The sequence below is a fragment of the Lathyrus oleraceus genome, chromosome 6 (assembly GCF_024323335.1).
Source record: "Lathyrus oleraceus cultivar Zhongwan6 chromosome 6, CAAS_Psat_ZW6_1.0, whole genome shotgun sequence".
NCBI lineage: Eukaryota > Viridiplantae > Streptophyta > Magnoliopsida > Fabales > Fabaceae > Lathyrus > Lathyrus oleraceus.
Genome location: NC_066584.1, coordinates 205,432,877 through 205,504,965, shown reverse-complemented (window position 1 = coordinate 205,504,965; position 72,089 = coordinate 205,432,877). Strand labels below are relative to the sequence as shown.

At 37.8% G+C, this 72,089-nt stretch overlaps 2 protein-coding genes across 2 annotated transcripts; both read left to right on the top strand.

Moving 5' to 3' along the window:
• Positions 1–6,255: 6,255 nt before the first annotated feature.
• LOC127094792 (uncharacterized) lies at positions 6,256–13,225 on the top strand. The gene is made up of 7 exons (XM_051033570.1): positions 6,256–6,329; positions 7,491–10,112; positions 10,193–10,945; positions 11,065–11,814; positions 11,903–12,029; positions 12,498–12,599; positions 12,767–13,225. Exons 2-7 carry the CDS (start codon positions 7,492–7,494, stop codon positions 13,223–13,225), a joined length of 4,812 nt encoding a protein of 1,603 aa, XP_050889527.1. The 5' UTR covers positions 6,256–6,329; position 7,491.
• Positions 13,226–32,415: 19,190 nt separating this feature from the next.
• On the top strand, positions 32,416–33,129 carry LOC127094791 (uncharacterized). The gene has a single exon (XM_051033569.1). It carries the CDS (start codon positions 32,416–32,418, stop codon positions 33,127–33,129), a length of 714 nt encoding a protein of 237 aa, XP_050889526.1.
• The last annotated feature ends 38,960 nt before the right edge of the window (positions 33,130–72,089 follow it).

The following is a 72,089-nucleotide window of genomic DNA, read 5'->3' as shown; positions in this document are numbered from 1 at the left end:
TTCACCAATTGATCAAATTTATCAATGGGGACTTCAAAACTCTTCATCCTATGCATATATGATCTACCATGAGCCTAAAAAGTCAAGAGGATTTCAAGTTAGCAAGTTGGTTGATGGGGGTTGGCTAGATGAATTCATCTGACAAAAACTAGGTCTCCCTAGACCCTATCTAATACAATTTTCATCATATGAAAATGATTCCAAGAGAAAAGTTACTCTAAATGACATTCCAAACAACTTTCACGTTGAGGTCTAGAGCTAATTTTGCTTGTAAAGTCATTTTCTATGTTGAAACATTATAGGTCATTTTGTCTAAACCCTAATTTGAAAGTCAACTTCCCAAGGCCATACCTTGCTCAATTTTTATGAGATGAAATATTTCTAAGTTGAACAATTAAATTAAATATGTATACTTCAACTTTTATGTTTGAAGTAAGATTTAAGTCAACTTTTATGAGCATGTGATATGAGGATACATTATAGGTCATTTTGGACCAATACCATTGAACAAGTGATTTTCCTCAACTTCAAAAATGCATAACTCTCTCATTCTAAATCCAATTGATGTCAAATTGTTGACCATTTTGAAGTTATTTAAAAGAGATACAACTTTTATGAAGGCACCTTTCTCATTTGGAGCTCACATAAAAAGTTTAACAAGGTGGAACATTGAAGTATATGACTTGACACTTAGAAAAATTTTCAACATGTTCAAATTTCCAAACCTCCACCTCAAAATTCACCATGATCCAAGTTCTAAATGGAAAAGTGTTCAACATAAGAGTTATTCCTCTTGATCTAAGATTTCCAAAGAGTCCTAATTCATTCCTTTTGGATGAGGTTTGCTGGGGCTACACATGGTGTTAATAGGCCTGCATCAATTGGTAAAATCAAAACTCCAAATGATCATTTCACATTTCCTTTCCAATCAAGCTTGATTCAGACCTCATTTCAGTTTGTTTTAGACCTTAGTGCATTGCTTCATGGGCCTGTACACGCCCATGCAAGCTTAAACATGACATTGCCAAATTTGGAAGAAATTTCAAGTGTGCAAATAACACTTGAATTTACTATAAATAGAGACCCTTTGAGCTCATTTCAAAGGATCCTTGTGCGCCAGCTTTGCCTCCACTCTTCAAACCCTCACAATTCAAAGGAAAACCTGATAATTTTCACTTGAAAATGGAGTTTGAATCTCACTATTTGGGGATTCAAAAACTCCAGGATGCAAAGCTTCTTAACATTCCTAATCCACTCTTGCAATCTATTGGAGCAAGACCAAACAAGAATTAAAGCAAGAAGGATCAAGTTCTGCACATCATTGAAGGTATTTTCCGTATTTTTTCTTCTCTTCGATTCTCACTCAATTCTCACCAATTCTCTTGGATCTTTGGTTATCTGAAGTCCTACCAATGTAGGCAAGAAGATTAAGTTGCTCTGAGGTCAAATCGAAGCAACTCAGTTGACACACCTCAAAATTCAACTCCTCATATCTTTCTATATATTTGGAGTTAGTTAAAATTGAGGTCAGATTTGTGCTCTACGCCATTTTTTCATTCAGATCATGTCCTCCTTTTTCATTTATGTCATGGTAATGATTAGACCAGTCCGGCCAAGGTCGCCTGAGAAGACGACCGGTGCTTTGCTCCAGCAATGAGGTGGCGTGGTCCTGAACCATTGATCCAGTTTAAAATGTTTTAATCACAAGCGTTGGTTTGGATGACCAGTTGTGTGGCGCGCTGACTAAGTTCCATCATGGAACGCGCGTTTGTGTCCACTTGATCTGCCACCTCAATTAATGAGGGAGATCAAGTTGTCCATGTTTTTTTGTATTTTCTAATTTTTATTTTATTCCTTTGATTTTCATTAATTCATATTAATTTTAATATTGATCCAAAAAATATGAGTTTCACCAAAAAATTTAAATAAAATCCTCCTTAATATTTTGAATTAAAATTATTTTCTGGATCATTATTAATATTTTTCATGATTTAATTGATTTTGTGATTATTTTTAATTGTTTAAAAATACTTTTAAGTTTCCAAAAATTCTGAAATTTTTTCTCCAAGGTCCTTTGACCTTGTTTGACCTATGATAAATCTCATGGCCATTTCTTTGGTGTTTTGATGAGGTTTTAGGAAATTGACCAACCATATTTAATTTAATGCATTATTTTTAGTATTTTTAATTTGAATAAATTCCAAATAATTGTGTTGAGCCATTTTGATTGATTTTGTAAGTTTGACATGTGTTGTTGGGCCTTGGTCAAGGTTGATTTGACTTTGCTAGGTTAAGATCATTGGATTTAGGGGATTGATGGAATGTACATTCCATCTTCCAAAATGAATGAATGATCTTAATTTGGTAAAAGTCCTCCTTTGTCCAATTTGAGTTTGATCTATCTTCCCTGCCTCTTCATCTCATTCCCCTTCTTTATGCATTCATGTCATGGTGTGTCCTAAAGAAACAAGAGGGGATTACTTCTACATCTGGCCCTAGCATGCTTTCTCATATCGGTTAAACAGTTTTTATACGCTTATTATTTTTATTTCTCGTTCTTATTATTTTTGAAAAACTCATCAAACCCCATATGATTTTTTGTTAAATTGAATTATTATAATGATTGGTACTTATTACGCAGTCCTCGAGATCGATACTCGGATATCCTCCTTGGCATCCCCAGGAAAGTTTATCCTTGGTATGTTCATCTTAACCGATGACAGATTTTCTTCCCTTTGAGTCTATCCGTGATATGTTCACTTTAACCGGTGACGGATATTCTCATCTTTGGTCTTCTGCCCAGTAACTGGTAGTTGTAAATCCTATTTCTGCAGTTTTCCCAGCAAGGCTATTTTTACCCAATAACCGGTAATGAATACTTCCTCATGGCGGTTCCCAGCAAGTCATCCTTGATATGTTCATCTTAATTGATGACGGGTGTCCTCTCTGTCATATCTTTAATATCTCCTTACCCAGTAACCGGTAGTGGATAATAAATTTCTGCTCCTCCTGCGTTGAAGTCTATTTCTTCCCCAGTTGATTTGAGCGCGCATTTTCTCAGTGAAATCACTTTTCCTGCATGAGCCGAGTACTTAAGTTTTATCCTGATCTACTCGTTTCCCCTGCAGATGTTTTTGTTTCCTCGACTGAGTCCTTCCATTTTTTATGGAATTCTTCTAGTCACCCAGTAGTTTTAAGTCGTAGCTTGGCCTATGCATAATCTTTTTATCCCCTCAGAGTCTCTGTCTCCTCGATGAGCTTTCCTTACGGAATGCATTTTGCTCCTGCGGACTTTCGGTCGCTCTGATTTTCTTTTCCTTTGTGGCAACATTTCCCCACAGAGAATTTGCTTTTACATTCATATCATATGCATCATGAGGTCTCTTAGGGACCAAAATTTGTTTCTATATGTTGTTATTTAAGCGCATTCTACTGAGTCGATATGAAGACTTTAACCTTCACCTCCTCAGTTAGGATGTTCTTAAATAGGGGCAGCTCTAAGACCCCAATTTTGACCCTAAGATCCCTCATGCAATCTTATCATATGTATTAGCATTGGGATCATACCTTGGCATCCTCCTTACCCCTTCTTCATTGGGTTTGTTTTGGAAGAGATCACCAAGCACCACGTGATTGTATCATACTTGTATATTATCATTTTACTAACCAAAATACCTAAAATATGTCTTTGTAATTTCCTAACTCTTTTGTAGGTAGGGTATGATCACCATTGATATATCAAGTTCACATCTAGGGTTTGAGACCCTCATGGCTAAGAGCACAACCAAGGAATGATCCACAATGTCTCTAAGCATCATATATGAGTCCCAATGATCTCTACATGTTATTTTGATCAAGCATTCTTCAAGAGTTTGGAGTTGGTTTGCCTTAGAAACGCTAGTTTGTCTGGGTATCTTGAGTAACTTCTTCAACAAGATTCTTCACCAATTGATCAAATTTATCAATGGGGACTTCAAAATTCTTCATCCTATGCATATATGATCTACCATGAGCCTAAAAAGTCAAGAGGATTTCAAGTTAGCAAGTTGGTTGATGGGGGTTGGCTAGATGAATTCATCTGACAAAAACTGGGTCTCCCTAGACCCTATCTAATACAATTTTCATCATATGAAAATGATTCCAAGAGAAAAGTTACTCTAAATGACATTCCAAACAACTTTCACGTTGAGGTCTAGAGCTAATTTTGCTTGTAAAGTCATTTTCTATGTTGAAACATTATAGGTCATTTTGTCTAAACCCTAATTTGAAAGTCAACTTCCCAAGGCCATGCCTTGCTCAATTTTTATGAGATGAAATATTTCTAAGTTGAACAATTAAATTAAATATGTATACTTCAACTTTTATGTTTGAAGTAAGATTTAAGTCAACTTTTATGAGCATGTGATATGAGGATACATTATAGGTCATTTTGGACCAATACCATTGAACAAGTGATTTTCCTCAACTTCAAAAATGCATAACTCTCTCATTCTAAATCCAATTGATGTCAAATTGTTGACCATTTTGAAGTTATTTAAAAGAGATACAACTTTTATGAAGGCACCTTTCTCATTTGGAGCTCACATAAAAAGTTTAACAAGGTGGAACATTGAAGTATATGACTTGACACTTAGAAAAATTTTCAACATGTTCAAATTTCCAAACCTCCACCTCAAAATTCACCATGATCCAAGTTCTAAATGGAAAAGTGTTCAACATAAGAGTTATTCCTCTTGATCTAAGATTTCCAAAGAGTCCTAATTCATTCCTTTTGGATGAGGTTTGCTGGGGCTACACATGGTGTTAATAGGCCTGCATCAATTGGTAAAATCAAAACTCCAAATGATCATTTCACATTGCCTTTCCAATCAAGCTTGATTCGGACATCATTTCAGTTTATTTTAGACCTTAGTGCATTGCTTCATGGTCCTGTACACGCCCATGCAAGCTTAAACATGACATTGCCAAATTTGGAAGAAATTTCAAGTGTGCAAATAGCACTTGAATTTACTATAAATAGAGACCCTTTGAGCTCATTTCAAAGGATCCTTGTGCGCCAGCTTTGCCTCCACTCTTCAAACCCTCACAATTCAAAGGAAAACCTGATAATTTTCACTTGAAAATGGAGTTTGAATCTCACTATTTGGGGATTCAAAAACTCCAGGATGCAAAGCTTCTTAACATTCCTAATCCACTCTTGCAATCTATTGGAGCAAGACCAAACAAGAATTAAAGCAAGAAGGATCAAGTTCTGCACATCATTGAAGGTATTTTCCGTATTTTTTCTTCTCTTCGATTCTCACTCAATTCTCACCAATTCTCTTGGATCTTTGGTTATCTGAAGTCCTACCAATGTAGGCAAGAAGATTAAGTTGCTCTGAGGTCAAATCGAAGCAACTCAGTTGACACACCTCAAAATTCAACTCCTCATATCTTTCTATATATTTGGAGTTAGTTAAAATTGAGGCCAGATTTGTGCTCTACGCCATTTTTTCATTCAGATCATGTCCTCCTTTTTCATTTATGTCATGGTAATGATTAGACCAGTCCGGCCAAGGTCGCCTGAGAAGACGACCGGCGCTTTGCTCCAGCAATGAGCAATACAAGAATAACTTTGTGCAGCCACGTGATTTAGTGACGTGAAATGCATGTGGCAAAAAATGCCAATTACGACGTGAATTTCACGTGGCTAAAGGTAAAATATAATAAAAAAATGGAATGACAACTTTTCAGGTTGGGGGGAAATGAAAATAATTAAAATTTGGTAGTGACATGCAGATCACGTCGCTATTTTAAATTTAAAATTCAAATAATGTTTTGTGAAATGTAATTCACGTCGCAACTAGTGACGTGCTGATCACGTGGGTACATGTGGTGTAATTTAATTTCCGAAATGACAATCACGTCGCAAATAGCGACGTGACAAGCATGTGGGTACTGGGTTCAGAGAGACGTTACAGATGACCGTTGAATGTTTTGTGGCGTGTAAATCACGTCGCAAATAGCGACGTGTTTACCACGTGGGAACCTTTCCTTTACCTTCCCTCTTCTCTCCCTCTTCCCTTCACCGTTTCATTCTTCTTCGTTTCCTCTTCCCTTCCACCTGCAGACCCATTTTCCCCTTCAACCCATTTCTCTCCTTCAAGCTTCAGATCCATTTTGAAATTGGAAATTTAAAGGTAAATACTTTTATTATTTCAACTTAAACTCATTTCTGTTTAATATATATGAATTTTATTTTAATTATTGTATTTTTTTTTTAAGAAATAGCTAAGAGTGAATTATTCATTCAAGAATTTGGAGCAAACAGATTCAAAGTCTTCATCCAGGTATATTAAAAATTGTGAAATTTAATTTTTTTTTTAATTATTTTCAGATTAGTTAAATGTATTGAGTTTGGACTGGATTATGTGTTGTGCTTATTATGTATTAAAATCGAATTTGTTTGGACTGGATTTTGTTTTTGTGCACATTATGTATTAAAATAGAATTTGTTTAGAAATTTAATGTATTATATATTTAGAATTTGTTTAGAATTTGTTTATAAAACATATACCCTAATGTATTATTAAAACAGAATTTGTTTAGAATTTGTTTAGAAATATAATATATAATAGTTTTAAAAAAACAGAATATTTAATGTATTATATATTTAATGTATTATACAAAAAAACAGAATATTTTATGTATTAAATTTTTATAGTTTAGAAATAGATTTTATATAATATACTATTAATACCAATACTATCCTCTCTATTAATACCCTATTTATAAAATCATTTTTAATTATTTTTAGAGAAATTATAAATTTCAAAAGAAAATCATGTCAAGCTTGGAAATATTAAAACTTTGATATTACTTTGTTTAGAAACTATTTAATGCCTTTATATATGTGCACATTATATTTTTTAGAAATATAATATATAATTTTTTTAAACAAAATATTAAAACAGAATAATATTTATAAAAAAAAACGAAATATTTTGTTTATTAGAAAAAGTAATATGAATCATGTCTAAAAATAGAAGTTGTATTATTATTTAGATAATATGGTTAGTTTAAAAAATATAATAGATTAGTGTTTTGAGTAAAAATTGATAAGTGTGTATATATATTATTTAGATAACTAAATAAATAGAAGTTGTATTATTAATATTATGTTTAAAATAATGTATAAAAAAAAACATTAATTTCATATATATTTTTATATTAAAAATATGTTTATAAAAAAAATTAGTATGAATAATATGTATGTCTAAAATGTTTTTTTTTTAAATAACACATATTAGGGTATATGTTTTATAAATATATGTTTAGTTTAAACAATAAAGTATATAATAGTTATATTATATATTTATTAATAGTATAATATATTTTTTTTAAATTGTACGTAATAATTAGTTGGATGTACGATAGAACGATTTTTAAATTGGACGATAGAGGAATATCACTTTTGAAATTAAAATAGTAACGATTTTGTAAATGTGCAGTATGGAATATTTTCATTACTATCGTAGTTGGATGTACGATAGAACGTATCCAGGAAGACGTGGACTTAAACCGAACTTTGAGGAAGGAGTTAAAGGGTTTATCACATGGGCTTTCGCTCAAGAATGTTGTCTAAGCGAAGGAGGAGTAAGATGTCCTTGTCTAAAATGTGAATGTAGACCTATAATTAGTGACCCGGAGGAAGTAGAACGTCATTTGAAGAGAAGGGGTTTCATTAAAAATTACTGGGTTTGGACATATAATGGAGAACAGTTGCCGAGTAATGTACAAAGGACTACGACTACACATGCTTCTAGCAGTCGATCACATATGGAACACCGGGAAGAATTTAGTTTGATCAGTGACATGGTTGGCGATGCTTTTGGGGTTAACGTGACCTATGATGAACCTCAAGACTTCGATCAGGAAGAGTTGCCGAATGAGGAAGCTCAAAAATTTTATCAATTGTTGCAAGAAATGAATACGCCGTTGTTTGAAGGGTCGTCAGACTCAAAATTATCGATGTGTGTGAGATTATTGGCCGCCAAGTCCAATTGGAATGTTCCTGACCAGTGTTTGGAATTCTTTGCAAAAATGATGTTGGACGCAACTCCTACGAAAGACAACCTTCCCACAAGTTTTTATGATGCAAAGAGGTTGGTGTCGAAATTGGGTTTAGAGGTAAGAAAGATTGACTGTTGCACTAATGGTTGCATGTTGTTTTACGATAATGAGTTTGGTACTAATGATGGATCGTTGGAGGAATGTAAGTTTTGTAAGAGTCCGAGATACAAAGTTCGCAGTAAAGCCATTAACCGTAAGCAAAAACATGTGGCAGTGAAGTCCATGTTTTATCTGCCGATCATACCAAGGTTAAAAAGAATGTTTGCTTCAATGCATAGTGCAAGTCAAATGACATGGCATCATACAAACCAAACAAGTTCGGGCACAATGCGACATCCATCTGATGGTGCGGCATGGAAGCACTTCGATATGATACATCCTGATTTTGCAGCAGAACCTAGAAATGTCAGACTTGGACTATGCTCTGATGGTTTTACTCCATATGTCCAAGCGTCTGGAAGTGGATATTCTTGTTGGCCAGTTATTGTTACCCCTTACAACCTCCCTCCTGAGATGTGCATGACAAAACCATACATGTTTTTGACTTGCCTCATTCCAGGTCCAAAGAGTCCAAAAGCTGGAATAGATGTGTATTTACAACCTTTAATTGATGATTTGAAGAGGTTATGGATTGGAGAATGGACTTATGATATATCTTGCAAACAAAACTTTACTATGCGAGCAGCCTTGATGTGGACTATAAACGACTTTCCCGCATATGGCATGTTGTCCGGTTGGGGGACACATGGAAAAATGGGATGCCCGCATTGCATGGAACACTCTCATGCGTTCACGTTGGAAAAAGGGGGGAAAAGTTCGTGGTTTGACTGTCACCGCAGATTCCTACCGAAAGATCATGTCTTTCGAATAAATAAGAATGACTTCAAAAAAGGCATAAGAGTAACAGACTTGCCTCCCCCTCGTTTCTCACCCGGTGAAGTATGGAACCGAGTTAGTGAACTGCCAAAATTCACAGATTATGGTAAAGCTTGCAGAATTGAAGGATATGGGGATACACATAACTGGACAAAAAGAAGTATTTTTTGGGATCTCCCGTATTGGAAAGATAATTTGTTGCGACATAATCTTGATGTTATGCATATTGAGAAGAATTTTTTTGATAACGTGTTTAACACAGTGATGGATGTTCAAGGTAAAACAAAGGATAATGAGAAGGCTAGAAAGGACATGGAGATTTTGTGTAATCGAAAGGAGTTGGAGTTGAAGGTTAAACCGAATGGGAAGTTACTAAAACCCAAGGCTAATTACAGTCTAACTTCCGAAGAAGCTAAAGCGATTTGTCGATGGTTAAACGAATTGAGAATGCCTGATGGTTATGCGTCAAATTTAGCAAGGTGTGCTGACTCTAGCACCGGAAAGTTGCATGGAATGAAAAGCCATGATTGCCATGTTTTCATGGAACGATTGCTTCCAATTGCGTTCTCTTCACTACCTAAACATGTGCTTAATCCACTCACTGAAATTAGTCAATTTTTTAGAGATATCTGTGCATCAAAATTAAGAGTGGATGACATCGTTAAGTTGGACAAAAATATTCCAGTTATTCTCTGTAAGTTGGAACAAGTGTTTCCGCCTGGTTTTTTTGACTCTATGGAACATCTACCTGTGCATCTTGCATATGAAGCTTATCTTGGAGGCCCTGTTCAATATAGGTGGATGTATCCGTTTGAAAGATTCATGGGTGATTCGAAGAGATCCGTGAAAAATAAAGCTAAAGTTGAAGGATCTATATGTGCACATTATTTGCATCGGGAAACATCACATTTTTGCAGTCATTATTTCAATCACTTGATGTTAACTCCAAGAATCATAAGGAATGAATTTAACATTAATGAAAAAAGTAAATTTACCTTATCAGTCTTCGGTATTCCCGGTCGTCCATCTGGTAAGAAGAATGTACATTGGCTGACTCAAAAAGAATTGCTAGCAGCACATGTTCATGTCTTGATTAACTGCGTTGAAGTTAAACCATATCTTGAGTAAGTATACCCACCTATTTAACTTTATTGTTTAAATATGTCAAACTTTTTACTCAAACTTATATTGATATTCTTTGTAGGGCATTCAATACCTCCTACTTTCAAAGCACCGGTGAACATCCGAATACTAGTGACACACATGCTTATTTTCCAGCATGGTTCAAAGAGCAGTTGTCATGCGCTGTTGCACCTACTCAAGAAATAATCCATTTGAGAAACTTGTCTAGAGGCCCTGTTCAAAGTGCAAATGAATGGCACACTTACTTTGTGAACGGATATAAATTTCACACTAAAACATGGACAGAAGGGAAAAAAACCATAAACAGTGGTGTGTTCGTGAAAGGAGTTACAGATGGTGGTGAAGACGACTTCTATGGCACAATAACACATATTTACGAGTTGGTATACAATTACTTGGACTGCGAAAATAAAGTTGTCTTGTTCTATTGTGATTGGTATGATATATCTGCTAGAGGCACAAAAATAGATAAGAAATATAACACAGTTGAGATTCGTATGGATCGAAGGTACAAAGAGTATGACCCTTTTATAATGTCACATATTGTTAGGCAAGTTTATTATGTTCCTTATCCTTCAACTCAGCCACGTAAACGAGGATGGTGTGTTGTAATCAAAACAAAACCATTGGGTCATATCGAAGCCGATGATGTAGTAGTCGAAGATGTCGCTTACCAAGATGATGAAACTTCTCAAGTTAATGATGTGATTGAAGTTGAACAAATTACAAGTTTGTGTGATACAGTGGTTGAGGGCCATCAAGTTGATGCATCCACATTGTTGACAGAAAATGATGTGGATGAAGAATGTGAAGAGTTTGTATCCGAGGATAGTATCAGAACAGATGAAGACTTTGAATAGATAGTATGATGTATTGTTACTTAATGTACTGTGTATTGTTACTTAATGTACTGTGTAATCTTACTTAATGTAGGATGTATTACATGTGTTTATTGATTGTAGATAAAATGCCGCCCCGAACCGATAAGGGTAAGGGTCAGCAGCGCCCGAGGATAAGGGTATGTGAGGCTCCTCAGTCGGCCGTATGTCCTCCCCCACAGAGTCAGGTAGAGCCCATGTCTACGACCTCTCAACATTTTATGCCACTGCAGTCATCTATGGGGTATCCTCCCCCACAGACTCAGGTAGATCCCATGACCATGGGTTCACAGCCTTTTCTCTCGCTACTATCATCCCATGGTTATCCTATGGCCCAACTTGGGAACCCATCCTTTATTAGCCCATCTGGGAACCCATCATTTATTAGCCCATCTGGGAACCCATCCTTTATTAGCCCATCTGGGACTTCATCATACCATCAGACTGGGGGATCTAGTTTTCCTCATCCCTCACAGGTACCCCCACCCTTCATGCAGTCTGGGATCTTTCCAGATCCCACACAGGTACCTCTGTCGTCCCAGCATCCCACAAACACACCATCATCATCCACGCTTTCGAGGTCCCACACCCCACCTACCACACACATGCCCTCATCATCCACGCATCATGGGGGATCTCGCACCCCACACCCACCACGTGCCACAGATATACCCGTGCCTGAGGAGCAGGAGGAGCAGGATGACCAGGAGCAGCAGGATGACCATGTTTTAGAGCAACCAACTGCAAATCCCACAGAGTATGAGATGATTGATGGCAGATATTTTATTGAGCCATGTGGAAAATCGTAAGTATCTAATTTATAAATTTTATTTAGTATACATGTTTCCATGTTTCCATGTTTATAATTAACACTTATTCAAATTGTTGTTTAGTTTCTCTCCGAGTAGGCCAGCTGCACAGTGTGTAAAACATGTGATTCAACAAATGTATAAAAAAGCTTGGAAGTCATTCAAAGAACTTTCCAAGGATGAGAAAGATGAATGGTTTGATAAATTTAAGGTAAAATAAATTTTATTGTTGTTATTTTAATTAGTTATTTTATTGTAATATATTATCTAACACTTATCTAACAATTTTTTTGAATGTCATACAACATTGTAGGAAAAGTGTACGTGGAATGTAATGGATGAATATATGATTAGAAAAAATTATCGGGGAAGAACATCTGTCCGACTTTCTGACATGCTTAGGCGTGTCAGACTTGATTAGGAAGAACGAAATATTCGTCCCAACTGGATAGGCAAGGAAGTATTTGACGAACTTCTTGCCTATTGGGCTACCGATAATTTTAAAGCTAAATCTCAAAAAGCAAAAGACATGAGAGCATCCGAAAGGGGGGTTGCCTTAATGCTACAGGAAGTATAAGCATTGGAGAACATGCAAAACGGATGGTAAAAATTATAACTACGGTTTAAAATTATATTTTGATTTATTATGTGTTTAATTAAATTTATTTATATTAATCAGACTAAGGCACAAGGAAGACCCCCCCGACTTAATGAGTTGTTTGTGAAGACCCGTACAAAAAAATCGGGGGATTTGGTTGATGATCGGTCGAGAAGAACTATAGTAAGTTGTTTCTATTTTATTTTTTTTTGTTAAAATTCTATCAATTTTGTGGCGTGAATTTCACGTGGTAATAATGTTTGTGGCATGAATTTCATGTGGCAACAATATATGTGGGATTCTTTTCATGTCACAACTGTATCTAATTATTTTATTTGTTGTATGTGTAGGAGGAGTATCAAAGATTGCTCACACAATTTCTAGTTGAAAATCCTCAATATACACCTGTTGGTTCTAATCCGCTTGATCCACGCGTGGATATGTATATTTGGAGCTTAGTCACTGGAGGGAAGGGACGTAATGGGTGTTTTTTTGGTGTTGGTCCTTTGGCTGGCAACTACAGAACCGGAGATAGAACTTTATTTGATAGAGTTGCAAGTGGGGAAGGAACGTCCCGTCCAACACAATTGACACCTGAAATGATGGAAACGGTAAGGCAACTGGCTCTAACAGAGGCTAGACGAGAGACGGCGGAGCGTGAGGCGGCGTTAAAGGCCGAATTAGAGGAAATGAAAAAAAGACAACACGATATGGAGGAGCAAATGAGACAATTTATGCAGTCCATGAGTAGAAATCAAAATCAAAGAACAAGTGAAGACGATGAAGATGACGACGAATTTGATGTGTAATATTTATTTAGTTTTAAATATTAATTTTTGTATAAATAATTACTTTGCTATTTTTATAATACATTTTCATATGTGTAATTTTAATTTAAAAATATTTCACTTAATTATTAATTATTCTATATTTTATTATTTATTAATTATTTTATCTTTTATTAATAATATAATTTAATAATAACAATATATTTTATCTTTTATTTTAATTTTGTTTTTAAGTTGTGAAGTGTAAATCACGTGGGTAATTTGCCACGTGATTTTCATGTGGCAACATACCATCCATTTTCAAATGTTGTGACGTGATATTCATGTGGCAAAGTTGTGTCATGAATATCACGTGGCAAAGTTTAAGCGCAGAAGGAAGTTAATTCACAATGTTGCGACGTGATTTGCCTTTGGCAAATTAGCGACGTGTTTATCACGTCACAAAAAGTTGCCACACGCGTTCCAGCGATGTGAATCAACACGTCGCTATTTTTGACTAGTGAAGTGATTTTCACCTTTGCCACGTGATAATCATGTGGCAGGGGGGAGTTTTTCTTGTAGTGGAGGTGGCGTGGTCCTGAACCATTGATCCAGTTTAAAATGTTTTAATCACAAGCGTTGGTTTGGATGACCAGTTGTGTGGCGCGCTGACTAAGTTCCATCATGGAACGCGCGTTTGTGTCCACTTGATCTGCCACCTCAATTAATGAGGGAGATCAAGTTGTCCATGTTTTTTTGTATTTTCTAATTTTTATTTTATTCCTTTGATTTTCATTAATTCATATTAATTTTAATATTGATCCAAAAAATATGAGTTTCACCAAAAAATTTAAATAAAATCCTCCTTAATATTTTGAATTAAAATTATTTTCTGGATCATTATTAATATTTTTCATGATTTAATTGATTTTGTGATTATTTTTAATTGTTTAAAAATACTTTTAAGTTTCCAAAAATTCTGAAATTTTTTCTCCAAGGTCCTTTGACCTTGTTTGACCTATGATAAATCTGATGGCCATTTCTTTGGTGTTTTGATGAGGTTTTAGGAAATTGACCAACCATATTTAATTTAATGCATTATTTTTAGTATTTTTAATTTGAATAAATTCCAAATAATTGTGTTGAGCCATTTTGATTGATTTTGTAAGTTTGACATGTGTTGTTGGGCCTTGGTCAAGGTTGATTTGACTTTGCTAGGTTAAGATCATTGGATTTAGGGGATTGATGGAATGTACATTCCATCTCCCAAAATGAATGAATGATCTTAATTTGGTAAAAGTCCTCCTTTTTCCAATTTGAGTTTGATCTATCTTCCTTGCCTCTTCATCTCATTCCCCTTTTTTATGCATTCATGTCATGGTGTGTCCTAAAGAAACAAGAGGGGATTACTTCTACAATCCTTCTGAGGGCAAAATGTTTGTCGCTCGAACTGGAGTTTTCCTTGAAAAGGATTTTCTTTCCAAAGGAATCAGTGGGAGGAAAGTAGAGCTTGAAGAAATTCAAGAATCACAAAGCATTGATACACCTATGAAGGAATTAGAGCATGAAACACAAGTAGTTGTGGAAGAGCAACCTACTCAAGTAAAACAGGACCAGCGTAGGTCTAGCAGGATACGTCACCAACCTGAGAGATATGGATATCTCATAACTGATCAAGGTGATGTATTACTCATGGATCAAGATGAGCCTGTGACCTACCAAGAGGCCATAACTGGTCCCGAGTCTGAGAAGTGGCTAGAAGCCATGAAATCTGAAATGGATTCCATGTACACAAACCAAGTTTGGACCTTGGTAGAGCCTCCTGTAGGAGTTAACCCTATAGGATGCAAGTGGGTCTTCAAAAAGAAGACTGGCATGGATGGTAAGGTACATACCTATAAGGCAAGACTGGTTCCAAAAGGATATAAACAAATTCATGGGGTTGACTATGATGAAACCTTTTCACCAGTTGCAATGCTTAAATCTGTTCGGATTTTACTTACTATCGCTGCATATCATGATTATGAAATATGGCAGATGGATGTCAAAACTGCTTTCCTTAATGGGAATCTTCTTGAGGATGTGTACATGACACAACCTGAAGGATTTGACATACCAGAAGAAGCCCAAAAGATATGTAAGTTACAAAGATCAATCTATGGATTGAAGCAAGCTTCCAGAAGCTGGAATCTTCATTTTGATGAAACGGTAAAACAATATGGATTCATCAAGAACAAAGATGAGCCTTGTGTCTACAAGAAGGTTAGTGGGAGCATGATCGTTTTCCTGGTATTATATATAGATGACATATTACTCATTGGAAATGATGTCCCTACCCTACAACAAGTAAAGTCTTGGTTGGGGAAATGTTTTTCTATAAAGGACCTAGGTGAAGCAGCCTATATATTAGGAATCATAATCTATAGAGATAGATCACAAAAACTGCTTGGCCTAAGTCAGAGTACGTACATAGACAAAGTCCTGAGACGCTTTAATATGCATGATTCCAAGAAAGGATTCATACCTATGCAACATGGCTCGTGTCTATCAAAAACACAATCCCCTTCAACTAAGGAAGAAAGGGATCGCATGAATAAGATTCCATATGCATCTGCAATAGGATATATCATGTATGCCATGTTATGTACTCGACCAGATGTCTCGTATGCTTTAAGTGCAACGAGTAGGTACCAATCTGATCCTGGTGATGCTCATTGGGTAGCTGTCAAAAATATCCTTAAGTATATGAGAAGGACTAAGGACTCATTCTTGATATATGGAGGTCAGGAAGAGTTGGCTGTAATTGGATACACCGATGCTAGCTTCCAGACAGATAAGGACGAATTTAGATTGCAATCTGGTTATGTGTTTTGCTTAAATGGTGGTGCTGTGAGCTGGAAAAGTTCAAAGCAAGATACAGTTGCTGATTCTACAACCGAGGCCGCGTATATTGCTGCCTCAAGTGCAACAAAGGAAGTTGTTTGGATCAAAAAGTTCATTAGTGAACTTGGCATAGTTCCTAGCATTGTGGATCCCATTGGTCTCTATTGTGATAACAATGGTGCTATCACACAAGCTAAGGTGCCTAGATCTCACCAACGATCGAAACACATACTTAGGCGTTATCACCTCATTCGAGAGATAATAGATAGAGGAGATGTGAAAATATGAAAAGTACCTACACTTGACAATATTGCTGACCCACTGACAAAGCCTCTTGCACAGTAGAAGCATGATGGCCATACTAGATCTATGGGCATTAGGGGAATGCCTGATTGGCTCTAGTGCTAGTGGGAGATTGTTGTGTAAGCCCTAGAGGCCAATACTTTTGGTGGTTGTATCGAATTATTTATTAATAATTAAAGACTTTTTCTTTATTATGTTTGTTTAATAAAGTCCCTAGAATAGCTAGTCCGTTTAATGTATCGAGTATGACTTAATCATGAGATCACATTAAACATAAGGACACTATTCTTAAAGTATTTGTAGTCAAGCTTTATTGTGAAGTGGGATAACATTAAATCATGAAGACTATTATGTTTATAGACTGATGATCACATCTCATGGATCATGGATAAAGAGTTATCAAGTCTTAAACATAGGTATGAATATTAAGAGTAATATTTATACTGGATTGACCCGCTATGAGAATACTATATAGAATGTTATGCAAAGTGTCATAAGTTATTCTCATGGTGATAATGGTGTATACCACCCTTCGACCTGAAACCACTATGGACCCTAGATGTAGAGTCGAGTGCCTTATTGCTGATCAAACATTGTCCGTAATTGGATGACCATAAAGACAATTGATGGGTACTCCACGAAGCATGCTAAGGGACATGAGTGACCTAGATGGAATATTCCCATCCTGCGTAACAGGATAAATGTCTATGGGCTCAATATTGAACTGGACAAGGATGACACGGTCTATGCCTTATGTTCAATATAGACATAAGGGCAAAAGGGTAATTATACACATAATTATTATCACAGAAGGATTTGTCATATCACATGAAATTTTCGTGTCTTGGGTAGCAGTGATGTGTTGCTAGATACCACTCACTGTTTATTATGTTAAATACGTGATTTAATATAATTGCCAATGCCGCGAAAACCTATAGGGTCACACACAAAGGAAGGATTGAAGAGAGATAGAGTAATTAAGGAATATTGTAATGTACGATGCCCTTAAGTGAATTATAGAACATCGTAAGGTACGATGTACTTAACTAGAATACAAAATATGGTAAGGTACTATACGCTTAAGTGATTTTGGCATATTATAAGATATGGGCCATATACACTTGAGTGGGCTTTTTAGCTTGCAACCCACACAAGTGGTTCTATAAATAGAACCCTTGTGTATAAGCATTAGAACAGTTGCAATTTCGTTTCTCTCTCTCTCTCTCCCTCTCTCTCACTCACTCAAAGCCTTCATTCGTAGCAGCTAGCGCTGAGGTTGAAGGAATCCGTTCGTGTGGACTGAGTAGAGGCGTTGTCATTGTTCAACGTTCGTGATCGCTCGTAGATCTGCATCAAAGGTTACAATTGCCACAAGAGGTAACGATTCTATCACTGATCATGCCCATTTGTAAGGATCATTAAAGGAGAAATTTTAAATTCCGCTGCATTTTGGATCGCCCTTCTCCTTCATTCCTCTAGTCACCCAGTAGTTTTAAGTCGTAGCCTGGCCTATGCATAATCTTTTAATCCCCTCAGAGACTCTGTCTCCTCGATGAGCTTTCCTTACGGAATGCATTGTGCTCCTACGGACTTTCGGTCGCTCTGATTTTCTTTTCCTTTGTGGCAATATTTCCCCACAAAGAATTTGCTTTTACATTCATATCATATGCATCATGAGGTCTCTTAGGGACCAAAATTTGTTTCTATATGTTGTTATTTAAGCGCATTCTACTGAGTCGATATGAAGATTTTAACCTTCACCTCCTCAGTTAGGATGTTTCTAAATAAGCTCTAAGACCCCAATTTTGACCCTAAGATCCCTCATGCAATCTTATCATATGTATTAGTATTGGGATCATACCTTGGCATCCTCCTTACCCCTTTTTCATTGGGTTTGTTTTGGAAGAGATCACCAAGCACCACGTGATTGTATCATACTTGTATATTATCATTTTACTAACCAAAATACCTAAAATATGTCTTTGTATTTTCCTAACTCTTTTGTAGGTAGGGTATGATCACCATTGATATATCAAGTTCACATCTAGGGTTTGATACCCTCATGGCTAAGAGCACAACCAAGGAATGATCCACAATGTCTCTAAGCATCATATATGAGTCCCAATTATCTCTACATGTTATTTTGATCAAGCATTCTTCAAGAGTTTGGAGTTGGTTTGCCTTAGAAACGCTAGTTTGTCTGGGTATCTTGAGTAACTTCTTCAACAAGATTCTTCACCAATTGATCAAATTTCTCAAGGGGGACTTCAAAATTCTTCATCCTATGAATATATGATCTACCATGAGCCTAAAAAGTAAAGAGGATTGCAAGTTAGCAAGTTTGTTGATGGGGGTTGGCTAGATGAATTCATCTGACAAAATCTGGGTCTCCCTAGACCCTGTCTAATACAATTTGCATCATATGAAAATGTCTCCAAGAGAAAGGTTACTCTAAATGACATTCCAAACAACTTTCATGTTGAGGTCTAGAGCTAATTTTGCTTGTAAAGTCACTTTCTATGTTGAAAAATTATAGGTCATTTTGTCTAAACCCTAATTTGAAAGTCAACTTCCCAAGGCCATACCTTGCTCAATTTTTATGAGATGAAATATTTCTAAGTTGCAAAATCAAATTAAATATGTATAATTCAACTTTTATGTTTGAAGTAAGATTTAAGTCAACTTTTATGAGCATGTGATATGAGGATACATTATAGGTCATTTTGGACCAATACCATTGAACAAGTGATTTTCCTCAACTTCAAAAATGCATAACTCTCTCATTCTAAATCCAATTGATGTCAAATTGTTGACCATTTTGAAGTTATTTGAATGATATACAACTTTTATGAAGGCACCTTTCTCATTTGGAGCTCACATAAAAAGTTTAGCAAGGTGGAACATTGAAGTATATGACTTGACACTTAGAAAATCTTTCAACATGTTCAAATTTCCAAACCTCCACCTCAAAATTCACCATGATCCAAGTTCTAAATGGAAAAGTGTTCAACATAAGAGTTATTCCTCTTGATCTAAGATTTCCAAAGAGTCCTAATTCATACATTTTGGATGTGGTTTGCTAGGGCTACACATGGTGTTAATAGGCCTGCATCAATTGGTAAAATCAAAACTCCAAATGATCATTTCACATTTCCTTGCCAATCAAGCTTGATTCAGACCTCATTTCAGTTTGTTTTAGACCTTAGTGCATTGCTTCATGGGCCTGTACACGCCCATGCAAGCTTAAACATCACATTGCCAAATTTGGAAGAAATTTCAAGTGTGCAAATAACACTTGAATTTGCTATAAATATGGACCCTTTGAGCTCATTTCAAAAGATCCTTGTGCGCCAGCTTTGCCTCCACTCTTCAAACCCTCACAATTCAAAGGAAAGCCTGATAATTTTCACTTGAAAATGGAGTTTGAATCTCACTATTTGGGGATTCAAAAACTCCAGGATGCAAAGCTTCTTAACATTCCTTATCCACTTCTGCAATCTATTGGAGCAAGATCAAACAAGAATTAAAGCAAGAAGGATCAAGTTCTGCACATCATTGAAGGTATTTTCCGTATTTTTTCTTCTCATTGATTCTCACTCAATTCTCACCAATTCTCTTGGATCTTTGGTTATCTGAAGTCCTACCAATGTTGGCAAGAAGATTAAGTTGCCTTGAGGTCAAATCGAAGCAACTCAGTTGACACACCTCAAAATTCAAATCCTCATATATTTCTATATATTTGGAGTTAGTTAAAATTGAGGCCAAATTTGTGCTCTACGCCATTTTTTTGTTCAGATGACGTCCTCCTTTTTCATTTATGTCATGGTAATGATTAGACCAGTCCGGCCAAGGTCGCCTGAGAAGACGACCAACGCTTTGCTCCAACAATGAGGTGGCGTGGTCCTGAACCATTGATCTTGTTTAAAATGTTTTAATCACAAGCATTGGTTTGGATGACCAGTTATGTGGCGCGCTGAATAAGTTCCATCATGGAACACGCGTTTGTGTCCACCTGATCTGCCACCTCAATTAATGAGGGATATCAAGTTGTCCATGTTTTTTTGTATTGTCTAATTTTTATTTTATTCCTTTGATTTTCATTAATTCATATTAATTTTAATATTGATCCAAAAAATATGAGTTTCACCAAAAAATTTAAATAAAATCCTCCTTAATATTTTGAATTAAAATTATTTTTTGGATCATTATTAATATTTTTCATGATTTAATTGATTTTGTGATTATTTTTAATTGTTTAAAAATACTTTTAAGTTTTCAAAAATTCTGAAAAATTTTCTCCAAGGTCCTTTGACCTTGTTTGACCTATGATAAATCTCATGGCCATTTCTTTGGTGTTTTGATGAGGTTTTAGGAAATTGACCAACCATATTTAATTTAATGCATTATTTTTAGTATTTTTAATTTGAATAAATGCCAAATAATTGTGTTGAGCCATTTTGATTGATTTTGTAAGTTTGACATGTGTTGTTGGGCCTTGGTCAAGGTTAATTTGACTTTGCTAGGTTAAGATCATTGGATTTAGGGGATTGATGGAATGTACATTCCATCTTCCAAAATGAATGAATGATCTTAATTTGGTAAAAGTCCTCCTTTGTCCAATTTGAGTTTGATCTATCTTCCCCCCCTCTTCATCTTATTCCCCTTCTTTTTGCATTCATGTCATGGACCTATGATATCTCTACATCCTAAGGCTAGTTGATTGCAAAATCTACATAAGTATGGATGAGATTAGGCCACCACTTTTTCATATTCTTCTTGTGTGTGGTATGTTTCATGAGCATAGTCCATTATACTATGTCTCTAACATGCATTAACACCAAAATTCTATTTGCTCGACCTCAAATGGTTGTGACTTCTACGTAAGTCCATTTACGATTGCTTAACATAGCGCTAAATTTTGACACAAAAGGCATAGCATTCTAGTTAATGATATTGTAAGTCTCCCCTCTTTCATAGTATTGTGTGGAAACTTGACCTTTTTCCCTTCCTTTGGAAGATGTCTTGGTTCAAGGATCCATGCTTGTGATAAGTGGGTTGAGTGTTCTCCAAAGAATGACTTAAAAATAAAAGCAAAAGCAATACTAACTTCTAACTCATTAACAACTAACATTTAATTTCAAGTCATTTACTATAATGCACTTTATTTTTTTTAAGCCTTATTCATTTGCCGTTATTCATACCATTCTAATTATTTATGTTAATGTCATTTTTACTTTTTCCACTTGGACCATATTTTGTGATATATTTTGTTTATGTATATTGTGTTTGATTGTGTGGTCTTTGACCATTAATGTACATAATAAGAACAAAACCCCTAAAAAACACCTTGTGTGGACTGTTGGTTTGATCTGAGACTATTGGACTTAGAATTTAGGCAACACTCCCTATGCAAAGGACTTGTCCAATGCCAACTTTCATGTAACCAAGTGCTTGTAATTTGAAACTTCACCTGATACATCATTGAAGATCAATGATTGTAGTAAAGTATTGGAATGAAGTTCCAAATTTGACTGTGATGCGTCTTGATAGGCCAGCGCATGTGTTTGTAGTTAAAGAGGTCAAAGATTAGAAGTCGTGGTATTACGACATCAAATGTTTCCTCCAAAGTCAGATTTAGCCATTTGGGGCATCTTTGAAAGATAAGAAGACTTTGAGAAGATTAGCCGGCAATTTCTACCTGAATGGTGATGTGTTGTATAAGAGAAACTTCGATATGGTTTTGCTTAGATGCGTGGATAGACACGAAGCAAACTTATTGATAACTGAAGTCCATGAAGGTTCCTTTGGTACTCATTCCAATAGACATGCAATGGCGAAGAAGATATTGCGAGTAGGTTACTATTGGCTGACAATGGAACCTGATTGTCTCAAGTTTGTGAAGAAATGCCATAAGTGTCAAATATATGTGGATAAAATTCATGTCCCTTTGACACTGTTGAACGTCATTTCCTCTCCATGGCCCTTCTCCATGTGGGGAATTGATATGATCGGCATGATTGAGCTCAAAGCTTCGAATGGACATCATTTCATTTTGGTGGCAATTGGTTACTTCACAAAATGGGTTGAAGCGACATCATATGCGAATGTGACCAAGCAAGTCGTTGTAAGGTTTATCAAGCATCAGATTATATGTCGTTATGGTGTGTCAAGCAAGATCATTACTAATAATGAATCAAACTTGAATAATAATATGGTGGAAGCTCTTTGCAAAGACTTCAAGATTGCACATGATAATTCTTCTCCCTACAGACCCAAGATGAATGGGGTTGTTGAAGCTTCAAATAAGAACATCAAGAAAATTATTCAGAAGATGGTTGTGACATATAAAGATTGGCATGCGATGCTCTCATTTGCTTTGCACGGGTATCATACATCCATCCGCACTTCAACAGGGGCAACCCCTTTCTCACTTGTTTATGGCATGGAAGCAGTACTCCCCGTAGAGGTTGAGATCCCTTCACTATGTGTGCTCATGGATGCCAAGTTGACTGAGGCTGAATGGTGTCGGACCAGGTATGACCAGCTGAATTTGATTGAAGAAAAGAGGTTAACTGCCATGTGTCATGGTCAGTTGTATCAGTAGAGAATGAAGAAAGCTTTTGATAAGAAGGTCATACCTCGCATATTCAGAGAAGGTGACCTTATACTCAAGAAGATCCTATCTTTCAAGCAAGATTCTAGGGGTAAATGGACTCCTAATTATGAAGGCCCATATGTTGTTAAGAGAGCCTTCTCAGGCGGTGCTTTAATTCTTACAACTATGGATGGTGAAAAGTTCACTCCTCCTGTGAATGTAGATGCAGTCAACAAATACTGCGCCTAAAAAAGAAAAGAACAGCTCACTAAGTTGAAAACCCGAAAGGGAGGCTTAGGCAAAAATGAGCGTCTCGGTGGATTGAAAACCTGAAAGGGCGATCCAGGCAAAAGTTAGAGACATAAAATAGAAAAGAATTATCCCGATAAATTGAGTACCCCATCTTGGGGAAATTTATGCAAAAATTAGGGATTATGGCAAGTAACTGCATCCTACTGATCTTCAGATTTGAAGACTTTGTTGAGCACAACGGTCGACGGTGATCCATCATCCCCGGTAGCGGCCAAGAGCACAGTGGATATCAAAAGTTGGTGGAAGGATTAGTGGTCATTTGTATTCAATGTAACCCTTTTCCATGAAAATTACCATTTTCAACTTTGTAAAGATCTATGGAGTCTTGTCATTTACAGACTACCATTCTATTAAATAAAGTTGAGCTTTTATCCTATTGTTTCTAATCTTCTTTATTTCAGCCAAACAGTTTTAAATTTTATTATGATCATTTCTGAAAATTAAAGTTTTAATCAAAACAAGTTTTCTTAAACATATAAAAGCAGTAATTTTAAATAACCGATTTCATTTAGAAGGAATATCAACAGTGGTTCGAAAGTAGTAAGCCCTAAGTGTGGAGCAGTATTGGTTCTCTCCAAGCAGTAAGGGCATTTTCTCTTTCATCCCCGACAACATTATTCAGTAACTTGGTGTTTGTTGATTTCTCCAGATGGTTATTGCTCGCTATTCCCCAGTAAAGTAGTCAGTGGAGTTGGTTAATTAATCTCCTGCAAAGTATTTGTTCCCCAGCTGAGTGCAGACATTTCGTTACGACAATTTGCGTAATTTCGACAGAATGTTGGTTTCCCCGTCAGCCGCCATCAGATTTGGTCCCAGTCGGAGTTTCCTCCTGGTTTCTGAGCAGCTATTTATGTTTATCCTCTGCATGGTTATCTCCCATTTAATATGGTGTTGACCTAAAATTCCCTACAGACTCGATAACGGTTTTCCTCAGCAGATCGCTTCTTTCCTCGGGTAGGTTTGAGCCTTTAGGATGTTGATCTCTCTTTTCTCCAGCGGTTGTTTCCCTCTTTTGTGGATTGACTGAGAATTGTATCGATGATTCAATTCTACGACACCCTTGTATCCTTTGCGATCGTTTTGTCAGCATAATCATCATATATACATATACATATACACTCATATAATTTCATGATTGCATCATAGCTCTTGTTGACTCATTCTTATTCTTATTCTCTGTTATGGTGGTACTTTACCCCCATACGGGTTTGGTGAGTTTGTCCTCTTTTCAAATATAGAGTGTCAGCCCCTTAAGAAGAAAGACTTTAACCTTTCTCCTTTCCCCACTGAGTTATTTCTTCGTGGATGATTATTATTGCAGTTTCCTCCCCAATTGATTATCTGGATGGAACCACTTCCCTTGAGTTGTATCCTCATTGGGTGGAGTCTTGATTGACCGTTTATTTCTAGATCTTATTTAGATAGATGTTTTGGCCCCCCTAAGAGTTTATTACCCAATAACTGGTAATATTATTCTTAGTTTGCAGTTTGTTACTTCTTGCCCAATACCCGGAAAAATTACCCATGTTTTCTCCCTAGTGGAGTCCCCAACAAATTCATTTTTTATGTTTCCCCAGGAAGTATATCCTTGGTATGTTCATCCTAACTGATGACCGATATTTTCTTCCCCTATTTGAGTTTATCCTTGATATGTTCATCCTAACCGATGACAGATACTCTCATCTTTGGTATTCTACCCAGTAAAAGGTAGTTGTAATCCCTATTTCGTTCCCCAGAGAGTTAATCCTTGATATGTTCATCCGAACCGATGACAGGTTTTCTTCTCTTTGCGGTCTTCTGCCCAGTAACCGATAGTTGGAACTCCTTCTTTTCTTCCCCCTGCAGAGTTTATCCTTGATATGATCACTTTAACTAGTGACAGATATTCTCTTCTTCGGTATTCTATCCAGTAACTAATAGATGTAATTCCTATTTCTCTCCTCCCAGAGTCTATCCTTCATATGTTCATCTTAACCAATGACTGATTTTCTCTTTAATGGAATTCTATCCAGCATTCGATATATGTAATTCCTACCTTTTGTTCAGTTGGTTTATCCTTGATATGTTCATCCTAACCGATGACGAATATCCTCCTTGACATCCCCAGACAAGTTTATCCTTGGTATGTTCATCTTAATCGATGACGGATTTTCTTTCCTTTGAGTTTATCCGTGATATGTTCACTTTAATAGGTGACGGATATTCTCATCTTTGGTCTTCTGCCCAGTAACTGGTAGTTGTAAATCCTATTTCTGCAGTTTTCCCCAACAAGGTTATTCTTACCCAGTAACCGGTAATGAATACTTCCTCCTGGCGGTTCCCAGTGAGTCATCCTTGATATGTTCATCTTAATCGATGACGGGTGTCCTCTTTGTCATATTTTTCTTATCTCCTTACCCAGTAATCAGTAGTGGATAATATATTTCTGCTCCTCCTGCGTTGAAGTCTATTTCTTCCCCAGTTGAGTTGAGTGCGCATTTCCTTAGTGAAATCACTTTTCTTGCATGAGTCGAGTACTTAAGTTTTATCCTGATCTACTCGTATCCCCTGCAGATGTTTTTGTTTCGCTGACTGAGTCCTTCCATTTTTTATGGAATTCATCTAGTCACCCAGTAGTTTTAAGTCGTAGCCTGGCCTATGCATAATCTTTTTATCCCCTCAGAGTCTCGGTCTCCCCGATGAGCTTTCCTTACGAAATGCATTGTACTACTGCGGACTTTCGGTCGCTCTGATTTTCTCTTCCTTTGTGGCAACATTTCCCCACAGAGAATTTGCTTTTACATTCATATCATATGCATCATGAGGTCTCTTAGGGACCAAAATTTGTTTCTATATGTTGTTATTTAAGCGCATTCTACTGAGTCGATATGAAGATTTTAAACTTCACCTCCTCAGTTAGAATGTTCTTAAATAGGGGCAGCTGTAAGACCCCAATTTTGACCCTAAGATCCCTCATGCAATCTTATCATATGCATTAGCATTGGGATCATACCTTGGCATCCTCCTTACCCCTTTTTCATTGGGTTTGTTTCGGAAGAGATCACCAAGCACCACGTGATTGTATCATACTTGTATATTATCATTTTACTAACCAAAATACCTAAAATATGTCTTTGTATTTTCCTAACTCTTTTGTAGGTAGGGTGTGATCACCATCGATCTATCAAGTTCACATCTAGGGTTTGAGACCCTCATGGCTAAGAGCACAACCAAATAATGATCCACAATGTCTCTAAGCATCATATATGAGTCCCAATGATCTTTACATGTTATTTTGATCAAGCATTCTTCAAGAGTTTGGAGTTGGTTTGCCTTAGAAACGCTAGTTTGTCTAGGTATCTTGAGTAACTTCTTCAATAAGATTCTTCACCAATTGATCAAATTTCTCAAGGGGGACTTCAAAATTCAACATCCTATGCATATATGATCTACCATGAGCCTAAAAAGTTAAGAGGATTGCAAGTTAGCAAGTTGGTTGATGGGGGTTAGCTAGATGAATTCATCTGACCAAAAATAGGTCTCCCTAGACCCTATCTAATACAATTTTCATCATATGAAAATGATTCCAAGAGAAACGTTACTCTAAATGACATTCCAAATAACTTTCATGTTGAGGTTTAGAGCTAATTTTGCTCGGAAAGTCATTTTCTATGTTGAAAAATTATAGGTCATTTTGTCTAAACCCTAATTTGAAAGTCAACTTCCCAAGGCCATACCTTGCTCAATTTTTATGAGATGAAATATTTCTAAGTTGCACAATCAAATTAAATATGTATACTTCAACTTTTATGTTTGAAGTAAGATTTAAATCAACTTTTATGAGCATGTGATATGAGGATACATTATAGGTCATTTTGGACCAATACCATTGAACAAGTGATTTTCCTCAACTTCAAAAATGCATAACTCTCTCATTCTAAATCCAATTGATGTCAAATTGGTGACCATTTTGAAGTTATTTGAAAGAGATACAACTTTTATGAAGGCACCTTTCTCATTTGGAGCTCACATAAAAAGTTTAGCAAGGTGGAACATTGAAGTATATGACTTGACACTTAGAAAAAATTTCAACATGTTCAAATTTCCAAACCTCCACCTCAAAATTCCACATGATCCAAGTTCTAAATGGAAAAGTGTTTAACATAAGAGTTATTCCTCTTGATCTAAGATTTCCAAAGAGTCCTAATTCATTCATTTTGGAGGAGGTTTGCTAGGGCTGCACATGGTGTTAATAGGCCCGCATCAATTGGTAAAATCAAAACTCCAAATGATCATTTCACATTGCCTTGCCAAACAAGCTTGAGTCAGACCTCATTTCAGTTTGTTTTAGACCTTATTGCATTGCTTCATGGGCCTGTACACGCCCATGCAAGCTTAAACATGACATTTCCAGATTTGGAAGAAATTTTAAGTGTGCAAATAACACTTGAATTTGCTATAAATGGAGACCCTTTGAGCTCATTTCAAAGGATCCTTGTGCGCCAGCTTTGCCTCCACTCTTCAAACCCTCACAGTTCAAAGGAAAACCTGATAATTTTCACTTGAATATTGAGTTTGAATCTCACTGTTTGGAGATTCAAAAACCCCAGGATCCAAAGCTTCTTAACATTCCTAATCCACTTCTGTAATCTATTGGAGCAAGATCAAACAAGAATTAAAGAAAGAAGGATCAAGTTCTGCACATCATTGAAGGTATTTTCCATATTTTTTCTTCTCTTCGATTCTCACTCAATTCTCACCAATTCTCTCGGATCTTTGGTTATCTGAAGTCCTACCAATGTAGGCAAGAAGATTGAGTTGCTTTGAGGTCAAATCGAAGCAACTCAGTTGACACACCTCAAAATTCAACTCCTCATATCTTTCTATATATTTGGAGTTAGTTAAAATTGAGGCCAGATCCGTGCTCTACGCCATTTTTTCGTTCAGATCATGTCCTCCTTTTATATTTATGTCAGGGTAATGATTGGACCAGTCCGGCCAAGGTCGCCTGAGAAGACGACCGACGCTTTGTTCCAGCAATGAGATGGCGTGGTCCTGAACCATTGATCCAGTTTAAAATGTTTTAGTCACAAGCGTTGGTTTGGATTACCAGTTGTGTGACGCGCTGACTAAGTTCCATCATGGAACGCGGGTTCGTGTGCACTTGATCCGCCACCTCAATTAATGAGGGAGATCAAGTTGTGCATGTTTTTTTGTATTTTCTAATTTTTATTTTATTCCTTTGATTTTCATTAATTCATATTATTTTTAATATTGATCCAAAAAATATGAGTTTCACTAAAAAATTTAAATAAAATCCTCAATATTTTGAATTAAAATTATTTTTTGGATCATTATTAATATTTTTCATGATGTAATTGATTTCGTGACTATTTTTAATTGTTTAAAAATACTTTTAAGTTTCCAAAAATTCTGAAAAATTTGCTCCAAGGTCCTTTGACCTTGTTTGACCGATGATAAATCTCATGGCCATTTCTTTGGTGTTTTGATGAGGTTTTAGGAAATTGACCAACCATATTTAATTTAATGCATTATTTTTAGTATTTTTAATTTGAATAAATGACAAATAATTGTGTTGAGCCATTTTGATTGATTTTGTAATGTGTTGTTGGGCCTTGGTCAAGGTTGATTTGACTTTGCTAGGTTAAGATCATTGGATTTAGGGGATTGATGGAATGTACATTCCATCTCCCAAAATGAATGAATGATCTTAATTTGGTAAAAGTCCTCCTTTGTCCAATTTGAGATTGATATATCTTCCCTCGCTCTTCATCTCATTCCCCTTCTTTATGCATTCATGTCATGGACCTATGATATCTCTACATCCTAAGGCTAGTTGATTGCAAAATCTACATAAGTATGGATGAGATTAGACCACCACTTTTGCATATTCTTCTTGTGTGTGGTATGTTTCATGAGCATAGTCCATTATACTATGTCTCTAACATGCATTAACACCAAAATTCTATTTGCTCGACCTCAAATGGTTGTGACTTCTACGTAAGTCCAATTACGATTGCTTAACATAACGCTAAATTTTGTTAAGTTCGTTTATCCTTGATATGTTCATCCTAACCGATGACGGATATCCTCATTGGCATCCCCAGGCAAGTCTATCCTTGGTATGTTCATCTTAACCGATCAAGTTTTTGGCGCCGTTGCCGGGGACTGCCAAAGTATAAGTTGAAAAATAATTCAATTGGAATTTTGTTGCTCTGCAACCAAATTTTTTCTGTATTCATGTTTATTCTAATAATTGTCTAATCTGTGTATGCGAGGTAAGGCCTCAGCTGAATTTCTTTTTGACACAGAACCAGAAAGATTATTGCGTGCAAGACGACGAAAAGCTAGGCTGGAACTTTCAGAAGCAACCCCTATTGTTTCTAAGTCTGAAAAAGAAGAAGCTGGTTTAGTTCATTCTGAAGACTCCGAAGCCGTTTCTGAACCAATGGCTGAAGCTCCACCTCCCGCGGAAAGACTTTTGGGTGACTATGGAGATGCAAATGCTCCTACTGGAAGGTTACCAGTTATGAAACAACCGGTAAATGTTGATCATTTTCAGCTACACCCTTCAACGATTCGTCTACTCGAAAGGAGACCGTTCTCCGAAAAAATCAATGAAGATGCCAACAAGCATTTACAAAGATTTGTGACCATGACGACATCGTTAAAAATTGAGGGACACTCAGAGGAAGCTAAAGAGTTGGTGATGTTTCCGTTTACACTGTCGGAAGATGCCGAAGAGTGGTTTTACTCTTTACCCGCGGGAAGCATAACAGCTTGGAAACAAATGGAGACAACATTTTTGAATGAGTATTTCCCTGCTTCTGTGTATATCCGCAAGAGATATGATATTGTTAATTTCAAACAGAAGGAAGGAGAGTCACTCGGAGACGCTTACAAGAGGTTCAAGCGATTCTTGGTTGCATGTCCTACTCATAACATGGATGCAACTGAACAGATGTAAATTTTTTTGAATGGACTTAGAATGAAGACTAAGCAACTCATAGAAACAGCTGTCGGTGGCTCAACAAATTTTACAACAGCCACTGGAATAAATAAAATCATTGAAGCCATTGCATCAAATAAGCATCTGGAACTCTATGACCGCAGTGTAAGTCAACCTGAAGGTATCATTGATCTCAAGCTAGCAAATCAAGTTATGAAGATGGAAGATCAAATAACAGCTGAAGTAGAGAGAAGACTCAAGAAAATGTCTCTTGACACTCAAACGGTGGCACAAGTGCAACCGGTCTAACCTATTCAAGCTGTTAGTTGTGAAATTTATGGAGGACCTCACTTCGCCATGCATTGTGTGGCAACTGCACAATAGGTAGAAGAGATTAATTTTCTGAAGTAGAATGATCGGAAAAATAGCAAGTGTATTATTTTGCCTTTTATAGTAATAATGGGGAAAATCCCCGAATGTCGATCTCAAGGACTGCACGTTAGTATTGAGTTTAAATTATCATTCAATTAAACAAAAAGTATTAATTTGGTTTTTCAGGGTAAAAAGAAAATAATAAAGAAATATCAAAATATGGGTTTATAGAGAAAAAGGAACAATGCCAGGGAAGGTGTATGATTTATCCTTGTAATTACTCTGAGTTACTATTGCATCAACAAATATCAATTACTACCAGTTCTCAAGGGTATTTTCTCCCAAGTCCTTGGTGAGAAAACCTTTAATCAACCTACCATAATTCCTATGTCCATAGCCAATTAGGTTGAAGTTAAGCTGTATAATATCAAGAATGCTCTGGTTCATACAGGGTATCCCTAGTCCTAGGTGATATCTACTGCAGAGTAACCTGATGAAAACCTTATCACTGGCGGTCCAGCCTAAGTGATAACCATAGATCAATCTCAATTGGTCCGAAAGAGAAAGCAATAAACACATCAAAAGGTTACCGTAAACAAAATATTATAAATGCAAATGTAAACTCAAATTCATTACAATTCTAAATCAGGGACACCCCCCTAGCATTGGGGGCTTTAGCTACTCATATTGTTTAAAACCAATTCAAGATAAAAATTACACATTACAAGTAATTGGATGACTTTGATCTTCAATCGCTCCAGGTCATGAATCTCTTCAGCTCTCCAAATGCCTTGATCTCTGTAATACTTGATTACTTCATAATACTGTGGTTTGCTGTACTCCAGGATGATTTTCCCTTTGGTAGAAGACCTCTTTTTATAGTCAAAGTTCCCAGCAGCAGTTGGACAGGTCCAAAGATGTCTCCACAAAGCCTGAAGAATGAAAAGCCCGGAAAAATTGGAAAAATTGGGCTTGGGCTGACACGGCTCGTGTCAGCTGACACGGGTGGCCGTGTCAGCTGACACGGGTGGCCGTGTCGGCCTACTGGCTCTCCTGACACGCCCATGGCATGCCCAACACGGGGTGAAGTTCTGCCTGACACAGCCCGTGTCAGCTGACACGGGTGGCCGTGTCAGGCTACTGTTTTCTTCTTCTGTTTCCCATTCCCTGACACGGCCCATGTCAGGTGACACGGGTGGCCGTGTCAGGCCTCCTGTACCGGGATTTTCTGATCTTTTGTGTGCCGGTCTCTCACACTATCATGTTCTGAGTTTTTCGGTTCTTCTACCTGGATCTGTCGGACAAAAACACAGCTATCCCACACATAAAATCACGATAAACAAAGTAAAACCTAATAAAGATTAAAAATGCGTAAATAACATAACGAAAGTAAAACTAATCGAATTGTACCTTAAATGCTTGCACAGTGTATCAAATGTCTCTGTTTTGCGTCGGATCAGTAATGAAAACTTACTATAAATGGTGACTGATCATAGAACAATCCTTACTCCAATACGTATAATCCTGGATGGAAAAATCATCCAAATTTTTCCTGGAAGGACCAGCAAGGAAATGCTCAAAAGCAAGCGCCCACCCAGTATCAAAGCCAACCACAACAACAATATCGACCACAACAACAACAACCTTACCAGCAGGAGTTTCACCAATCCCAACAACAATTTCAACAATAGGTTCCAAGAAAAGAAGATTGGGAAATTGCCATTGAAAAAATGGCAACTCAAAGTTCACAATTTCAAGAGGAGACTAGAAGTAATCTGAGAAACACTGGTGCTTCAATAAAAAAATCTGGAAGTGAAAATGAGTCAGATTGCTCAACAACTCGCGGGTTCGCAAACACCCGGTGCATTATCGAGTGCTATAGTTACAAATCCACGAGAGCATAATAATGTGAGTGCGGTAACCACAAGGAGTGGTAAAGCAAAAGAAGTCCCTGAAAAAGATGATGACCAAGAAGACCAATTGCTTGAAGTTGAGTTGGAGATAAAAGAAAATGAGGTTGTTAGTGAAGAGGTGACGGTACCTAAACTAGTGGTTAAAGAAAAAGTTAGTGAATCAAAGCCGGTTGTCAAACTCCCTTTCCCCACAAGAAATAAGAAGAAAGAGCAACATGAGAAGAACTTCGAGAAATTCTTGGAGATGTTCAAAAAGCTTGAGATTAACATTCCGTTCTTGGAGGCACTTGAGCAAATGCCCTCTTATGCTAAATTTATTAAGGATATTATTTCAATAAAGAGGAGCACTGACACTGACTCTATTGTACTAACCGAAACTTGTAGTGCGATTTTGCAGGGTATGAAGATTCCGGTAAAGAAAAAAGATCGAGGCTCGGTAACTATCCCTTGCACTATCGGGGATAGATCTTTCAAAAAGGCCCTTATAGACTTGGGGGCAAGTGTGAGTCTCATGTCGTTATCCATTTACAAGAGGTTGGGGATTGGAAAAGTGCAAGATACCATAATGACACTCCAATTTCCTGACCACTCTGTGAAGATACCTTATGGAGTGGTGTAAGATGTTCTTGTGAAGATTGATAAGTTTGTATTGCCGGTGGACTTTGTCATCTTAGAAATGCCGGAAGATGAAGAGATACCGCTCATTCTTGGTAGACCATTTTTGGAGACTGGGAGATGTTTGATAGATATAGAATAGGGCACCATGACTCTAAAAGTTTATGACGAAGAGTTAACAATTGATGTGCGTAAAACCATGAAATACAAAGATGATATGGCCACCAATTAACACATAGAGGTGATTGATCAAATGGTTCTGAAAGAAAATCCTCTAGGTGAACAAAGATTACCCTTGAAGAGAGTTCTAAGTCTAACAATTTCTGAAGACACTCAAGAAGTTGATGAAAAGGAGTGGGAAATGTTAACTATGATGGCAATACAACCACCCTTTAAGGGATCCCGATCACTCCGATGGGAAAACTTGAGGGGAACCCAAGTTGAGGAAAAGAAAGATGAGACCAAGAAAGTGGCTGAGCTGAAATAATTGCCTGAAAATCTCAAGTATGTTTTTCTAGATCCCGAAAGGAAATGTCTGGCTATTATAAGCTCTAATCTAGAAGTTTCTCAAGAAGACAAGCTTGTCAAGATTCTGAAGAAGCACAAAAGTGCAATCGGATGGGCAATAGAAGACTTGAAGGGAATTAGCCCTACGGTGTGTATGCATAAAATTCTCATGGAGAATGGTCACAAACCAGTGGTGCAACCACAAAGAAGACTAAATCCGCAATGAAGGAAGTGGTTAGGAAAGAGGTTGTTAAACTATTAGATGCTGGGTTAATTTATCCCATATCCGATAGCTCTTGGGTAAGTCATGTTCATGTGGTCCCGAAGAAAGGAGGGACTACAGTTATAAGGAATGAGAAAAATGAGTTACTCCCTACAAGGACGGTCACGGGGTGGCGTGTGTGCATCGATTATAGGAGGTTGAATTTGGCAACCAGAAAGGCTCATTTTCCGTTACCATTCATTGATCAGATGTTGGAAAGGTTGGCAGGTCATGAGTAATATTGTTTCCTTGATGGGTACTCTGGATACAATCAGATAGCGGTTGCACCGGAAGATCAAGAGAAGACAACTTTTACTTGCCCCTATGGTATTTTTGCTTACAGAAGAATGTCATTCGGGTTATGTAATGCACCTGCCACATTTCAAAGATGCATGACTTCCATTTTTGCAGACATGCTCGAAAGGCATATGGAGGTCTTCATGGATGACTTCTCGGTATTTGGTTTTTCTTTTGATAATTGTTTAACTAGCCTTTCCCTTGTGTTAGAAAGATGCCAACAGACCAATCTGATTCTCAATTGGGAGAAGTGTCACTTCATGGTGCGAGAAGGAATAGTCTTTGGTCATAAAATCTCTCACAAAGGGATAGAAGTGGACCAAGCCAAGATTGATGTAATAGAAAAACTACCCCCTCATATGAACGAAAAAGGTATAAGAAGTTTCTTAGGGCATGCGGGTTTCTACCGCAGGTTCATAAGAGATTTTTCCAAGATAGCTAAACCCTTAACTACCCTTGTTGGTTAAGGACAAGGCTTTCATTTTTCATAAAGATTGTGCTGTTGCTTTTGAAACTATAAAAAATAAATTGGTGACGGCACCAATTGTCATTGCCCCAGATTGGTCTCTACCTTTTGAGATCATGTGTGATGCGAGTGACATTGCAGTGGGAGCAGTTCTTGGGCAACATTGAGATAAACTGTTGCATGTTATATATTATGCTAGTCATGTTTTGAACCTTACACAGATGAACTACACGACTACCGAAAAGGAGTTGCTAGCTGTGGTCTATGCCTTTGATAAATTCAGGCAATATCTGTTAGGTTCTAGAGTCATTGTTTATACTGACCATGCTGCTTTGAAGTATTTATTTGCTAAGTAGAACTCTAAGCCAAGACTGTTGAGATGGATCCTACTCCTCCAAGAGTTTAATGTAGAAATTCTTGACAAAAGAGGGTGTGAAAATATTGTGGCAGATCACCTCTCTCGGATGTCCCCCATAGAGGAGAATGAAGAAAAGCCTCCAATAAAGGATGAGTTTGCTGACAAACACATCCTTGCGGTTATTGGAATGCCTTGGTTCGCAAACTACACGAACTATCTAGTAGGCGGGGTTATCCCTAGCGAATTTGACTCTAACCGAAAGAAAAAGTTTGTGCATGATTACAGGTTTTACTTGTGGGATGACCCATTCTTGTACAAGAAAGGAGTAGACAGGTTGGTCAGAAGATGGGTTCCCGAAGAAGAACAAAGGGATGTCCTGAAAGCTTGTCATGATTCTGACTATGGTGGACACTTTAGTGGTGATAGAACCGCTGCCAAAGTCCTCCAGTCAGGCTTATACTGGCTGACACTTTTCAAAGATGCTCAGCAAGTAATCAAAGAGTGCGATAAGTGTCAAAGGATGGGAATCATCTTTAAAAGAAATCAAATGCCGCAAAACCCCATGCTGGAAGTTGAAATCTTAGATATTTGGGGTCTTGACTTTATGGGACCGTTTCCACCTTCATTTGGAAAGAATTACATTTTGATGGCGGTGGATTATGTATCCAAGTGGGTAGAAGCAGTTGCTCTACCAACAAATGATGCAAAAGTGGTGGTCAAGTTTCTGAAAGAAAACATATTTGTCAGGTTTGGAGTGCCAAGAGCTCTAATAAGTGATGAAGGAACTCACTTCTTAAATCACCTAATGGAGAAGCTACTCTTAAAGTATAATGTAAAACATCGAATAACCACTCCGTACCACCCGCAAACAAGTGGTCAAGTTGAAGTGTCAAATAGGCAGCTGAAACAAATCCTGGAGAACACGGTTAACGCTTCTCGCAAGGATTGGACGAGTAAGCTTAATGATGCGCTTTGGGCATACCGAACTGCTTTCAAAACACCGATTGGTATGTCCCCGTATTAATTGGTATATGGTAAGGCATGCCACCTACCATTGGAACTTGAACACAAAGCTTTGTGGGCTTCAAAATTCCTTAACTTAAATCTTGTGAAAGTGGGAGAATCCCGAATCCTTCAACTCCATGAGTTAGAAGAATTTAGGAACCGGGCATACGAAAATGCAAAAATCTACAAAGATCAAACTAAGAAATGGCATGATAGAAGAATCCAAAGGAAGGAATTCTGGGAAGGACAAATGGTACTATTGTTTAATTCAAGGATGAAGTTGTTCTCTGGAAAACTGAGATCGAAATGGTCGGGTCCGTTTATGGTACACAAGGTATATCCCTATGGAGCAATTGAAATAAAAAATCCATCTAATGGGGACATTTTTAAAGTGAATGGCCAAAGATTCAAGCCTTACAATGTGGAGCAAGAAGTGGGCCAAATTGATGTTGTTCATCTTGTCTGATAAGATGCGCAACCGTCGAGCCAAGTGACGTTAAACGAAGCACTACGTGGGAGGCAACCCACGCTTTTGTATCAAATTATTCTCTTTGTTTGGTTGTGTGTTATTTACATGCAAGTGTGAACAGTGTTTGCAAGAGGAGTTAAAGATAGCGGTCGCAAAAAGTCTCTGAAAAATTCGGAAGCAGAAGCCGGGCACAACTCAAGAAAGCAAAAGAAGGAAAATGAAAAAATCAGGGGCCTGACACGGGCGCCCGTGTCAGCTAACACGGCCCGTGTCAGGAAGTGCCAAGGAAGTGTCAGAAAAATAGGTTTCCAGGGGCCTGACACGGGTGCCCGTGTCAGGTGACACGACCCGTGTCAACCCCAACGTGGAATAAGCTGATTTTTGGACAGACACGACCCGTGTCCTTGAGGTGTTGTGCGCTGACACGGTCGCCCGTGTCAGCTGACACGGCCGTGTCAACTAGCGCATGATGATTTTTTTTGAAATTTTTGACCGTTGGTGCATGGGCCCACCACCGAATTTCACCAAATAAATCCACTTTATCGCCCATTCTCTCTTCATTAACCTCATCTCCTTCCTATTCTCTCACCTCCATCTCTCTTTCTCTCAAAAATACCTAAAAACCTCCATTTTCTCACTTAAAGCTCCCTACTTTCACCTCATATCTCCATCATTTCTCCATCCGTCTTTGCAAAAGTTCTACTATTTTCCATCCTCGACCTTCCTACGGTAATATTTTTGCCTAATCTCTCTTTTCAATTTCTTGTTTCTTTTTGTTGTGTGCAGGTAAGAATATGTCTCGCCGAGTAGAAAAAAGCAAAAATGTGGCGGAATCATCTCGTCCACGACAAAGGGCGAGAAGAACCCCGAATGAGCACGACATTATGTTCGAGAACTTGGAGCACTAGAAGAGGTATGCGGTTCATCTTAAAAGAAAATTAACCCCCACGAGGTACATGTGTAATGGCACTCTGCAGGAATTGGGATTGCAAGTTGAGGTTCACCATATGTTCCACACCTTAGGGATGCTAGAATTCATGCAGCTAGAAGCGCCAACTTTTGCGCGCATTACGCTTGAATTCCGGAGTACCATTGAATTTAAGCTGAAAAATAGGTGGAATGGAACGGAAAAAGAATACTACGGTACGTTGCAGTTTTGATTATTTAATACTGATATGGAATTGTCTGTGGATGAGTTAGGGAGTATCTTAAAACTCCCAATCGTAGGCCCTGGAACGGTGCCCGATACGTTTGTCCCGGCGGAATTTTGGACCGCTATAATAGGTAACACTAAATATGTTTCCAAAGGGGCAAAAGCATCGGGTATCCATAACCCGTGTTTCAGGTACGCACATAAGGCTTTGGCGTACACCATGTTTGGTCGTGGAGATAGTACCGATGTCGCCACCCAAAGGGAGCTGTTCTTTCTGTACAGCATGGCATCACAAACTCCAATCAACATAGCAGCATTTGCATCTGACTACTTAGGTAGAGTTGGTCGCACTACTTCAGGCGACATTTCGGTTGGCGGCATGATTACACAGATTGCCGATCATTTTGGATTTGGTGGTGCACTGGCTGACTCTCCACAGGTGCCAGGTAAAAACAAACTGGACATGGCCGCGTTGATCCAACAAGGCATGATTGCGGTAAAACAAGATTATTATTCTCTTATTTGCCAAATAGTCCATGTCCTTGCTTTACCTGCTTACGATTTCATCAGTATTACTAACAGAGTACCCCTCTTATCTTGACATTAAACATTGCGTACAATGTTTGGTTCAAGTGTGTGTGTGTGTGTGGGGGGGGGGGGGGTTAATTGCTTTATATTTTATTTTTAGTTGTGTTTGTTGTGTTACTTTGTTTGTCGTTGTGTGGCTGTTTTATTTTTTAAAGTTATAGATGAAAGTGGATTATGTTGGAGAAATGATAGACTAGCGAACAGTGAGGGAAAGACGCAACCCCGAATTTACTCCCGAGGCAACCTGGAAGGTGATACAGCTGAGAAACAAAATGTTGGATGCAACTTGGAAACTCTAGACCGAAAGAGGGGAAGGTAAGCCCAAGCTGAAAAAGAAGCTGTCTGTCATAAAGAGTGGTTTGGAGCCTGCAAGCTTATCCAACATGGTGAGATTTCAACCTAACCAAACACAAAAGAGCGCATTCAGGTATGACTTTATCTCTCTAATTTTGCGTAAGTTCTACTGATACAGCATATTACAAAGACGCACACTGAGGCACGTTGTTTATTTTCACCCTTTTAGCCTTTCTAGCCATCCATAATGTTGTATTCATCCGTTGTTAACCCCGTTGAGCCTCAACCCCCTTGTTTGTGTAAATCGTCATGTTAACCATAAGCCAAACACTTCCTACCCTCGCTCGGCATGACCGTTGTAGTGTAAAATTTGTGCAAAAAGATAAGTTTGGGGTGGTAATCCTTAGAAGAAATGTTGGAAAAAGGGAAAGTGCAAGAAAAAGAAAAGAAAAACTGTGTAGAAACATCCGCTTCTACCGAAGAAAAAGAGAAAAGAAATGAAAAAAAATTAGAGAAATGATGTATAAGCACTTGCCTAGGTCATAGACTCATGCATTAATGTGATACTCTAAAGAAAAATTCGAGTGAAAAAGAGTCAAGATTGGACGACACCCCATAAAATAATTCGTGCACAAAGAAAAACAACAACATGAATGCCGAGTTCTAAAACCTGTTGTCATCCATTTTCTTGTCTACTCCCCCACCGTACCTAAGCCCCTTTACAACCCAGAAGACCTCTTAAAGTGTGTGAATTGTGTTTGTGTAGTTTACGTAGAATCTATTCAAAATGTAAGAGTTGATATTGCATACCTTTATATCTTGAGTGCTAAACGCCTTAACCCCGAGAGATTTGGTGAGTAGTGTGAAGAAGGTTGCAGGTAAAAGAACACTCTGAAATGATAAGGCAGTGGTTAAGTTCGAGTGGGTAAACCAGAAGCTTAATCGGGAAGGAGAAAGATAAGTTGCGAATAACATCAACTGTGTTGTGGAAAGAATAGAATCCATGGTTGACCTCCGCGTTGTCTCTTACATCACTTGAGGACAAGCAATGAGATAAGTTTGGGGCTGTGATCGATCACCATTTACACTTAGTTTTCATTATCCATCCAGCATTGAATCTTCAAGAATCTGTAACATTTTGTGCTTTATTTTAGTGATTTTAAGTTTATCGCATTTTATAAATTTCTGCTTGTTTTATGTTGCATTAGTAGTTCTTCTCTTTTTGTCGCATTTTATGCATTTCTGTGTAGTACTGTTTGGTTTCCAAGCCCAATAACAAGTCCGAAAGGTGCGTACTAGAAGAATGGAAGTCAAAGACATCATGCAAAGCGAAAAAAGACAAAAACAAGGGGCTGATACGGGTGCCCATGTCAGTTGACACGGCCTGTATCAGCATGTGCAGAAAAGAGTTGGTGGAACCCAGAATCCAGGGGGCTGACACGGGTACCCATGTCAGCTGACACGGCCCATGTCAGCAAGGGTTGGAGTTTGGACTTACAGTGAGGCCAACACGGGCAGCCGTGTCACCTGACACGGCCCGTGTTGGCCATTTCGCCCCGTTTGCTGATTTTTCGTGTATTGACTCCTTTGTACGTCTGGAGGGCAGTTTGGGTATTTCACAATGTTTTTAGTTGTTTGGAAGCTATTTAGTCTAAATTTTGGCATAGATAAAAGGACTTTTGGATCGTAGAAGAAAAGAGATAGAAAGAAGAAGCGAGCATGCAAGGTGTTTAGAGGATAAGCGATCTTCAAGATCGGAAGAGATTGAAGATCAACCTTCATCAACAACAAATTGTAATGTCTCTAATTTGTAATTTACTGTATTTGAATATTATGAAAAGCTAAACCCCCCAATGCTAGGGAGGTGTCCCTGAATTGCTACTGTATGAATACTTTTTTTATGTTTTTATGATCATCGATGTTTTCTTCATTCAAATTATGATACAATGTTCTTAATGCTTTATTTTATCGGAAAAATGAAATTTTGATCTCTGGTTAAGGTTTAGGTCGGACAAACCGGCTTATCGCTTGTTGTATGATAAAACTCCGGTTTAATCACTTAGGAATGGGGATCAAACCGTAGTAACCGTTAATTCTTGATCAATTACATATTTCGTAACATCAATTTGAATAACTAAGGAATTCGGATTGAAATTGACTGTTAATTGTTTTCGACTAAGGAATTAGAGAAAACAATTCTTGAGAATCGGTTTTGAATAATTACAACATATATGTTATATGATATGGAAGAAGTGTATTACAAAGCAATTCATACATCTGGCCCTAGCATGCTTTCTCATATCGGTTAAACAGTTTTTATACGCTTAATATTTTTATTTCTCGTTCTTATTATTTTTGAAAACACTCATCAAACCCCATATGATCTTTTGTTCAATTTAATTATTATAAAGATTGGTACTTATTACGCAGTCCTCGAGATAGATACTCGGGATAACTCCCATTTTATTACTACATTGATGCAAATAGTACACTTGCTATTTAACCGATCATTCATCGTGATCCAATCTCAAAATGGAAAATTGTTCAACATCAAAGTTGTTCCCCTTGATGTCACCTTTCCAAAAATTCCAAGATCACTTCATTTGGATAGGAATTGAGGGACATGCGCATGGTTCTTTTGTTGGGTTTGTTTTGGAAAATTTTGAATTCAAGTGATCATTTCTCTTTGCATGCTTACATGTGATGATTTAAGTATCCATTATGCACGAATTAGAGTGGTATTACACCATGGTTTGGTCCCAAATCAATGCCCATGCATCCATGCACCAATGTTACTATTTTTGGTCAAATTTGAAAAGGGTGCAAAACTGAATTCCATAGCCTATATATACCATTGCATTGCCTCAAGAACAGTACACACACATTACCCAAGCCTTGCCAAACCATTTCTAAACCCTACACCATAGAATTCCTTGAAGATTTCTTTGAAATCAAGTTTGAATTTCACCTACTGTTTTGAAATTCAAACTCCAAGGATTCATTTCTTTAAGACCCCAATTTTGACCCTAAGATTCCTCATGCACTTTCATCATAAGAATTAGCATTGGGTTCATACCTTGGCATCCTCCTTACCCCTTTTCATTGGGTTTGTTTTGGGAAATATCACCAAGCACTATATGATTGTATCATACTTGTATTTTATCATTTTCACTAACCAAAATACCAAAAATATGTCTTTGTATTTGCCTAACTCTTTTGTAGGTAAGACATGATCCCATTGATCTATCAAGTTCACATCTAGGGTTTGAGACCCTCAAGAACAAAGAACACAACCATGGATTTATCCAATAATGGTTATGAGCATCATATATGAGTCCCAATGATCTCTACATGTTATTTTGATCAAGTTTTCTTCAAGAGTTTGAGGGTGATTTTCCTTGGAAACCCTAGTTTGACTAGGTATCTTGAGTAACTTCTCCAACAAGCTATCTCACCAATTGATCAAATTTCTCAAGGTAAACTTTAAAATTCATCATCTTAAGCATATATGATCTACCATGAGCCTAGAAAGTCAAAAGAATTGAAGGTTAGCAAGTTGGTTGATGGTGGTTGGCCAGTTGAATTCATCTGATCAAAACTAGGTCTCCCTAGACCCTATCTCCTACAATTTTCACCATATGAAAATTATACCAAGATAAAACTTACTATAAATGACATTACAAGCAACTTTCATGTTGAGACCTAGAGCTAGTTTTGCTTGGAAAATCATTTTCTATGTTGAAACATTATAGGTCATTATGTTTTAACCCTAATTTGAATGTCAACTTCTCAAGGCCATAACTTGCTCAATTTTTATGAGATGAAAGGTTTCCAAGTTGAACAATCAAAGTCAAGATGTCTACTTCAACTTTGATATTTGGAGTGAGAGCTAATTCAACTTTTATGAGCATGTGATATGAGGCTACATTTTAGGTCACTTTTGACGTATACAATTGGACAAATGATTTTTCCAAACTTCAAAAATGCATAACTCTATCATCTCAAATCCAAATGAAATGAAATTGGTGACTATTTTTAAGGTCTTTGAAAGATATACAACTTTTATGAGGACGCTTTTCTCATTTGAAGCTCACATAAAAAGTTAAGCAAGTTGGAATATTGAGATATATGGCTTGACACTTAGAAAAAATTTCAACATGTTGAAATTTCCAAGCTTCCACCTCAAAATTCATCATGATACAAGCTTCAAATGGAAAAGTGTTAAACATGAGAGTTGTTCCTCTTGATCTAACCTTTCCAATAAGTCCATGTTCATCCATTTTGGACAAGAATTGAATAGGCTGCCTATGGCTTGAACATTGCATCATCATTTGGCAAAGATCAAACTTCAAATTTCCATGCACACTTGCCTTGTAATCCAAGTTGATTTCAGACTCTCTCACACTCAATTGTGGACCCAAAGCAATGATCTCATGGGCTTGTACACGTCCATGCACCCATGCATCATCCATTGTCAATTTTGGAAAGTCATTTGGAAGGTGTAATTATCACTTGATCCAGCTATAAATAGAGCTACATATGCTCAGAATTCAACACACATTTGCGCCAGTTTTGATCCTAGACCCCTAACCCTTCCATTTAAGAGGATAATCTTGAGAATTTCATCTTAAAATTGAGTTTGAATCACACTGTTTTGAGATTCAAAACTCCAGGGATCCAAGACCTTTTGTGCATTTCATTTTACTTCTGCAAGCATTCTGAGTGAGATCAAGCACGAGCCAAGGCAAGAATAATTGAATCTAGACCTGCATTGAAGGTATTTTCTAGAAAATTTCATCTGTTAGATTCTCTCTCAATCTTGCTCAATTATTTTAATTCTTTGGTTGTCTGAAGTCCTACCAATGTAGGCAAGAAGATTGAGTTGCTTCGAGCTCAAATCGAAGCAACTCAGTTGAGACACCTCAAAATTCAACTCCTCATATCTTTCTATACGTTAGGAGTTAGTTAAAATTGAGGTCAGATTTGTGCTTTACGCCATTTTTTCTTTCAGATCATGTCCTCCTTTTTCATTTTTTTTGATGGTGATGAGTGAACCAGTCCGGCGAGGGTCACTGGAGAAGATGACTGGCCTTTGGACACAGGTGATGTGTTGGCACGGTTTAGAGCCATTGATCTCTTATAAATTGTTTTAATCTCGTGCGTTGTTTTTAATTACCATGCTTGTGCCGCGTTGACTTAAGTCTACCATGGAACGCGCGCTGGTGGCCACTTGATCTGCCACCTCTATTAATGAGGGAGATCAAGTGGTCCACGTTTTTTCTGATTATTTGAATTTCATTTTAATTGCTTTATTTTTATTAATTCATATTAATTTTAATATTGATCCAAAAAATATGAGAGTTTCACCAAAAAATTTCAAATAATTTCCTCTTTCATATTCTGAATTAAATTTTTTTTGAATCATTATTAATATTTTTCATGATTTAATTGATTTTGCATTTTTTTTAATTGTTTAAAAATATTTTGAAGTCTTTAAAAATTCTGAAATTTTTTCTCCAAGGTCCTTTGACCTTGTTTGACCTATGATAAATCTCATGGCCATATATTTGGTGTTTTGATGAGGTTTTAGGAATTTTACAAACCATATTCAATTTAAATGCCTTATTTTAGTATTTTTTTAATTTGAATAAATGCCAAATAATTTTGTTGACCAATTATGATGACTTGTTTGTGTTTGACTCTTGTTGTTGGGCCTTGATCAAGGTTGATTTGACTTTGTCAAGTTAATATCATTGGATTTAAGGGATTGATGGAATGTACATTCCATCTCCCAAAATGAATGGATGATATTAATTTGGTAAAAGTCCTCCTTTGATCAATTTGAGTTTTCATATATTCCCCTCCCTCTTCATCTCATTCCCCTTCTTTATGCATTCATCTCATTTGGCATAGGATATCTCAAAGTCCTAAAGCTAGTTGATTGAAAAATTAACAAGAGTATGGATGAGATTAGGCCACATCTTTTGCATATTCTTTTTGTGTGTGGTATGTTTCATGAGCATAGTCCATAATACTATGTCTCTAACATGCATTAACACCAAAATTCTATTGCCCGACCTCAAATAGTTGTGACTTCTACATAAGTCCAATTACGATTGCTTAACATAGCGCTAAATTTGTGACATAAAATGCATAGCATTCTAGTTAGTGAGATTGTAAGTCTCCCCTCTTTCATGGTGTTGTGTGGAAACTTGGCCTTTTTTCCTTCCTTTGGAAGATGTCTTGGCTCAAGGATCCATGCTTGTGATATGTGGGTTGAGTGTTCTCCAAACAATGTCTAAAAAAATGAAAGCAAAAGCAAAACAATACTAACTTCTAACCTATTAACTACTGACTTTTAATTTCAAGCCATTTACTTTAATGTCATTTAATTCTAGCTTTTATACATTTGCCATTGTTCATATCATTCTAATTGTTTATGTTAATGCAATTTTCACTTTGTCCACTTGAACCATATTGTGTGATATTCCTTGTTTGTATATACTTTGCTTGTTTGTTTGGTATTTGACCATTAATGTACATAATAACAACAAAAACCCTAAAAAACTTTTGTGTGGACTGTTGGCTTGATCTTGGACAAATGGACTTAGAACTTAGGCAACATTCCTATGCTAAAGGACTTGGCCAATGCCAACTTATTGAGAAACCAAGCGCTTGTAATTTGAAACTTCATCTGATACATCATTCAAGATCCCTCTGAGTTCATCTACAATATGATCATTGTGAAGATGTTATTTTTGTACCTGTGACTTGTGGAATTCATGGGCTATATTGAAGAAGATAATGGAATGGATGAGCTTGGATGTGGATATCTTTATTTGATGCCTTTGCTCTTCAACATATTATAATTGTGCATTTGTGTGTTGCTTGATTCTAAAAGTCCAAGGGAATTATGGGTGTCTATTGACATTCTTGCCTATTGCATTGCTACCCATTTGGTCAGATCTTTTCAACTCTTAACTTTTAATTTTGTGCATAGGATTAGTCTCTTCATCTTCTCCCCATTTCTTTAATTTTAAAATCTCTCCCTCCCTTTTCGAAAATCTTCTTTGATTGAACTTATTTTGTTCTAAACTTTGACCACTTTGCAAAAAGATAGAAACTTTGGCCTTATGCCATTGTATTTTTAAACTTCTTTTCTTAAATCAAACTTGTAAATAAACTTAACCATACTTGACTTAAACTTTCAAAAAGCCAAAAAAGAACTAACTCATTCAAACCATTTTTAGGCCTTTGTGCCTTTCAAACTTAATTTTTATTAAAAGCAATGCATCCATTTTGAAATTTGTATCATGAACTACGAGGTTTTGATCCCTCATTTTAATGTTGGTACGTAGTCACAAGACCAAAGGTCTTGCCAAACACAAAAATATAATTAATAAATTCTTTTCTCACCCCCCCATTCTATTTGTTTGTAAACATCATTTTGTACCAAATACATATGCACACAAAAAGGGCTCCCTAGGAGTACCTAGGACACTTTGGGTGTTAACACCTCCCCTCTGTGTAACCAACCCCCTTACCTGTAATCTCTGACATTTTATTAGTTTTGATTTGAAAACTTCTTACTTTTTAGGTTTTGTTCATACTTTTTCCCTTTTCCCTTGGAAACAATAAAAGCGCGGTGGCGGCTCTTGTTATTTGATCTCTACCTTATCCATAGGCTGATGATCATGAATTTACCACTACAGAAATTAAGTGGCGACTCTGTTGAGGAGTAGTCTCCAGTGGGTTTAGCCTACTTTTTGTATGCATATATTTGTGTATATGTGATATTTGTATATATACATGTGTGATATAATCTTCTTGTTGTGCTTGGTGATCTCTAAGTGGTGAGATAAGTTCTAACCCGAACTTGAGTGAAATTAAGATAGGAGGACGGTATAGTCATGTTCGACTTGTGTGGAATAGTCCTTAACAAGTTGGCTTGAGATCCATCTGCTCAGTGGAGACTCTTTTCGATTTGGAAATGCCACACAAGTATTTATGGTTAGGCATTACTATCTCTAATTTGGGTCTGAGAAGTTGAGGACCGTAGGACATTTACCCCCTCTTGGCCTATTTAAGATGTAGTGCGGAAACTGTTCAGGTGTAGACTTCATAATAGTTGTTACGCGATACTACACCCAGACGAGTTTCGCTTGAGAATATTATGGGTCGATGAGTTAGTCATCTTAACCTGTCATATCCGGTAGATGGAATTAAGACTCTGGGAACTTTTTTAGAACATGATCTACAGGTTTTATCCTTAGTTCACTCCTTTGGGATGGTTCTTACCCAGACTCCATGCTCGTGACTTACAACAAACCCTTGATTCTTGGTTAATCCAATCAAATATTGTCAATATCAATGGAACTTGGGTGCTGATAAGGTGTAAACCATAATCCATCAAAATGGATGATTGATCTTGACAATGACTTGATTCATCCCTTGACCTTTGTTTGCCTTGTGTGTGATCCCTTATTTGTGATTGTTGCATTCATGCATTCATGCGCATCATAACATTCATCATACGAAAATTTCAAGGAATTGAGGTATTGTTTGCAAATATTTTCAGACCATGGATTGTGGACGAAGGAACACTAAGAAGTACAGTTTCAGATGTCCCGACTTGAAAGAGTTAAGGAATCTAGCATCTTTTGAATTAGATCCCTTGGACTTCAAACAACGTCATGGGAAGCTTCTGTCTATCTTGTTTGCTGATGTGGTTGAAGGACTTTTGAGTGTGCTAGTGCAATTCTATGATCCTCTCTACCGTTGTTTCACTTTCCCATATTTTCAGTTTGTGCCTACATTGGAGGAGTATTCTCATCTCTTGTGGATACCTGTTTCTAGTAGAGTACCTTTTAGTGGATTGGAGGATATTCCCCGATCTAGTATTATTGCTGAAGCTCTTCACTGAAGAAGTCTGAGATAAAGGCTCATTGGGTGAAGAAAGGAGGGTTATTTGGGTTGTCATCTGATTTCCTCATCAAGGAAGCCATTGCTTTTGCTCAAGCCGGTAGTGTGGATGCTTTTGAAGCTATCTTTGTGTTGCTCATCTATGGATTACCTTTGTTCCCCAACATTGATGGTTTTGTTGATGTTAACGCCATTAGACTTTTCTTGATTGGGAATCCTGTGCCTGCTATTTTGGAGGATATGTATTTATCTTCGCATCTAAGGAATTCTAAGGGTGGTGGAATGATTGTCTGTTGCATTCCTCTTCTGTACAAGTGGTTTATTTTGCACTTGCCTCAAACACCTGCTTTTGTGGAGAACAAATAATGTCTAAGGTGGTCTCAGAGACTTATGTCTCTCACTAATGATGATATAGTTTGGTATGATCCGTCTTTAAGCAGTTTGGAGATTATTGATAGTTGTGGTGAATTCTCTAATGTGCCTCTCATTGGTACACAAGGAGGAATTAACTATAACCCTTCTTTGGCTCGTCGTCAACTTGGGTTCCCCTCGAGAGACAAGCCTAATAACACTTTGTTAGAAGGTCTTTTCTATCAAGAGGGTAAAGAACACCAACATTTGAAGCATAAGATTGTGCATGCTTGGCATAATATGCATAGGAAAGGAAGATCCGAGCTTGGTCTGCACAATTGTGTAGCTTTGGAAGCTTACACTCTTTGGGTGAAGAAGAGAGCTTTGGAGTTGAAGATGCCTTATCCTTGTGAGAGACCTATGTCTATGGTTGTGGTTGAGCTATTAACTCTCCCAAAACAAGACGTAGAGGAGTTGGAAGATGCACTCGTCAAGATGAAGCAAGAGAAGGACATGTGGGAAGAGCGTTTCCGTGATTTGAGCAAGAAGCATGAAGAGTTGCAGTTGGAGTCTAAGGACAAAGATGCGCTTATTGAGCTACTTGAAGACCGAGTGACGAAGAGACAGAGAGAGCCAGAGGTTTCATCTCCTAGCATGCCTCAACCTTCCGTTGCTTGGAAGAAGATTGTTGATCAGCTTGTCCTCGAGAAGACTCAGATGATGGCTTCTTTTGAGACCGAGATTCGTCGCATTCGAAGGAAGTACGCGCCTACAACCAGATCTGCTGACATTGTTGTTAGGGATCCTTAGGATGACTAGTCTCCTTTTCTCTTGTATTTTTCATTTGGTTTCGGAAATTGTACTCAATGTAATCCTTCCAATTTATATAAATAAAAAGAGATTTTTGGTCACATCAAATTGTTGCAATTACTGTTTAAATATATATATTTACAGATGATATAGTAAGTTCCTTGAAAACAAAAAAATAAATAATCAAGCATTGCATTTCATGCATCATTTGCATAAGCAGGTTTTCGCCAGATGTCTTATTGGTGTTTCTTCTGTGCTGAAGCCAAGCTGACTCACCGGTATAATACCCGAGCCAATCATCTGAAAATCATGGAGCATCTAGAGCAAGAGAACAGATAATTGAAGGACGAGATCACCCGACTGACTGCCATGATGGAGTCAGTTCTTGTTGCTCAGAGTCAATCTTCTCTAACACCTGCAACTCCTCCTATAAGGACTGTTATTTCAGAGGTGGCTACCTCTACCATGCCTGTTGTTGCCGCCCATTTCGCACCGACTATGCCTGTCGGATTCCCGTGGGGAATTCCATCAAATTTTGTGCCAGAAGGCTTTGTGCCTACCTTTGCTTCCATGCTGGCATCTAGCCCGGTCATGTCCGTGCCACCTCCCATTGTGCACACCTTGCCTCGCGTAGAGGATACCATTTATCACTTCGAGCCGTCTGAGGGTCCAAATGTCTACGAGAAAATGGATGAAATGAAGGATCATTTTTTTGAGTTGCGCAAGGAATTGAAGACGCTGAGAGGTAAGGATTTGTTTGGGAAGAATGCTGCTGAGTTATGTTTAGTGCCCAACGTCAAGATCCCAGTGAAGTTCAAGGTTCCTGACTTTGAAAAGTATAAGGGGAACTCTTGTCCTCTCAGTCATATTATGATGTATGCTCGAAAGATGTCTACTTAGACCGACAATGATCAATTGCTTATTCATTACTTCCAAGATAGTCTGACCGGCGCTGCGCTCCGTTGGTACATGGGATTGGACAGTGCCAACATCCACACTTTCAATGACTTGGGAGAGGCTTTTGTCAAGCAGTATAAGAATAATGTGGACATGGCGCCTGATAGAGACAAACTGAGGTCTATGTCTCAGAAGGACAACGGGACATTTAAAGAGTATGTGCAGAGATAAAGGGAATTGGCTGCCCAGATCACTCCTCCTTTGGAGGAAAAAGAGATGACAAAGATCTTCTTGAAAACTCTGAGTTCATTTTACTATGAACGAATGATTGCTACTGCCCCTAGTGACTTTACGGAAATGGTAAACATGGGGATGAGGCTTGAGGAAGGAGTCCGAGAGGGACATTTGTCAAGAGATGAGGCATCAACAAGCAAGAGATATCGTAGCAATTTAGGTAAGGAAAAGGACAATGAAGCGAATGCAATTTCCAGTGGGAGGCAGAGGAGGCCTCAGATCAGAAGGAATCCACCATCCTGTCATCATCATCATCAAGTATCTTCCGTTATCCTGGTATTTTCTAATCAACAAACAACACCAGTTCAACAACAACATCCGCAACAATGAGCGAACACCTACAACAACAATAATACCAACAACAATCATCATCAACAAAACTTTGAGAGGAAGAAGGTCTCTTTCGACCCGATTCTCATGTCTTACGCAGAACTCTACCCATCCTTGGTTCTCAAGAACCGGATCCAACCAAGAAACCCGCCACAGATTCCAGAGCCACTTCCTTGGTGGTATAAACCTGAACTCCGTTGTGCTTTTCACCAAGGAGCACCCAGAAATGATATTAAAAATTGTTATCCGCTCAAGTATGAGGTTCAGAAATTGATGAAGAGTGGTATGGTGTCCTTCGAGGACCGAGCACCGAATATGAAAGCAAACCCTTTGCCCGCTCATGGGAACTCTTCTATGAATATGGTGGATGGTTGTCCTGGAGAATTCCAAGTTTTTGATGTGTGTTTTATCAAGAGGTCCTTAGTGCAGATGCATAAGGATGTTTGTATGGTAAGTGAATGTGAGCACGACCATGATGGTTGTGCTATTTGTAATGCTAACCCGAGGGGTTGTGAAGTTGTGAAAAGGGACATCCAATGACTGATGGATGAAGGCATGATTCAAAATTTTAAATCCCGTCATGTAGATGACGATGTTAATGTCATATTGCCTATTTTCAAGCAGCCTGAGAAGTTGGTAATCCAGTATGACTCTAGTAACAACAACAGTCGAAGATCAGCATCGCCATTGCTAATACGGTTAGCGGGCCCATTCACGTATTCATCTGATAAAGTTATGTCGTATCAGTATAATGCTACAATGATGATGGATGGTCAAGAGGTCTCGTTACCTATGACTAGTTCAGTAGTGAGCATTGTTGATGTTACTAAGGTGACCCACAATGGTCGAGTGTTTGGGCCAGTGTTCCCAAAGGATAAGGAAGAGTCAGTTGTGAGTAAGAAGGTGAAGGTACCTAGTGTAGATCCGGTTGGTGTTTCAAAAGGTCAGTCTGGTGAATCTAGCAATTTGAAACCCAATGATGATGATGAGGTACTTCGGTTAATAAAAAGAAGCGAGTTCAATATGGTGGAGCAGTTGCTCCAAACCCCCTCGAAGATCTCAGTGTTGTCTTTACTCATGAATTCCGAAGCGCATAGAGAAGCACTGCAAAGAGTTCTAGAGCAAGCGTTTGTAGAACATGATGTTACAGTGGATTAATTCGATCATATTATGGCTAACATCACTTCTTGTAATAATCTTAGCTTCTGTGATGAATAACTCCTTGAGGAGGGAAGGAATCATAATCTGGCTTTGCACATTTCTATGAATTGCAAAGAGGATGCTTTGTCAAATGTGCTTGTTGACACCGGTTCGTCACTAAATGTGCTTCCGAAGTCCACTTTGTCAAAGCTATCTTACCAAAGATGGCCTATGAGGTATAGCGGCATAATCGTCAAAGCTTTTGATGGTTCGTGCAAGAAGGTTGTTGGTGAAGTGGACCATCCAGTTAAGATAGGTCCGAGTGATTTTCAAATTACTTTTCATGTAATGGATATCCACCCATCCTACAGTTGCTTGTTGGGAAGGCCATGGATCCATGAGGCGGAAGCTGTTACTTCAACTTTGCACCAGAAGCTCAAATTTGTGAAGAATGGCAAGCTAGTGATTGTTGGTGGAGAGAAAGCGTTGTTGGTTAGCCACTTGTCAGCTTTCTCTTACGTTGAAGCTGAGGATGAGGTTGGAACTTCGTTCCAAGCCTTGTCTATTGCTGCTGAAAAGAGAGTTGGGGCACCTATTGCATAGAGAAGCACTGCAGAGAGTTCTAGAGCAAGCGTTTGTAGAACATGATGTTAAAGTGGATCAATTCGATCATATTGTGACTAACATCACTTCTTGCAATAATCTTAGCTTCTGTGATGAAGAACACCCTGAGGAGGGAAGGAATCATAATCTGGCTTTGCACATTTCTATGAATTGCAAAGAGGATGCTTTGTCAAATGTGCTTGTTGACACCGATTCGTCACTAAATGTGCTTCTGAAGTCAACTTTGTCAAAGTTATCTTACCAAGGAGCGCCTATGAGGTATAGTGGCGTAATCGTCAAAGCTTTTGATGGTTCGCGCAAGACGGTTATTGGTGAAGTGGACCATCCAGTTAAGATAGGTCCGAGTGATTTTCAAATTACTTTTCAAGTAATGGATATCCACTTGTCCTACAGTTGCTTGTTGGGAAGGCCATGGATCCATGAGGCGGGAGATGTTACTTCAACTTTGCACCAGAAGCTCAAATTTGTGTAAAATGGAAAGTTAGTGATTGTGGGTGGAGAGAAAGCGATGTTGGTTAGCCACTTGTCATCTTTCTCTTTCGTTGAAGCTGAGGATGAGGTTGGAACTCCGTTCCAAGCCTTGTCTATTGTTGCTGAAAAGAGAGTTGGGGCACCTATGTCCTCATTGAAAGATGCTCAGAAGATTGTGGAAGAAGGTGATGTTGATCAATAGGGGCGCATGGTAGAGGTCTCCGACAACAAAGGCAGAACTGGTTTGGGGTTCCAGAAAGGTTCATCAACTGCAAGGACTGAAGATATGCAACTTAGCTTCCGTAGCGGAGGGTTCATTCATGGAAATGAACAACACTTAGTTGCTGTGCTAGAGGATGACGAAGAGGAAGACTGCACCAATTTTGTGACGCATGGAAAGGCTTGCGACAATTGGACTGCTGTTGATATTCCTGTTATTTTGCATCGATCTAAGTAATTGCTTTTATATGATTTTTTAAAATCCTTCTCCTATGCCTAAGGGAGAAGTGAACATTGTTTGGGCATTTCCAAATTGATCATTAATAAAATTAATTCTATTCATCCACATCTATGATGTTTTGTTTTTACTTTTTGATTTATTCTGGAAATGGTAATCACAAAAAACATAAATAAACAATATAATTGTCCATCTGCATAATATATGGTCACAACTTCACTTCTCTAAAATCAAAATATCAAATCATTATGCAGGTTGGTTCCTAACCCCATTGAATACAGTGATCCTTCTCCTGCTCCAAATTTTGAATTCCCTATGTTTAAGGCCGAGGAGGAAAGTGATGTAGAAGTGAGTGATGAATTATCTCGTCTTCTTGAGTAAGATGAAAAGACCATTCAGCCGTTCGAAGAGCAGGTCGAGTTAGTCAATTTGGGTTCCGAGGATGATGTGAAGGAAGTCAAGGTTGGGTCTCGCCTGTGTCCAGAAGTCAAGAAGGGGTTGATTGATCTTCTTCGTGAGTATTCAGATGTGTTTGCTTGGTCCTATCAAGACATGCCTGGTTTGGATTCTGATAATGTGGAGCATAGATTGCTGTTGAAGCCAGAATGCCCGCCAGTCAAGCAAAAGTTGAGAAGAACGCATCCTGATATGGCTGTGAAGATCAAAGAGGAAGTGCAGATGCAGATTGATGCTGGTTTCCATGTAACTGCTGAGTATCTGCAATGGGTGACCAATATTGTGCCAGTGCCGAAGAAAGATGGAAAAGTCCGCATGTGTGTTGACTATAGAGATTTGAATAAAGCTAGTCCAAAAGATGATTTCCCTCTGCCAAACATTGATATGTTGGTAGACAACACTGCTAAATTCAAAGTCTTTTCGTTTATGGATGGATTTTCCGGATATAATCAGATCAAGATGGCACCCGAAGATATGGAAAAGACCACATTCATTACACCTTGGGGAACATTTTGTTATAGAGTGATGCCTTTCGGTCTAAAGAATGCCGGTGTAACTTACCAAAGAGCAATGACTACTCTCTTTCATGATATGATGCATAAAGAGATCGAGGTTTATGTCTATGACATGATTGCTAAATCACTTGACGAGGAGGAACATGTTGAGCATTTGTTGAAGCTATTCCAGCGTTTGAGGAAATATAAACTCCGCTTGAATCCCAACAAGTGTACTTTTGGTGTTCGTTCTGGTATGTTGTTGGGCTTTATTGTCAGTGAGAAGGGTATTGAAGTTGATCCTGCCAAGGTCAAAGCAATACATGAGATGCCTGCGCCCAAAACTGAGAAGCAAGTCAGAGGTTTTCTCGGCCACTTGAATTATATTTCCAAATTCATTTTCCATATGACTGCCACATGGGCGCCTATATTCAAGCTTCTTCGGAATGATCAGTCTTGTGATTAGACCGAAGACTGCCAAAAAGCTTTTGACAGTATCAAAGAATATATGCTTGAGCCTCCGATTTTGTCTCCGCCTGTTGAAGGAAGACCATTGATCATGTATTTGACTGTGCTCGAAGATAGTATGGGTTGTGTTCTTGGTCAGCAAGATGAGACTGGAAAGAAAGAATTTGCAATTTACTACCTCAGTAAGAAGTTCACCGACTGTGAGACTTGATATTCTATGTTTGAGAAGACTTGTTGTGCATTGGCTTGGGCTGCTAAGCGTCTGCGTCAATATATGTCGAATCATACCATTTGGTTGATATCCAAAATGGATCCAATTAAGTATATATTTGAGAAGCCTGCCTTAACTAGGAGAATTGCCCGTTGTCAGATGTTGTTTTCAGAGTATGATATCGAGTACCGATCTCAGAAAGCAATCAAAGGTAGTATCTTGGCTGACCATTTGGCTCACCAACCAATTGAAGATTACCAGTCAGTACAATATGATTTCCTGATGAAGAGATCTTATACTTGAAAATGAAAGATTGTGATGAACCATTGCTTGAAGAAGGGTCAGAACCTGGTTCCCGTTGGGGCATGGTATTTGATGGAGCTGTTAATCAATATGGTAATGGAATTGGGGCAGTGATTATTACTCCTCAAGGCACGCATCTACCATTTACAGCTAGATTGACTTTCAAGTGTACAAATAGTATGGCTGAGTATGAAGCTTGCATTATGGGGCTTGAAGAGGCCATGAATCTCAGAATCAAGTATTTGGATGTCTTTGGAGACTCAACTTTGGTTGTGAATCAGATCAAAGGTGAATGGGAGACGAATCAACCCGGTTTAATACCATATAGAGATTATGCGAGGAGGATTTCAACTTTCTTTACAAAGGTTGAGTTTCATCATATCCCTCGAGATGAGAACCGGATGGCAGATGCTCTTGCAACGTTGACGTCAATGATTATAGTGAAGTATTGGAATGAAGTTCCCAATTTGTCTGTGATGCGTCTTGATAGGCCAACTCATGTGTTTGTTGTGGAAGAGATCAAAGACAAGAAGCCGTGGTATTATGACATCAAATGTTTCCTCCAAAGTCAAATTTACCCGCCTGGGGAATCATTGAAAGATAAGAAGACTTTGAGAAGATTAGCCGTAAATTTCTACTTGAATGGTGATATACTATACAAGAGAAACTTCGACATGGTTTTGCTCAAATGTGTGGATAGACACGAAGCAGACTTGTTGATGACCGAAGTGCATGAAGGTTCCTTTGGTACTCATTCCAATGAACATGCCATGGTGAAGAAGATGTTGCGAGCAGGTTACTATTGGCTGGAAATGGAATCTGACTATCGAAAGTTTGTGAAGAAGTGCCACAAGTGTCAAATTTATGCTGATAAGATTCATGTTCCTTCGACACTATGGTGTGCCATGTAAGATCATTACTGACAATGGATCGAACTTGAATAACAATATGGTGGAAGCTCTTTGCAAAGACTTCAAGATTGCACACCGTAATTCTTCTCCCTTCAGACCTAAGATGAATGAGGCTGTTGAAGCTGCAAATAAGAACATCAAGAAGATTATTCAGAAGATGGTTGTCACATACAAGGATTGGCATGAGATGCTCCCATTTGCTTTACACTTGTATTGTACATCCATTCACACTTCAACAGGGGCAGCCCCTTTCTCTCTTGTGTATGGTATCGAAGTAGTGCTCCTCGTAGAGGTCGAGATTCCTTCATTGCGTGTGCTTATGGAAGCCAAGTTGACTGAGGTTGAATGATGTCAGACCAAGTTTGATCAGCTGAATTTAATTGAAGAGAAAAGATTAACTGCCATGTGTCATGGTCAGTTATATCAGCAAAGGATGAAAAGAGCTTTTGATAAGAAGGTCAGACCTCGTGTGTTCAGAGAAGGTGACTTTGTGCTCTAGAAGATTTTATCGTTCAAACCAGATTCTAGAGGGAAGTGTACTCATAATTATGAAGGCTCATATGTTGTTAAAAGAGCCTTTTTAGGCGGCGCATTGATACTTACAACTATGGATGGTGAAGAGTTCACTTGTCCCGTGAACGCAGATGCGGTCAAGAAATACTTCGCCTAAAAAGAAAAAGAACAACTCGCTAAGTTGAAAACCCGAAAGGGCGACTTAGGAAAAAATGAGCGTCTCGGTGGATTGAAAACCCGAAAGGGCGATCCAGGCAAACATTAGAGACATAAAACAGAAAGAATTTCCCGATAAGTTGAGTACCCCACCTTGGGGAAACTTATGCAAAAATTAGGGATTATGGCAAGTAACTGCTTTCTGCTGACCTTCAGTGTTTTGAAATCTTGATTGAGCACAATGGTTGACATCAATTCATTACCCTGGCAGCGGTCAAGAGCACAGCGGATATCAAGAGTTGATAGAAGGATTAAGGATCATTTGTATTCAATGTAGCCCTTTTCCATGTAAATTATCATTTTCAGCTTTGTAAAAATCTATGGAGTCTTGTCATTTACAGACTACCATTCTATCAAATAAAGTTGAACTTTTATCCAATTGTTTCTACTATTATTTACTTCAGCCAATAGTTTTAAATTTTATTACTATCATTTTTGAAAATTTAAATATTTTAATCAAAATCTCTTTTTCTTAAAACATATAAAAGCAAGAATTTTCCAAAGCAATTGAAACGGAATATCAACAGCATTTTGATGGATAACAAGTCCTTGAGTGCGAAACATCAGAGGTTCCCTAAGCAGTTAACCCTTCGGATATCCCTAGACAATTGTGTTGATTCATTTCCTCGGCGGAGTTTTTGATTCCCCTGTGAAGTTCCATTCCTCTTCCCTAGCTGAGTTAGTTGATTCAGGTACCCTACGGCTTGTCCCCCCGACAGAGTTTCTGCCCTCCCTAGTGGAGTTTGTGTTCCTTCAGCAGAAGTGGTTGATCTCCCAAGTAGATCGCATTGGTTTCCCCGCCAATTGCCATTCAACTCGCTTCCTAGTCAGAGTTTCCTCCTGGTTTCTGAGCAGTTTTTTTCCTGTAGGGTTGTCTCCCATTTTTATGGTGTTAACCTAAAATTCCCCACAAATTCGGTGATATTTCTCTTTCCTCAGCAGATCTCCTCCTTCCCTAATTAGGGTCGAGCTTTTTGGATTGACGATCTCTCTGTTCTCAAGCAGTTGTCTCCATATTTTGTGGATTGACCGAGGATTGTCTCCATATCTTTGCGACACCTTTGTATCCTTTGTGATCGTTCTTGTCAGCATAATCATCATATATATATATATATATATATATATATATATATATATATATATATATATATATATACATTCATATAATTTCATAATTACATATTTGCATATCTGATTAACTTATTGGTTTGAGATTCTCATTCCCTGCATGGCGGTACTTTATCCCCATACAAATTTCAGTGTCTGTCCTCCCTCAATTGTAGAGCGTCAACCCCTTAGGCAGAAAGATTTTAACTTTTCTCCTCTTTCCCACTGAGTTGTTTCCTCGTGGATGATTATTATTCCAGTTTCCTCCCCAGTTGTTCATCTGGATGGAACCACTCCCCTTGAGTTATGTCCTCATTGGGTTGAGTCTTGTTTTACAGTTTCTTTCTAGCTCTACCCTAGATAGATGCTTTGAGTCTCCTAAGAGTTTATTTCCCAGTAACTGGTAATATTCTTCTTAGCTTGAAGTTTGTTATTTCTTTCCCAAAGCATGACAAAAGTATCCCTGTTTTTCTCATCAGTAGAGTCCCCAGCGGATCTGATTCCCCAGGAAGTATATCCTTGATATGTTCATCCTAACCGGTGACGGGTATCTTTCTTTCCTCTGCCTGAGTCTATCCTTGATATGTTCATCCTAACTAATGATAGATATTCTCACCTTTGGTATTCTACCTAGTAAGAAGGTAGTTGTAATCCCTATTCTTGTTTCCCAGAGAGTTAATCCTTGATATGTTCATCCTAACCGATGACGGGTTTCCTTCTCTTTGCGGTCTTCTACCCAGTAACCGATAGTTGTAAATCCTGATTTTTGTCCCCTCCGCAGAGTTGATCCTTGATATGTTCACTTTAACCAGTGATGTATTCTCTCTCTTTGTATTCTATCCAGCATTTAATAGATGTAATTCCTACTTTTTGTTCAGTTGGTTTATCCTTGATATGTTCATCTTAATCGTTGACGGATATCCTCCTTGACATTTCCTAGGAAAGTTTATCCTTGATATGTTCATCTTAACCGATGACGGAATTTCTTCCCTGTTGAGTTTATCCTTGATACATTCATCCTAATTGATGAAGGATACTCTCACACTTGGTCTTCTGCCTAGTAACTGGTAGTTGTAAATCCTATTTTCTACGGTTTTCCTCAGCAAGGCTATTCTTACCCAGTAACGGTAATGAATACTCCCTTTTGTTGGTGCCCAGCGAGTCATCCTTGATATGTTCATCCTAACCGATGACGAATGTCCTCTCTGTCAGATCTTTATTATCTCCTCACCCAATAACAGGTAGTAGATAATAGATTTTTGCTCCTCCTATGTTGAATTTTATTTCTTCCCCAGTTGAGTTGAGTGCCAGACTGTATATCCCTAGTGGAGTCGACAATGCCAGAATGTATCTTCCCAGCAGAAGCAGCTGCTCCTCAGAGTTCGATGCCAGATCGATGGTCTCGACGCAAGATTTATGGTTTCCTTCCTTGAAGCAGAATCTCGGTACCGTAGCGGTGTTTGCTTCCCCTGCTGAGTCGTCTTTCTCACAGATTATGGTTGCCAGAACCACCGTCGCTTTCCTCAGCAGCAAGCTTTCAGAGCCATTCTCTCCCCAGTCAGAGTCTCGTTATTTTGTTATTACCAGAACACCGCATGGCTGGTCTTGTCCCCATAGAGTTCATTGTGTTGTGTATCTCCAACAGCATTGCCAGGGTCCAAAAGATTGTGATTTTTTCCCCAGCGGATTTCCTTGCCTCGGCTTGGCGTTCTCTATAACCTAGCATTTCACATCCCTGCATGTAGAATCATATCGCATTACATCCTCCCAATTGCGTAGCATTTCCATCTTCATGGAGCATTACGCCATCAAAAAATTCAAACATACGCATGTAAAGCATAAGACATTCCCGGTATCCCAAGTGATAAGCCAGAAGTTTGTTTCCAGTACTCAGACTGAAGTTTGTTCATGACTTATCCTTTATTATTCCCAGCAGGGGTCGTTGGCCCACGTGCCGCCTCAATTATCATCTTCCATATTTCTGCCGATGCTGACAGGCATGCAGGTTTCCGGTGTTCAGACCGAAGTGGCATTCAGGCCAGTTTTCCGATGTTCAGATCGAAGAAGTTTCCGACGTTCAGGTCGATGCAACTTGTGGCATTCAGGCCAATTTCTCGGTATTCAGGCCGAAGTGGCATTCAGGCCAGTTTTCCGATGTTCAGATCGAAGAAGTTTCCGACGCTCAGGTCGATGCAACTTGTGGCATTCAGGCCAATTTCTCGGTATTCAGACTGAAGTGGAATTCATGCCAGTTTTCCGATGTTCAAATCGAAGAAGTTTCCGACGTTCAGGTTGAAGCAACTTGTGGCATTCAGGCCAGTTTCCCGGTATTCAGTCCGAAGTGGCATTCAGGCCAGTTTTTCGATGTTCAGATCGAAGAAGTTTCCGACGTTCAGATCGACGCAACTTGTGGCATTCAGACCGAAGTGGCATTCAGGCCAGTTTTCCGATGTTCAGATCGAAGAAGTTTCCGACGTTCAGGTCGATGCAACTTGTGGCATTCAGGCAAGTTTCCCGGTATTCAGACCGGAGTGGCGTTCAGGCCAGTTTTCCGGTGTTCAGACCGATGTTTGATAATCTAGTATCTTCCGATGCTTAGATCGAAGTCATTTCCAGTATTCAGACTGATGAGCAGCATTCAGGCCATGGTTATTTCTGTGTTACCATTTATTTTGGTATTCAAGCTAACATTCCTTTTTCGGTGTTCAGACCGACTCTCACCATACCAGACGGATTCTTTTTTCAAGACTACCTCTTTGCCGATTCTGACGGGCATTATTACCTTATTTTTTCACTTTCATACTTCAGTGTAAATTTTCGGGCTTTTATCGTATTCAATCCCCTGATACCTCAAAAGTGCGAAAGTCGTTGCTATCTTCCTTTCGGGTCTCTAGTTGATTGAATAGGGGCAGCTGTAACACCCCAAAATTTACCCTTCATTTTTCATAGAAGCATAGGATTTTGTTTCACACTTCTTTAGCATCATACTAAGTCATACTCATTGCATACTGCATTAGTGACATGGAAATCAGGTTTTGATTGATCACTCCTTAACAGAAGGAGCCCACGCAAAGCAAGATTGAGAATTGGACTTCATTCTCTATGTGTACAAGTCTCAAGGGTCTCAGGGGGCTCCAGGTGTCTTATTGTGGTCCTCAGTTCATCAGTGGAGGATTGAGAGCTCTCAGAGTGTGCATATGAATTTAATCAGAAATTAGGGTTTCATGGCTACATGCAACAGGCAATGTTTGGTTGGAAGTAGAGGAGCTCATCCATGTCATGATTGGAGAGGCATCTTGGCCTAGGAAGACTCACAATTATCTCAGAAAGATCCATTGGTAAGCAGTGCAATCAATTCCCAATCATTTTGCCCTAAAATTAGGGTTTGGTATAAAATCAGTTTATTTGTGATTCTTTGGGTGAAACTCTTTTCCATGGCCTTCCATATGTCCATAAGGGTCTACATACAAAAAATCAGCTTTTTTTTAAGCCAGAAGTGCTTCAATTGATCACTGGAATCGGGAATCAGACAGTTTGGGAAAAGTCAACTTTGGAGCCAGAAAAGTCAACTCCTGACATTTTGAGAGTGGAATCTCAAAATCCATTCCTAGGGGATCCTACATGTGAAATTTGATCAAGGTTGGATCATGGATTCATCATTTAATCAGGAATTGGAAAAGTTACTTAATTTGGAAATGGTTGACTTTCCATTTAGGGCAGGTTTCATGATTGTTGCACTCACTTTAAGCCCATTTTCCATCAAGATAAAAGCTCCATTTGAAAATTTCTCCAACATGAAAGTTGTTCCTCTTGTTCCAAGATTTCTAGAGATATAAAGTTTGCTCCATTTGGAGCAAAATTGAGAAAGTTATCCTTGGTCAAAGTGAGACATTTTTTTAGGACACTTAGAAAAATTTCTAAGTCCAAAGATCTTCAAAGTTTGTCAAGACTTCTTGGCCAATTTTCTTGCACTTCAAGGCACCATTTGAAAATACTATCTTCACAATAAGTATACCTTGCCATGTCCTCTTTCACCTCCTTTTGGAATCATCTCATTTGGATCCATGGTTTGAGAGATACATTCACCTAAAGTGGGCACCATGACTTGATTCTCTAGGCCATTGTAAATTTTCGAGCTAAGCAAGGAAAAGAGGTCATTAGAGTCAGCTTGCATTTCACAGCAAAGTTCTTAAGTTGAAGTTTTGGAAGCACCAAGGCAGCACCTTTTCTCCCATTCTCTCCATAACCCAGAGGCAGTGGACCAAGCTTCCACTAGGTAATCATCTTACTCTATGGCTATTGTTTTGCTCATCCTTATGCTTGCTTACTATGCTCATCTTCATGCCTGTTTGCCATGCTAATCATATGCTCATGTTTGTCTCATGCTTGTTTACAATGCCAATCATATGCTTGTGTTCTTAATGTTGAGTTTGTGCTGTTAATTTTCTGTTCATATCCGTGTCCATGTGGACATCTTGTGGTCAACGTTTCTCCATGATTAAGCCATCATTTCATTCAAACAAAGCCACCACGTTAATCTTCACATTTCATACTTGAATTCTGGTTTTTATTTCATGATTTTTGGTGCACTATCGTGTTTGGATTTTTGAGTTGAAGATTGGAAAACTCCACTGCATGTTTCGCGTTTCTGTTGCATGGCGCTAGGGTTTCTGCTTCCATGGGGAAGACGACCACATGTCATCGCGAAGGCCTTTAGATCCAACATTTGTGTTTTAATCGTGGCCGCCCGCGTGCTTTTGTCCTGTAGTCACTTAATGGAACATGACCAATTGATACAATGTCACATGATTTTTTTAAATAAAATGTTCATTTCATTTGTGTCACGCGCCTTGAATAATGGTTGTGGATCATGGGCATGCGCTTTTCACTTTCCACACCCCCACGCTCAAGGCCCATCAATACTAACACACTCTCTTTTCATTTTCTCTTTTTAATTTCCATTTATTTTCTGTTTTGATTTTAATTCTTTAAAATATTTTCTTTATTCATAAAAATCCCCAAAAATATTTTCCACTTTTTTTGATGCATTATGTAATTTTATTTAATTTTTATTTTCGTATTTATATAATATTGATATTTTATTTTAATTGTTTATTCCAAGTGATTCATTTTAGCATACTCTTTTTTATTGATTTTATTTTCATGACTTAAAATTCTTTTTAGCTTTTGATTTTTGGGATGAAGGTTGACCACTGTCTCATGGTCAAACTGACCTTTTCTTGGAATTTTATTTCCCATTTTTAATTTATATGATAATTATTTTGGTTGGTTGACCTTTAGTTTGACTTCTGCCTTATTTCAATTAATTCATACACCAATTTTTATTAGTTTTAAAATCTTTTTGGGGGATGATGATTTCCTGATCCCACCTTACTTAGTTTAATTTTTCATAATTTTCTTGATTAATTTGCTATTTATTCTTGATTTATTTCTAACCTAGTCATGTTGGTTGACTTTTAGTTTGACCCTTGTTTTGTTTCAATTAATTCATGTACCAATTTTTATTATTTTTAAAATCTTTTTGGGGGATGATGATGTCCTGACCCCACCTTACTTAGTTTAATTTTTCATAATTTTCTTGATTAATTTTCTATTTATTTGATATATTTTAAGTTGACTTGAGTTTTCAGGTGACTTCTTTATGATCGATGTTTGACTTAGGGATTGCTTATGGCAATTGAAGAGATCTTTTGATCCTCCCTTGTTCATCTCATATGTCATGTATTAGAGGCCTTTCATATTGGTTTTATTTGATCCTTACCTCATTTCCTGATTAAATTATTCTATGGACCCCTTGTGTACATCTTTTCATCTGTCTGATTCATCTATCATCTTTCATACTTGTTTCTTTCATCCATGCTTATTATGTCTTGATTGTTTAACATGTTCATACCTCCCATGCATTGCTTAATGCTCCATTATACCATTCTTTGATTTGATTATATACTTATTTATTTATCCGATCTGATTGATAATTGTTGCCTACTTGTATGATGTATGAGGCATATATTCTTATTGTTTGATTGCCATGAACAACCCCCATTCATAACAAATGTGCCCCTCTCCCATGAAGTGTATAATGTTTATTCTTTCATTCTTTATTCATCTGTTAATACAAGAATTAAAACGAACATCCGATAACCATTTCAAAACAAGATCAAAAGCTCGATCCAACGTCGAGTAATCATTTTCAAAACTTAACAGAACCAGCATGTATTCATCCATCCTCTTGTAAGTCTATTGCCTAAGGCATCGCCATTTCTCTTGTAAGTCGATTGTTTCATGCATCGCCATCTACCTCTTGTAAGTCGATTGCCTCAGGCATCGCCATCTACCCTTACCCGTGGCTCCTCTCCTTGCTCCATCCGTCGACTCTTGTTCCATTTAGGTAGCACCCATTAGGTAGAACCCTATGTATAATAACATAGGTAGAATTACCTTATTCTTTGCATGCTAACATTAGGTAGATGTTCCCATTTGTAAATCCTAACACATAGGTCCACATTGCATGACAACTCTAGGGCAGAGCTTCCCCACTTTTAGACCTTCCGTACGTCTCCGATCTGGTGGCATGTCAAATCCGTTCTATTGCAAAGAGGTAACGGCCTAAGACTCGATTCAGCGAGTTACGACACCTACTGCTAGGACATTGAACATATTGCCCACTTTCCTTTGACATAACTAGTGTCCTCTTTTGTAAGTCCATGTTCAGATGGCAATCCTTAACCCCTAGTTAGGCGAACTACGACAACTCTGATTCTCATGTTCATATGAGATACGTAGGCACGAGATGTGATGTCTTGCCGAGTTTTGACTCACGACTAACAACTAATCCTTGCTTGCTTTCGCCCTTGTTGCGATTCTTTTCTCTCGCCCTCGTTGCGATCGAGACCTTCCCTTTCTCTTGCCCTAGTTGCAATCGAGACCTTTGTTCCCGTAGTTAGCTGAACTACGTTTTGCTCTGATTCTCATTCCAGATGAGATACGTAGGCATAAGACGCGATGTATTAGCGAGCACACTTCTCTTTCACCCATAGGTAGCCGAGCTACGAAGAATCTGATTCTCATACTCAGATGAGATACGTAGGCAGTGGATGCGACATCTTTGTGAGTGGTCTTCTATCCAACATTCGATAGATGTAATTCTTAATTTATGTTCAGTTGGTTTATCCTTGTTATGTTCATCTTAACCGGTGACGGGTATCCTCCTTGACAGCCTCAGGCAAGTCTATCCTTGATATGTTCATCTTAACCGATGATGAATTTTCTTCCCTGTTGAGTCTATCCTTGATATGGTCATCCTAACCGATGATGGATATTCTCATCTTTGGACTTCTACCCAGTAGCCGGTAGTTGTAAATCCTATTTTTCCGCGGTTTTCCCCAACAAGGTTATTCTTACCCAGTAACCGGTAATGAATACTCCCTCCTGGAATTTCCCACCGAGTCATCCTTGATAGGTTCATCCTAATCGATAACGGATGTCCTCTTTATCATATCTTTATTATCTCCTCACCCAGTAACAGGTGGTAGATAATAGATTTCTGCTCCTCCTGTGTTGAACTTTATTTCTTCCCTAGTCGAGTTGAGTGCGCGTTTGCTTATTGAAATCGATTTTCCTGCATGATTCAAGTACTTCAGTTTTATCCTGACTTACTCGTATTCCCTGAAGAAGTTGTTGTTCCCCGGATGAGTATTTCCATTTTTGTATGGAATTCCTCGAGTCTCCCAGCAGTTTTAAGTCGTAGCCTGGCCTGCACATAACCCTTTCCCCCCAGGGTATCTGTCTTCCCAATGAGTTTTCCTTACGGAATACATTATGCTTCTACGAATTTTCGGTCTCTCTGATTTCTTTTCCTTTGTAGCAGCATTTCCCCATAAAGAATTTACTTTTACATTCATATCATATGCATCATGAGGTCTCTTAGGGACTAAAATTTGTTTCTATATGTTGTTATTTAAGCCCATTCTACTGAGTCGAAATGAAGATTTTAACCTTCGCCTCCTCAGTTAGAATGTCCTTAAATAGGGGAAGTTGTAAGACCCTAATTTTGACCCTAAGATCCCTCATGCAATTTCATCATAAGCATTAGCATTGGGATCGTACCTTGGCATCCTCCTTACCCATCTTTCATTGGGTTTGTTTGGGAGAGATCACCAAGCACCATGTGATTGTATTATAGTTATATTTTATCATTTTTACTAACGAAAATACCAAAAAATATGTGTTTGCATTTTCCTAACTCTTTTGTAGGTGAGGCATGATCTCCATCGATCTATCAAGTTCATATATAGGGTTTGTGACCCTCATAACAAGAGCACAACCATGAATTGACCCAAGAATGGTTATGAGCATCATATATGAGTTCCATTTATTACTACATGTTATATTGATCACGTTTTCTTCAAGAGTTTGGAGGTGATTTGCCTTGGAAACCCTAGTTGGATTGGGTATCTTAAGTAACTTCTCCAACAAGCTATCTCACCAATTGATCAAATTTCTCAAGGGACACTTCAAAATTCATCATCTTTTGCATATATGATCTACCATGAGCTAAGAAAGTCCAAAGAATTGAAGGTTAGGAAGTTGGTTGATGGTGGTTGGCCAGATGAATTCATCTGATCAAACCTGGGTCTCCCTAGACCCTATCTCGTACAATTTTAACCATATGAAAATGATCCCAAGAGAAAAGTTACTCTAAGTGACAATTCAAACAAATTTCATGTTGATACGTAGAGCTAGTTTTACTTGGAATATCATTTTCTATGTTGAAACATTATAGGTCATTTTGTCTAAACCCTAATTTGAAAGTCAACTTCCCAAGGCCATAACTTGATCTTTTTTTATGATATGAAAGATTTCAAAGTTTCACAATCAAATTAAAGATGTATAATTCAACTTTGATGTTTGAAGTGAGAGATAATTCAACTTTTATGAGCATGTGATATGAGGTTACATTATAGATCATTTTTGACCTAGACCATTGAACAAGTGATTTTTCTCAACTTCAAAAATGAATAACCCTATCATTATAAATCCAAATGACATGAAATTGGTGACCATTTTGAAGGTCTTTGAAAGATCTAAAACTTTGATAAAGACACTTTTCCCATTTGAGGCTCACATTAAAAGATAAGTAAGGTGGAATATTGAGGTATATGGCTTGACACTTAGAAAAAATTTCAACATGTTGAAATTTCCAAACTTCCACCTCAAAATTCTCCATGCGCCAAGCTCCAAATGAAAAAGTGTTGAACATCAAACTTGTTCCCCTTGATCCAAGCTTTCCAAAGAACCCAAGTTCATGCATTTTGGATAAGGTTTTCTAGGTCTGTGCATGACTTTAACAGGGCTGCATCATTGGAAAGAATCAATTGCACAATTTTCATTTCACAATGCCTTGCCATTCAAGCTTCATTCAGACTTCATTTGGAATCATTTTGGACCTTTTTGCATTACATCATGGGTCTGTACATGCCCTTGCACTCGTACCATTCACATTGCTAATTTTGGACAGATTTTTGAAGTGTGCAAATATCATTCCCTTTGGCTATAAATAGAAGGCTTCTGAGCTTATTTGAACAACTTTTTGTGCGCCAGCTTTGCCCCTCATTGAACCCCTCTCATTCTAAAGGAAAACCTGAGAAATTTCAATTTGAAATTTGAGTTTGAATCTCAACTGTTGGAGATTCAAGAACTCCAGGATCCAAAGCCTTGCAACCTCTCTAATCACTTTCTCCTAGCTTCTCAAGTGTGATCAGATCGTGTTTGCAGCAAGCAACATCAAGAACTACATATCATTGAAGGTAATTTTCAAAAAACTTCATCTCTTCGATTCTCACTCAATTCTACTCAATTCTCTTGGATCATTGGTTGTCTGAAGTCCTACCAATGTAGGCAAGAAGATTGAGCTGCTTAGAGGTCAAATCGAAGCAACTCATTTGACACACCTCAAAATTCAACTCCTCATATCTTTTTGTATATTTGCAGTTAGTTGAAATTGAGGCCAGATTCGTGCTCTACGCCATTTTTTCTTTCAGATCGTGTCCTCCTTTTTTTTGGTGATGGTTGAAGGTGGACCAGTCCGGTGAGGTCCACCGGAGAAGAAGACCAGAGCTCTGGCTCCGGCCGTGCGCTGGCACGTCTCCCAGCCACATAATCCAGTTGAAATGTTTTAATCTCACACATCCATTGTGATTACCATCCCTGCAACACGTTGACTCGTGTGTTTGGTGGAATGCGCGTTTTAGGCCACTTGATATGCCACCTCAATTAATGAGGGGGATCAAGTGGCTCACGTTTTTTTTGTTATTTTCTGATTTTCTTTTATTCCCTTTATTTTCATTTATTCATATTATTTTTAATATTGATCCCAAAAATATGAGAGTTTCACCAAAAATTTTCAAATAATTTCCTCTCTCATATTCTGAATTAAAATTATTTTTTGGATCATTATTAATATTTTTCATGATTTAAATGATTTTGGGATTATTTTTAATTATTTAAAAATACTTTTAAGTCTTTAAAAATTCTGAATTTTTTTCTCCAAGGTCCTTTGATCTTGTTTGACCTATGATAAATCTCATGGCCATTTCTTTGGTGTTATGATGAGGTTTTAGGAATTTGACAAACCATATTTAATTTAAATGTATTATTTTAGTCTTTTTAATTTGAATAAATGTCAATTAATTGTGTTGACCAATTGTGATGACTTGGTTGAGTTTGACTTTTGTTGTTGGGCCTTGGTCAAGGTTGATTTGACTTTGTCAAGTTAATATCATTGGATGTAGGGGATTGATGGAATGTACATTCCATCTCCCAAAATGAATGGATGATATTAATTTGGTAAAATTTCTCCTTTGACCAATTTGAGTTTTGATCCATTCCCCTCCCTTTTAATCTCATTCCCATTCTTTATGTATTCATATCATTTGGTCTATGATATCTCAAAACCCTAAGGCTAGTTGATTGAAAAATCAACACGAGTATGGATAAGATTAGGCCACCTCTTTTGCATATTCTTTTTGTGTGTGGTATGTTTCATGAGCATAGTTCATTATACTATGTCTCTAACATGCATTACCAACAAAATTCTATTGCCCGGCCTCAAATAGGTGTGACTTATACATAAGTCCAATTACGATTGCTTAACATAGCGTTAAATTTGTGACATAAAAGGCATGTCATTCTAGTTAGTGAGATTGTAAGTCTCCCCTCTTTCATGGTATTGTGTGGAAACTTGGCCTTTTTTCCTTCCTTTGGAAGATGTCTTGGCTCAAGGAACCATGCTTGTGATAAGTGGATTGAGTGTTCTCCAAAGAATGACTTAAAAATGAAAAGAAAAATCAAAACAATACTAACTTCTAACTCATTAACAACTATCTTTTAATTTCAGGCCATTTACTTTAATGTCATTTAATTTTAGCCTTTATTCATTTGCCATTATTCATACCATTCTAATTGTTTATGATAATGCAATTTTCACTTTATCCATTTGGACCATATTGTGTGATATATCTTGTTTATGTATACTTTGCTTGTTTGTGTGGTCTTTGACCATTAATGTACATAATAACAACAAAAACTCTAAAAACTTTTGTGTGGACTGTTGGCTTGATCTTGGACAAATGGACTTAGAATTTAGGCAACATTCATATGCTAAAGGACTTGGCCAATGCCAACTTTTTGTGAAACCAAGTGCTAGCAATTTGGAACTTCATCTGATACATCATTCAAGATCCCTTTGAGTTCATCTGCAACATGATCATTATGAAGCTGTTATTTTGAACCCGTGACTTGTGGAATTCATCTGTTACATGGGCTAATTTGAAGAAGATCATGGAATGGCTAAGCTTGGATGTGGCTATCTTTATTTGATGCCTTTGCCCTTCAAGATTGATATAATTGTACATTTGTGTGTTGCTTGATTCTAAATGTCCAAGGGAATTTGGGGTTTCTATATGGCATTCTTTCCTATTGGATTGCTACCCATCAGTCAGATCTTTTCAACTCTTAACTTTTAATTTTTTGCATAGGATTGGTCCCTTCGTCTTCTCCCCATTTCGTTAATTTCAAAATCTCTCCCTCCTTTTAAAATTTTATTTGTTTGAACTTATTTTGTTCTAAACTTTGACCACTTTGCAAAAAGGTAGACACTTTGGCCTTATGCCATTGCATTTTCAAACTTCTCTTTCTTAAATGAAACTTGTAAATAAACTTAACTATACTTGACTTAAACTTTCAAAAATCCAAAAAGAACTAACTCATCCAAACCATTTTCAGGCCTTTGTTCCTTTCAAACTTAATTTTTGATAAAAGCAATGCATCCACTTTGAAATTTATATCACGAACTACGAGGTTTTTATCCCTCATTTTTATATTGGTACGTAGGCATAAGTCCGAAGGTCTTGTCAAACACAAAAATATAATTAATGAATTATTTTCTCATCCCCCCATTCTATTTGTTTGTAAACATCATTTTTTTGTACCAAAAACATATGCACACAAAAAGGGCTCCCTAGGAGTACCTAGGACACTTTGGGTGCTAACACCTTCCCTCTGTGTAACCAACCCCCTTACCTGTAATCTCTGACATTTTATTAGTTTTGATTTGAAAACTTCTTACTTTTGGATTTTGTTCGTACTTTTTCCCTTTTCCCTTAGAAACAATAAAAGCGCGGTGGTGACTCTTGTTATTTGATGTCTAGCTTATCCATAGCTTGATGATCATGAATTTACCGCTACACTTCCCTCTATGTAACCAACCCCCTTACCTGTAATCTCTGCCATTTTATTAGTTTTGATTTGAAAACTTCTCATCTTTGGGTTTTGTTCGTACTTTTCCCTTTTACTTTGGAAACAATAAAAGCGCAGTGACGACTCTAGTATTTACTAACGTTAAGTTTATCCATAGTTTGATGGTCATGAATTTACCGCTACACCAACGACCAATTTTTGGTGTCCTTTTCCTATCCATGTAGCCTTTATTCATTGTACTTCATCCTTATCTTAATTGCATGTCTCATTATTTGAGTTCTAGTAAGAGAAGAGTATCTCGTTGTCTTCACTATGATTGTAAATGTGGTCTTGATTATCCAATAATTATATCTTAGATAGATGATTACCCAAATTCACATTTTCTTTCTTCAAAGTTTAATTTTGAAAATTCCTATAATTATTCACTCATGAACTTCTTTCATTCATTGTTATGTTTCCAGCTGTAGGGGCATAAGAAATGTAATCACTTTGTTTGATTACGAAATGAATCCTAGGAAAAAAGAAAAAAGATATTCATTGTTGACAAACTAATATGGCCTAATATGTCATTTAATTAAGTTTAAAACGACATAATATGTCATGACCCACTAAATATTTAGTAGACACGTAATTTGACGTTCAAAATCTTAGAAACATAGAGTTTAGGTATGCTTGAATATTTTAACAATAACTTCAAATCCCATAAAATCAGTCAAAGTCATAGACATAATTCAATCGCGCGTCAATCACTAGAGGCTAGGTGGACCTTCATTTACAATCTCCATCCATGCATATCCCCCCTCCCCCCATTTCATACAAACCATTGATATGCATCCAACGTTTAATCCCACTTCCTATGGACAAATTTGTAAAAGTTATAATTGTATTCTCTAATTAATCAATGATATCTCAACCTAATGAAGAATACAATAATATTAAGCATCCACAATACATGTGAATACCACGTCTAGATCGATGTATATATTTTAACAGAGGTTGCTACCTCAACTGTGCTTGTTGCTGCTACTCAACCTGGCCCATCTATGCCTGCGGGATTCCTGTGGGGGATGCCACTGAATTTTATGCCTGAAGGGTTTGCACCGACATTTGCTTCTATGTTGGCATCTAGCCCGGTCATGTCTGTGCCGCCTCCAGTTGTTCATACTTTGCCTCGTGTTGATAACACCATCTACAATTCTGAGTCGTATGAGGGCCCTAATGTTTATGAGAACATGGATAAGATGAAGGATCAGTTCCTTGAGCTGCGAAAGGAATTGAAGACGTTGAGAGGAAAAGAATTATTCGATAAGAGTGCTGCTGAACTTTGCTTAGTACTAAACATTAAGATCTCGATGAAGTTCAATGTCCTTGACTTTGAGAAGTATCAGGGAAATACTTGTCCACTTAGCCACCTTGTTATGTAGGCCAGGAAAATGTCAAAGCAAACTGATAATGATCGGTTATTGATTTACTACTTCTAAGATAGTCGGACTGGTGCCTCTTTGAGATGGTACATGGGGCTAGACAGTGCAAGTATTCGCACGTTCAATGAGTTGGGTGAAGCTATTGTGAAGTAGTATAAGTACAATGTGGACATGGCGCCTGATAGAGACCAGTTGAGGTCTATGTCTCAGAAGGACAAAGAGACACTCAAGGAGTATTCCCAAAGGTGGAGAGAGCTTGCCGCTCAGATTAATCCTTCGTTGGAAGAGAAGGAGATGACGAAGATTTTCCTTAAGAACCTAAGTTCGTTCTATTATGAACGCATGATTGCTAGTGCCCCTAGTGGCTTTACCGAAATGGTAAACATGGG

Bases quoted from the DNA above. Each gene is read 5' to 3' on its own strand.
- LOC127094791 (XM_051033569.1), top strand. From the start codon at position 32,416: ATGAGTCAGATTGCTCAACAACTCGCGGGTTCGCAAACACCCGGTGCA.
- LOC127094792 (XM_051033570.1), top strand. From the start codon at position 7,492: ATGGAATATTTTCATTACTATCGTAGTTGGATGTACGATAGAACGTAT. The intron at 11,815-11,902 runs GTAAGTATCTAA...ATTGTTGTTTAG, and splicing joins ATTGAGCCATGTGGAAAATC to TTTCTCTCCGAGTAGGCCAG. The intron at 12,030-12,497 runs GTAAAATAAATT...TATATTAATCAG, and splicing joins AATGGTTTGATAAATTTAAG to ACTAAGGCACAAGGAAGACC.